The sequence below is a fragment of the Gossypium arboreum genome, chromosome 4, assembly GCF_025698485.1.
Source record: "Gossypium arboreum isolate Shixiya-1 chromosome 4, ASM2569848v2, whole genome shotgun sequence".
NCBI lineage: Eukaryota > Viridiplantae > Streptophyta > Magnoliopsida > Malvales > Malvaceae > Gossypium > Gossypium arboreum.
In genome coordinates, this window is record NC_069073.1 from 17430852 (window position 1) to 17502940 (window position 72089).

Sequence of the window (72089 nt, forward strand, 5' to 3'; positions counted from 1 at the left end):
GCTAGCAATCAGACGCCTTTCATGATTAAGCCACTGGTCCATTGTCACCGGAGAACTCTCAAATGGTCCATTATCCTTTAGATCTGCAACGAACTTTATTGTTTCATCAACATGGTTCTATTCGTAGGTTGCTAGAGAAGACACCAACACCGAAGGTCCATCATGACGCTGGTCGAACCTTTAGTAGCATCATTGAGCTAAATGGCCACTCCTTCCATAGAGCTAACATTGTACTCGTCCGTATGCACTCTTTTCACGACTATCGGAGATCACTCGTTTGCCCCTCATCGTGGAATCCATGGACAGGAACGATGAGCTAACATCATGGCTCAGCATGTTTTCTTGAATAGAGGTTTCTGTCACCATCCTCTACTGTCAGCTTTTGTGCTCTAATAGGATGTCTACTAGTCACCACAACGGGAGAGGCTTCAATGAGAAAGAGGCTAGAGTGACCGTCGCATCAAACTCCAGCGAGAGCTTCGCAAGAATGATTTCCAGTTTTTTCGATTCAAACACTAAATGCCTAGAAGCTTCTAACAGTGCACAAGTATTATGGATTTTTGAAACATATTCTTTGATTGTGTGAAATCCTTTCTTGATTAAACTTAATTCGTGTTGAGTTTAGACACTTTTGCTCTCGATGTGACCACAAACATTCGATTTGCAATCTCTCACATATCGCTAGCCTAGTGAATCCTTGTAAAACACGATAAAAGAGAGTTGTTAATCGTGGACAAGAGCTACGAAGCAAGTAATTTGTCCTACTGCTGAAACACTATAAAATCAGGGTTTAAACACATTTTCCTTTCTTGATCTAGGATAAAATGTGGAGGTACTGGAATAGATCCAGTCACATAGCCGGTAAGACTATAACCCTCAAGTATTAATTTCAAATGTTGTTGCCATTATAAAAAATTATTATCATCTAACCTTATCGTTTCATGACGAGGAAAATTCTGAACAATACAAGATCTCACGGACTCGAAATGGCACAAAACTACAAGACTCAGAGTAGGAGTGGACGAGATCGAAGGCATGCTATTGGAAGCAAAATTTGATTCAGTAGACCTTGTGTTAATCGTAACGGAAGGCGCCTAAGATCATGCAAAAGATACCATGAAATGACTGAACTATTCTTAAAGAAATCAAAGGAAAATAGAACAATAATAGAAACTGGAATATAAAAAACAAAGAAGGTAAACTCAATTTGCTATTATTTCAATTCATGAAATCTGGAAAACTAAACTTGTTTTCATTCCTGTAGATGTACCCTATATATACATAGTTTTACTGTTAACCACTGAAGTATAACAGTATACTTGTTAAATAGTTTTAACCTCTACAACTGCTATTCTATTTGTAACACCTTAAACTACAAAGTAATTTTAACAACTTCTTCAACTAAAAACTTTGTTAATTCTGATTTTCTAATATATGTCCTCACAAACACCGATTGAGCCACCTCTTATTGTTGCAAAGAATTATCAGCAACCTAAATAACCTGCATAACAGAATGTGTATCATCTTTCCAAACTAGTTTCAATACAACCAGAGACTCCAAAGAAAATAAAGATGATGACGCATCTTAGACAAATCAGAGCATTAATCAGCAACACGATGAGCTGCTGAAGCTCTTCACCATCTTAATTTCAAAAAGATAAAAAACGCATGTCTTTACTAATAATTTGAAACACATCAACCAAAGCTACAATTTATTTTTTAGTAATCACACAAGAAGTTACATATTATATATATTCAAATATAAGAATTCTTACAATTACAATTACAACGAACAAAAATTAATTATTCATTAAAAACAAAAATCCTTATTATTTGTCAAAATTTTAAATTAGGGTTAAATATAAAATTAGTACATGAACTTGTCCACTTCTCCCAGATTGATACCTATGGTTTTTTTGTCCCAAATTGGTACCCGAACTTTTTTTCCATTCACTAGTACTTGAGCCTAACAATGTTAAACTTTTGTTGACGTGGCAACGTTGGCCACTAGCGCGTCGTCACATGTCGCAATCCCAACACCCTCTTTCACCCGTATTTTCTTTTTTTTCCCCAACCCTTTAGAATATATTTCCTTTAAATTTTATTTGCCTTTAAAGTAATTTTTTTACCATCAACTTCAACATTTTCTCTTTCATCTTCTCTGCCATCTCTTTTCTCTTTCGTTTTCTCTGCCATATCTTTCATTTTCCCATATTTTGTTGATCCATTATTTTTTTTCCTTTCACTTTATTCATTTCCTATCTCCTACGTTTTCCATCTTTTTCACGTCTCTACCATGTCTTCTTCTACAAACAGAAAATCAGGTACGTAGAGAAGTGTTGTGTACTGCCATTGTAGGTTAAGGGCTTCTGTTTGCAATGTGAATACTCCAAAAGACAAAAGGAGAAATTTCTTTGGGTGTTCGAACTTCAAAGAGGTAAATGAGGGTTAATGTTTTTTATATGCTATTTTGTTGCAATTTGGGTTTAAGATGTATTCTTATATTTTTAATATTCTATTTTTTTATGTTGAATGTGATAAATGAAGACTAGGGGATTTGAATTTTTTGGTGGGTTGAAGGTCATAGTGAGGGGATGGACTCAATTACAAAAGAAGAAAGATGTACAATCAATGAAATAATGCTAGAAAATAAGATATTATTGATAGAGAACAGGAGATTAAAACTTGAGAATGTTGAGCTTAATATTGATGAAATGCGAAGAATACGATTGAGGGTAACTTGGTTGGAAGAGAAGATAAAATTGTACAAGGATAAAATGTCAAGGAACAAAAAATTAATAGATGCTTATAAGTTGTTAATTGTACATGGATGATGTTTTTTGGTTATCTTGCTTGTGGATGGTGAAATGATGTCCATGTATTTGCATTAGTTGTTAAGATTAAATGAATTAAATTGAATGAAAAAAATATATATTTTTTTGTTTTGTAATGTTGTTGTAAAAGTATATGAGGATACGAAAATCGACATCAACAAAATAGAACCATCCATTACAACCATCATATATAAAGGATCAATATAAATTGTCTATCAAAATACAAACATTAGAATGATTCAACAAAATAAATCCGTCCATTAAAATACATCTATCTAAATGATCCAACAAAATAAAACCATCCATCGTATGATAACAAAATAAAACTATCAAATTAAACATGGATTGATATCAATTATCTCTATGGCTTACGATTGTGCTTGGGACTTAACCTTTTTTATGTTCCTACTTTCCTGAATCCCATCAGCAGTTTCCTTGTTGATGCTTCCATTCTTTCTACTGGTGTACTTGGTTGGGGCAGTCACTATGGTTTCCCCTCTCATACTAGGCTGCAATGCATAAAATCCATAACTAAAAATCATGTCACCAAAATACTATAAACAATTTAATAATCAGCTACTTACATTCAAAATTTGCATCCCTGTCCTCTAATCGGTGCATAACCTAATTCCTTGCACAACTTGTTTTTCGCTACTATAAAGTCTTGTAAGTATTTGTTATGTTGAAAAGGTTGGCATGGTGAGAGGAGTTGGTTGTGTTGAAGGAGCTGGTGGTGATGATGCAGATGCTTTGGATGCAACAGTTTGAGAATGAGCTGGTGGAGTAGGAGCTACTGGAGTTGGTGGAAATGGAGTTGATGGAGCTTTTCCAGCTAGTGGAAGTGTACTCTACAAAGTAAAAATGTTTTGCATTAAAAATCTTAGGAAAAAATTACACTTACAGCAGATGAAGTTTGACAGCTTCTAGAGTTGTGTCCAACCATGGAACACTTGTGGCACTTTATTTCCTCTATCTTTTAGATAGTTTACTCCCATTCCTCTTTCCCTTTTCTTTGACTCTGTTCTTTTTTGGTTTCCCAAGCATTTTTCTTGGAATGGGAGGGGGTTCAATTTGTCTCATATCGGTTTTCAACCAAAATTTCTCACTTAGGACAACAGGCATTACAAAGCCATAAAAATTTTGAAACACATCTTTTTTAAATCCCTTATATACAAAATAAAAGAAAAAGCTTTTTTCCACAAAATGACAGCAACAGCATGTGGACATGCGATGCCGGTGAGATCCTATCTACTATAACTACATGACTTGTGAAATAAGTCAACAACTACAAAATCACCAAAGTTTGCCACTTCAAAGCCTTCTACTCCATTCCATTTAACATGATAATATGAACTTATTTGGATACTCTTGTGTAATTGCTAACATATCTTAGGACATAATTGATCATTCCAATTTTTACATTTGACCAATTTTTTTACAATCTTCCTAATCACATATTACCTAATTTATTCTAACATGGAAATTATAGGCATTGACTTAACTCATAAAATTGTTGCATTAAAGGACTCAACAAAATTGTTGTCAGTTGCATCACATATGGACCTATCAGAAAAAAAAAGCCTTTAACCATTGCTTAGGATCAATCCTATGTATACTTATTTTGGCACCATGTTTGATATGGTCAATCTTTTCAATGTGTCAACAATTATGTGTGATTTGCATGCTCCTCAAAATGCTTGTTGTAGGTCTCTTTTAGGATTTTCTTTTCTCCAATTGGCATATAGGTGCCTTGCATAGACTTTGTGCTCAACCATTGGTAACATCTCAGAAATCTCCTCCATCAATCCCTAAATGCAAACAAAAACAATGGCATTAGATGGTTGGTTTAATAAAGTAAACATAATATCACAAAATTATTTAATTAATGTCTCTAACATACCTTCTGTTTATCAATCATAAAAGTGAATCCATAACTATCACCAATTTCTAAATCTGAAATAAGATTATTAAGAAACCATCTCTATGTTTCTTTGCTTTTATTCTCCATAACTGCCCATGAAATAAGGTATATTTGGTCATTACCATCTCTCCTCATAGTACACAAAAGTTCCCCATTGAATCTTCCATTCAAAAAGCATTCATCCAAAAAAATAAAAGGTTTACAACACTATAAAAACCCTTTTCTCAAAGCACTAAATCCTACATAAAATCTCTTAAACTTGGGAACTTTAGTAGGGGTTTGTCTTTCTACCATCACCTTTATATTGCCAGCTGAGTCTACTTTTCTAAGTGCATTTGTATAGTCCTATAATATGTTAAACTCATAGCTTACCTTTCCATTTATTTCTTCCAATGCCCATTTCCTAGCCCATCTGTATGTACCCCTGCTGAGATCAACTTTCAACTTTTCCTTGGCTAGTTTCTGCATCCTAGTTAACTTTAGCTTTGGAATCACTCTGATTTTACTTAAGAAATACTCTCCAAAAAACTTGTAAGATGCCATTTTGTTCTTAAAAGTTATAGAACACTTGTGGGTTTCTATGAAGGTTTTTATCTTGTAAAACTCATCACTATTATCTACAACAATATATATTTTAAATGGACACCCATCTTCCCTACACCTAGCCCTAATCCTCCATTTTTCATTCTTAAGGTAGACAACATCAAACTTTTTTTTTTTACTTCGTACTTTGTTAATACAATCATAAATTCCTCTAGTCCCCTAAACATCATACCAAGCTCCAAATGTGGGATTGGGTTAGTAGGATCGAAACATACATGTCAACTTCTCCTACAAACTACATCACTATTTGAATCACTTCCAGGAGATCCAAAATATGGCGAATCAATGTAATCAATTCCCCCACCTGATGGATCTGAAACCTCACTATTTTTCTCTCCCCTTTCACTACTTTCGCTTACCTTTGAACCCTCACTGTAACACTCTTAACTCGTCTCTGTCATCGGATTAGAGTTACAAAGTGTCATAGTACAATTAGAAACATTTAACCTAAAACAAAAACAATTACTAAAATATAGCAATAATGTTCAAAAACTCATTTTATTTTAAGTAAAAGTGTTTTATGGGCCTTAAATCGAGCTTATGGGGCCCTAAAAATAGTTTAGGAACATTCAAGGACTAATCAGAAACAAAACAAAAAATTTTAGAAAAAACTTAAAAATTTTAAAACAGGGGTCACACGATCGTTTAACATAGCTCAGGTCGTGTGGCCAACCGTGTTAAATACGAAGTATGGGACACACAGCTGTGTCCCAGCCTATGTGTGCATCCATGTGGGTATTCGAAATAGGGTCACATGGCCGTGTCACAGGTCGTATGCCAGACTGTATGGTTATTCAAAGTTTGGTCACACGACCATGTCGCCAGGTTGCCAGGTTGTCTAACTCTTTGAGATCATGTGGTTCATCTTGCACTACAAAAATTAAAATGACATACGACCGTGTGGTATGGCAGTGTGGTAGCTTGTGTGCTTCACAAATTACCCCTAATGCAAGCCAAACAAAACCTAATTGCTTGGGCACCAAACCAAATGTAACAGCCTCATTTTGGGCTTAGTTGGAACAATGGTTTCGGGATCATAAATTCGAGGTAAAAAAATTATTTTTATTATTTTTTTGGTGTCATAGTATGATTATATGAGTATATGAAAATTTTGGTGAATTAATTTTAGCGTTGTGAGCCTAATTACGAAAAAGGACTAAATTGCATAAAGGGAAAAAGTTGTGATTTGCTAGCTAAAGATGTTAAATAGCTAGAGATCCATAATTGGAGGTCTTTATAGTGCAATTAGACCCTTAAAAGAAGCTTGGCCGACCATATGGACAAGATTTGACCAAATTGTCAAGGTTAGGTGGGTGTTGGTGACTTAATTGATAAATAAATAAAATAAAGAGAAAAGCTATCATATTTTTTTACCACCTTCTTCTTCATTGAAAATACCAAAAAATTAAGGGTTTTGGAAGCTTGAAACTTTCAGCCACTAATTCCTCTCTCAAATAAGTGATTTAGATAGTTATTTTTGATGATTTTGGTACTTTTGGAACCCTTGTATCGTGAGCTAACTAATGAGGGGACTATTTTGCAAAATGGTTGAGAGTCTAGAGTTTTTCCATAAGGGCATATATGTTGTTAACTAAAATTTTATGGAAGAATATGAGTTATGGTTGTGAAATATATAACTTTTGTGAAAGAACTTCTCATGAAAACCTTAATAGGACCATTTTGAAAAGATTGTAATATGGTGAAATAATGCAAATTTTGGATTGGTATAAAGTAAAAAGGGTTCAGTTAGGCTTAAGGCATGAAGAAATTTGATAAAAATCTATTTTCGAGCCTAGGGGTAAAATGGTCATTTTGTGAAAGTCTAGAGGCAAAATGGTCATTTTGCTAAAAATATAAATTTTTGGTTGTATAAATTTATCTAGTGATTAAATTGATGAATTTTTATTATTTTAGATCAAGAAATACAAAATCCAAACCTAGACTAGGGGAAGACCAAGCAAGTAAATTAAAATCAACTAGTTGCTTACATTTTGTAATCTGAGGTAAGTTGTATGTTAATAATGCAACTATATTGTTATGATGTGTGATTGAATTGATATTGCATAAATTGTTTTGCTCGTGAATATGGGTATGCATGTTGAGAAATTAATGAAATAAAGACTCCCGGTTGAACATTAGGAATAGAATTGGATATTCATGCCATGACATTGGGTGATATATGTGCTAGAGTAAAACATGTCTGGGGCATGCATCGACCACATTATGAGAGTCAGTGTAAGACATGTCTAGGACATGCATCGACCTCGAGAGATACAAGCCAATGTAAGACATGTCTGGGACATGCATCGGCATTGAGACAAGAGCTAGTGTAAGACATGTCTGGAACATGCATAGGCCTCGAGAGATACAAGCTAGTGTAAGACCTGTCTGGGACATGGCATCGACTTTGATGTGCTAGCCAGTGTAAGACTATGTCTGGGACATGACGTCGGCATCTTATCCTATGTTTGGGGCTATTGAATATCCTATAGTATTCCAAATGGTTCAACGGGAGATTTATGGTTTATGTCAAAATGAGAGGACTTATGAGCATGTGGTGAGTGGTACAGGTACCTAAATGAGAATTACGACATACGAGCTTCATTTACATTGTATGTTTAGTAATGAAGGAAAGTGAGTAAGTAATGCATATGACTACTTGTGTATTTTACGCGAATTATGAAATGTAAATTCAAACCAATGTTGTATGATTGGTGAGAAACAAATATGAGCAAGTAGTGTTTATGAATCCTTACTTTCATGTGCAAAACGAGATATGTTGGGAGTATGATCCCTTATGATAACTTATAGTTACTCATTATTTGCATGCGACTTACTAAGCTTTATGCTTACCTCTTTTCCCTTCCATTTTCTTATAGTGCCGCCAAAGTAGCTCGTGGATCATCGCCTTACGTCGGAGAAGCCAATCACAGTATCCATGAAGCAATTGGTATAGCTAGTTTTATCATTTTGATTATAGCATGTATAGGAACTAGTCTTTTTGTAGTGGTTACAATTGTTTTGGGCCAAACAAGTGTCTTCTCATAGTTCTTTAGTCATTTTGTATAATGTAATGGATAAGGGCTAATATTGGTTATTGATAAGTGCAAATGATGATGATTTCATAGATAGGTAAATTGCATGACTAATCAAGTTCCTGTTAGATTGTTAAAGTGTAATGTGGTTGTATTAGATATCTTGTTGTGGTTGAATTGGCTTTATGTTGCCGTGTGAATTGGTGGTATGTATTTCTTTGTAGGTAGGTGTTAGTAAGGGTGGCAAAAGGGTTTGGTAAATAGCTTATTTTTGTCCATACGGCTAGACATACGGACGTGTGCCTAGGCTGTGTGTGACACACGGACAGCCCCATAGGCGTGTTGTTCGACCATGTGTCCCCTGCACCTCGAAATTGCAAGTTAGTATGCATGGTAGTAAACACAAAAGCAGAGACACGGCGTGTGTCGTAGCTATGTGATGGATACGGCCTTTGGCCACTGGCGTGTGCCTTGGTCGTGTGCCTCTAATTTGTTGCTGACTTTAGAAACAGAATGTCAAGGTTTAGACACACGGGCCGCAACATGGGGGTGTCATGGCCGTGTGAGGGACACGGGCTGTAGACACGAGCGTGTGCTTGGATATGTGAAAACCCCTGTAGGTTTGAATTTAAAATTTAATTCACACGGGCTAGGAGCACGGGCGTGTCCCCTTGTACTTAGGCTGTGTAAACCACACGGGTCTTCAGCACGGCCAGGTCAAAATGGTCACGGGCATGTCATCTTTCCACATGGACGTGTGCCCCTATCTTCAGTTATATTTTTTTAAAGTCTTTAAAGATGTTCGGTTTAATCCTGGATAGTTTCCAAAGGATGATTTTGGCCTTGTAGGCCCATATTGAGAATTTTTAGATTAAGAGCGAAAAGTTTTAAATTTGATCTAGTTTTTGTAACTTGAAAATGATCGTATGCATGTGTTTAAGTCAGGTAATGCCTCGTGCCCAATTCCAGCCTCGTACTCGGGTGAGGGGTGTTACATTTAGTGGCATTAGAGTTATGGCTTAGTAGATTCTAGGATTAACCTAGCGTGAGTATGAGTTTAACTATACATGCCATAGTTGTATATTGATAGTGTGACGACTCTTGAAGAAATAAATTGTGTTTTTTATATAGTAAATGGATCCTGACGTGGCTACGGCGGATGACGTGGAAAGTAATGTGCCGACTCCCGCTGAAAGGACTACGCCAGTAGACAGTGGGTCTGTGACAATGAGTCAGGGCGGAGGGGCTAGAGAAGCTTACCTCTACATGATGGATGCATGGTATTCAGATTTTATTTGTGTGAATCTGAATACTCCACCTCTCCCACCTCCTCCAACTCCTCAACCCATTCATATAGCTCTTCAAGGAGAAGAAATAACTAGAAGAGAGAAACTTCCAGTGGATAGAATTAGAAAGCACGGGGCAGAGCAATTTTGGGCAAACATAGATGAGTACCTAGAGAGAGCAGAATTTTGGTCAGAGAATACCACTAGGGTCTTTGATGAGCTATCATGCACGCCTGAGGAGTGCATGAAGTGTGTATTGTCACTCTTGCGAGACTCGGCTACCAATGATGGAATACTCTTGTGTCGTTCGTACCGAGAGAGTGGATAAAGTAGGAATTCTTTCAGGAAGAGTTCCGAAAGAAGTACATTAGGCAAATGTTCATCGACCAAAAGAGGAAAAAATTCCTCAAATTGAAGCAAGGCCGTATGACAGTGACAGAGTTTGACGCGATTTTGTGAGACTCAGCAAGTATGTGCAGGAGTGCATATCCACAGAAGCCATGATGTTTAAAAGGTTTGAAGATGGATTGAACGAAGACATTCGTCTATTAGTTTGCATTTTAGAGTTGAGGGAGTTTGTAGTACTTGTTGATAGAGCTTGCAAGTCTGAAGAATTAGCCAAAGAGAAGAGAAAAGCTAACACTGAGTCTCGTGACTCAAAGAAAAGACAGATGGGGAAATCACACTAGACCTCATCCAAGAGATTGATAGAGTTTCCTGCTCAATCAAATGCATCAGTAGGATTTTCGAGCAAAAACAAGAGCAAACAACATGCAGTGTCTAAAGCTTAAACCACTTCTATCGCAACTGTTGGTAGTACCCTACCAAATAAACCAAAATTTTCACAGTGCAGTAGACCTTATTTTGATGAGTGTCGAGGTAATGAAAGAGGTTGTTTTAAATGTACATCGTTGGACCATTTTATTCATAGCTACCTCGAGATGGTCGAGAAAGATAAGGATCAAAGTGTGAGATTGGGTAATGCTCCTTCAAGGGGTAGACCACATAAGAACTCGGGAAGTGGGGTTAGCAGTAGAGGTGCGCCTAGGGATGCTGCTGTGTGGTTCGAGGGTAGAGCGCCTGTAAGGACTTATGCTATATGTACCTGTGAAGAGACAGAATCTCCCGATGTGATTACTGGTACCTTTTCTATCTATGATATATCTGTCGTTGCTTTGATTGACCCAGGGTCTACCCATTCTTATATTTGTATGAAATTGATACCTAGTATGAAAATGCTAATCGAGCCCACTGAATTTGTGGTAAAAGTGTCCAACCCATTAGGCAAACATATGATAGTTGACCTAGTATGTAGAAATTGTCCTTTGACAATTAGAGGTCATTGTTTTTCGGCTAACCTGATGTTATTGTCGTTTAATGAATTTGATGTAATCCTTGGGATGGATTGGTTAACTTCTCATAGTGTTGTAGTAGACTATAGACGAAAAGTTATCGAGTTGAAATGTAGAAGCGGGGATGTTCTTCGGGTTGAAATGGGTGAATTAGACAATTCGCATAAAGTGATATCGTCCATGTCAACAGTGAGATATTTGAGAAAAGGGTATGAAGCTTACCTCGCTTTTGTATAGATGTGTTTTCGGAGGATTTACCCAAATTGCCTCTAACTAGGAAAGTTGAGTTTGGCATCGAGTTAGTCCCTGGTACAACACCCATCTCGATTGCTCCATATAGGATGGCTCCAACGAAGTTAAAGGAGTTGAAAGTTCAATTACAAGAGTTAACAGATAAGGGTTTTATGAGACCGAGCTATTCCCCGTGGGGTGCTCCGGTACTTTTTGTGCAAAACGAGATATGTTGGGAGTATGACCCTTTATGATAGCTTATAGTTACTCATTATTTGTATGCAACTTACTAAGCTTTATGCTTACCTCTTTTCCCTTCTATTTTCTATAGTGTCGCCAAAGTAGCTCGTAGATCATGGCCTTATGTCGAAGAAGTTAGTCACACTATCCCTGAAGTAATTGGTATAACTAGTTTTATCATTTTGATTATGGCATGTATAGGAACTAGTCTTTTTGTAATGGTCACAATTGTTTTGGGCCAAACGAGTGGTTTGTCATAGCTCTTTAGTCATTTTGTATAATGCCATGGATGGTGGCTAATATTGGTTATTGATAAGTGCAAATGATGATGATTTCATAGATGAGTAAATCGCATGACTAATCAAGTTCTTGTTAGATCGTTAAAGTGTAATATGGTTGAATTGACTTTGTGCTGCCGTGTGAATTGGTGGTATGTATTGCTTTGTAGGTAGGTGTTAGTAAGGGTGGCAAAAAGACTTGGTAGATATCCTATTTTTTTCCATACGGCTAGATATACGAGCGTGTGCCTAGGCCGTGTGTGACACACGGACAGCTTCGTGGGCGTGTTGTTCAACCGTGTGTTCCCTGTACCTCAAAATTACAAGTCAGTATGCATGGTAGTAAACACACGGGCAGAGACATGACCGTGTGTCTCAGCCGTGTGGAGAACACTGCCTTTGGCCACGGGCATGTGCCTTGATCGTGTGTCTCTAATTTGTTGCTGACGTTAGAAATAGAATGTCAAGGTTTTTACACTCGAGCCGCAATACGGGTGTGTCATGGCCGTGTGAGGGACACGGGCTGTAGACACAGGCGTGTGATTGGCAGTGTGAAAACCCCTGTAGGTTCGAATTTGGAATTTAATTCACACAGGCCCGGGGCACGGGCGTGTCCCCTTGTTCTTAGGCCATGTAAACCACACAGGCCTTTAGCACGACCAGGTCAAAATGGTCACACGGGCGTGTCATCTTTCCACATAGATGTGTGCCTCTATCTCGAGTTATTTTTTTTTAAAGTCTTTAAAGATGTTCGGTTTAATCCCGGATAGTTTCCCAATGATGATTTGGGCCTTATAGGCCTATATTGAGAATTTTTAGATTAAGAGCGAAAAGTTTTAAATTTGATCTAGTTTTTGTAACTTGGAAATGATCGTATGCATGCGTTTAAGTCAGGTAATGCCTCATGCCCAGTCCCGGGCTCGAACTCGGGTGAGGGGTGTTACACCAAAACAATTCAAGGCACTTTCATAGGACTAAAACACATTCAATGACATCAAAACATGCCAAAAATCAATAATCCTAGGTGTCTAACCAATGTGCCCTCATTGACACCACAATCTATAAGCTAAAATAAACCAAATCAAACACCTCACAAGCATGAAACTCATTTTTATTTAAACTCATCAAAAGTAAACTAATCACGTAGCCAAATGGCCAATCAATCATACCACTTATGTCTACTTTCAAGAAACCATAATTTCAATCAACTTTCACCTTAAGTATATATACTAAGAACTACTTAAACTTTCATTTCAATCCATACACATATAAACAATTAATTCACTAGATCAAGGTACCAAACATATATACATAACCACAAAATACTACCAAATTTAAGTACCAAACCCAGACAACATGTAAAATTTCATTCATAACCAAATTCCAAAACAACTTAAAACATCTACCAAAGAAGAGATGGATAGTATATATGCTTCGACTTGAACTTTTAATCTACTAGGCTTCACGAAATCTACAAGAAAAACACAGCATGTAAGCATAATATACTTAGGAAGTTCAAATTCATGTAAACACAACTTAATTAATAAATTTATATTACGTAAAACATACATAATCCTAAAACACTCTTATATATTCAAAAATGCTTATTCACATAACAAACCTTAAAACCTTTACATAATGGTCCTTCAGTTGATATCCTTTTCAACCTTTCTTTGTTTCGAGGATGCCATGGTATCTTTCAACCAATGTCTTACACAATGGCGAAACGTTGCCATAGTGTCTTTCAACCATGATCTTTTCCTTTTCAAGTATAATGTCATGATATCTTTCAATCATGTTTTTTTTTTGTTCTCAATTAAAGAAAATTCAATCACCAATTGAAATATAAGTATTAAGAGGTATCAATTTATATACTAAAATCAAATGAATTATTTTAATAGAATTACAAACTTACCTCGACCGCAACGGTTACTAAAACGGAGTCAACAACTAGTCTATAACTTTGGCTTTTCCTCGGTTTACATCCGGTTGTGGCATTTCTTGATCTAAATAACAATTTCAATCAAATAATAGCATTTCAGCACTTAAATAAACAATTTATACATTTAAGCCCTTATAACATCATTTTACATAATTAACCCAACATTTTAACTTTTGTATAATTTAGTTTTTAAACCCGAAACTTACAAATTCACCATTGTTTAAGGAAAATATCAACTAGAAGATTTTACTAGAGGTTCATTATATCCCATATTTCATAAATTCACCCTAGCTTTCATTGAATTTTACTAATTCTCAAATAGGTCCTTCAACATCAAAATCATAAAAAATCACTTAACAAAATACTTAGTTTTAACTACCAACCTTAATAATCTATCAATTAAATTCACAAACACCTCTAATTCATTCATGGCAAGTCCTTAAACATTTAAAAGTGTTACGGATTGACCTCCGGGCTAGCTACATTAAGCTAATACGAACTCAAAAACATAAAAATCATTAAAAACAAACCAAAATTTCATACCATGCAATAGGATTTTCAATGGCCGAAACTTGCTTCTCCTATAGAAATGGCTATTCAGTTCAAAACAAAAGAAAAAGGGAAGCAGATTATCATATTTCTTTTATCATCTTTTGTTTAATTTTTTTTAATTTACCTAATTACAAAATTAACCTTTAAAACCATTAAAATTACACCAAAACCAAACCAATATCATCCACTAACTAAGAATATGGTATTTTTACCTAATAAGTCCATTAACTTACATTTCCATAGCTATTTAACCCATTTAACTAATAGATATCAACTTTTACATCTTTTACGATTTAGTCTTTTTACTTAATTAACTATCTAAATATTAATATTTCTTAACCAAATTTTAATATTACTCAAATAAATACCCATAATTATTAAATAAATAATAAAATACTAATTTGGTTATCTGAATCATGGTCCCAAAACCACTTTTTTCGACACCATTGAAAATAAGATGTTACACTCATAGTTAACCATATTTGCTTATTCTCTCTATTTTTTTTCCTTTATATTTTCTATACGAAGCCTTGATATTTCTCACCTCTTCATTCTCAGATTCTACCTCTAATGCCTATTCACTGCTCAATGTGCTGTTTGTATCATTGGCCCCACTACTTCCAGAACTTTTCCCACTCTTAACACATGCATCACTATTCGTACTGAAGTCTGGTCCCACATTAAATTTCTCACCTAAATCAGTAAATGTTTCCCTAACCCCACCATTAGCTCTCTTATTATATAATTTAATTCTTCATTACAATTTGGTTCATCAACACTAATATTTACATCCTTTTCCCTAATGACAGAGAACAACATGGTATCATCAACAACATCAGGTGTGTCTATCTCATGTTCAATATATACATGTATGGACCCTTTTTTTCTAATATGGTTAATCATTGCTATGAATGATGAATTATAATAGCAAAAAACGCAATCCCTTACTAAAATCTATCCCACCCTCACAGTATACAAGTTCTTCACAGCTCTATACCCAGCTTCCACTACCATCTCATAGAAAGTGTAATAACACAAAATTTGGGTCGAAATCCCATTGTAGCACTTCCCCTCCAACAAAAGATGCACAAGTTTTTGTAATAAAAGTTCCACCCAAATGCATATGCACCATACATTATCCCAATACATTATTGGACACTGCACATACATAATATAAACTATAATATACATACATGATATACATACATATTTTAAACAGTGCTAAACATAAGATACATACATAAACAGTAATAAACAATAATATACATAAAAGTAGTATACCATATAACATCATACATACATACATACATACATACATACATACATACAACATAATGTATATATATAATAGTAATATACATAACATACATAATATACATACATTAAACATAACATACATACATATATAAACAAGAATAAATATAACATACATAATATACATACATAAGAATAATATACCACATAACATACATACATACATAATAATAATATACATAACATGCATAATATACATACATAATGAGACATACATAAAGATAGAATATATAATATACTTTGCTAAAGAGACATACATAACAGATATACCTTTCACCCTCAATCTCTTCAACCCTCGAAAAAAATCCTTTTCAGCCACGAATGCCAACAAAAAAAAATAGAAGTCAAATATAATACGAATAAAAATTAGAAGTTAGATATAATATGAAAAACAAAACAAAAATTTGTCAATAAAATAAGAAAAAGTTGTTTCCCCAAACCCTAAGCCAAAAAATCAAATGTTCTAAAAAAATAGAAAAAAAATTTCCCTAAACCTTAAACCAGGAAATCGAATGTTCTTAAAAAAATTATCAGTTTGTGAGAATGAGACAAAACAAAAAGTTTTTATTTTTAAAAAGCAGACAACAAAAAGGTCACTGAAGATGAAAAAAAAGCTTTCTATGATGAAAATATGGAAATATTGATTCGATGATGAAAAAAAACCTACAAAAATAGAGTCAAATACTTTTAATCGATGATGAAAATATAACAATCTTGATTCAAATACAACAAATAGCTGGTAATTGAAAGAGAAGACTAATCGATGATGAAACAAAGTGTTTTTTCAGTGAGATGGTGAAGAATTTCTCAGATGGGTAGGTAATCGAAAGGGTTTCGCTTAAGAATGGAATCGATAGAAACGAGATTGGTGAAAGGTTTCAAATAGGACTGGCATCAATTTCAATAAAATAAAATTTTTTCTCTAGCTTTTGATATTAAAAAAAAAACCCAAGCATTTTCTTAAAAAATTGAAAAGATTTCTGAAAGCAATGTTAACAAAATAAAAAGTTTTCTCTGGCTTTTGATCTTTAGCAAAAAAACCCAAAAGTTTTCTTAAAAAATCGAAAATATTTCCTTTCCAATCGGTTTGGTTACCAATGGAAAACATTTAATTGTTTTTTTTATTTTTTCTTATTTTAATAAATGATATCTTTATTTTTTCGAAGGAGTCAGGTTAAGAAAAAGAAAACACGGGTCAAAGAAGGTCTTAGGATTACGACACATGGCGGTGCGCGAGTGGCCATTGCTGTCACATCAACAAAATTTTAACACCATTAGGCTCAGTTACCAAACCATTGGACTGAAAAAAAGTTCGAGTATCAATCTAAGACAAAAAAATCATAGATACCAATCGGAAGAAGTGAACCAATTTAAGTACTAATTTTATATTTAACCCTTTAAATTATTACGGAAAATTTTATTGGTAAGGATTTTACTAACTAATTTATAAATTTAAATATTTAGAACCTAAAATAATATATAATATTTATTGCAGCACAACTATAATTTTGAGTGACTTTTAGATTGAATAGAGTTAAAATGTTTTTCTAAATATATTTATATTAAAAAATAATAGTTTATAAGATTAGATATAGATAAAATAATAATTTTTACATCTACTATTATGTTTTAAGTTAATTAATTAATTTTTTACTTTTTTTGATTAAAATATATCAACTTAAAAAGCTTACTTTAAAAAAATACATAAATTGCTTAACAAAAGTGCTTCATTAATAATCAATTTCAAAATAAAAAGAATCAAGATTAAATAAAATATTTTATTTCTAAAATAAAAGAAATATAAAGTACAGTATAATTTAAATGCTTTAAAATATATATTAAATAAAAATAATTATTGTAAATAATCAAAGATGATACCAAACAAAATAACAAATCAATACCAAATAACATTTAAGATAAAAAATATTATTGCAATTCTAATGAGACAAATTACAAGTTTATTAATTTAAATTTAAATAAATATTAAATATCAATTATTATAATTAAATTTAGTATTTAAATGTGAAAATAATCTAGAATAAATTTTAATTAATAACATGTATAGTTATCTTTTAATTTAAATGTTACATAAATATTACATTTGCAAATTAATTTATGTTTAAATTTTAGAAATTTTAAATTTTGATTGTAATATATTTTATATTTAATTTTTTGAAAAATATTTAAATATCTTTTGTTAGAACCTTAAAAATGAATGTTATCTCTTATAAAAATATAAAAATAATTATACATAAATATTCCTAGTTATTATTTAATAATGTATCTTAATATTAATTTTTGTTAATTATTATTAAAATAATTTATTTTGTACTAAAATGCGTAAGGGAGGTTTAAAATAGGAGTTAAAATATTTTTAATTTATTACTAAAATCAAGAAGTTTTTAATTAAAAGAAAGGGGAGAGGAACGGGTTTTAAAAGAGATTTGGGAGAGAATGTAGAAGAATAGGTGGAGCGGCAGTATAACAAAAATTGGGTAAATTTCCTCTTTCTTTTAATATTTACTGTTTGCTTCGCATAACAAATTTTTGTGGTCCAGACCAGACCCTCAATCATTATTTATTGTAGAAATAAATATCATTTTCATGAATGAAATAAGATTTTTAAAATTTTTTAATCACAAGTTTCCACCGAGATATGGTTGGAATTAATCTTTTGAAAACAATTTCATTGATAATAAATTGATTTTTTTTTATGACAACAACTGTTTTTATTTAGATGTGAAATTTAAATTTGTTATTTTAAAATTAATGATAACACTTATTTGAATGGTATCGTTTTTTTAGATGGATGTTTAAGAGTATTAATACCTTCTTCACACGTACTTATTCTTTCAATTCAATTTCTATCTTGCAAACCAAAACTTTTCTTTTAAATAAATTAAAATTTTATTAAAGAGATATACTGTAATCAATCACATCTAATAAAAAAAAACTAGTGACGACTCTATATTTTTAAAAATTTATCTAGTGAACTTTTAAAAACCGTTATCACACTCGAAATTCTAATTTAATAAATTTCTAATATTGGTGCTTGATTTGGACAAGAGATTCCCAAGCTTGATTTACAATGCCATTTGAATCACTTTTGAATATGATAAACTTCTAAAAAAATGAATTTAATTTAAAATTGCTTGGGGATTGATTTACAAGTCCACCTTTCTAGCTAAAAGATTCACCATAAAAATTAGTCTTACAAAATTTTAATCTCATTTAAATTTTTTTTTTGGGCAATAAAAGGTAAAAAACCGCATAAGAAACCTATAAACCACAACTTCTCCCATGGGTTGAACCCTGGCAGGCATCCTTCAGCATATTACTCTAGATATTAGCGTGTGGAGCTTTAAAGATATGCAAGCTTGGTCCCACATCCATAAGCAACTTTGTCATGAAGTCAGTGGTCAAATTTGTTCATGATAGACATGCCCAATTCAAGCCTCCCATTGTCTCTTTTCGATGTCCTTAATGCTTCTCAAAAAAGTTGAGTTGCATCCTTCGTTTATTCTTATTATTTAGCATTTGAACAACACATATATTGTCACATTCCACCATTATGCATTTGTACCATTTCTCTCATGTTGGTCTTAAGCCATCCCATAACGCTCATACTTTAGCTTAGCTCATAAAGCAAACACTCATGCTTATGCTATATCCATATTGGCAATTGCCAACAAAGTCTCAAGTTTGACCTTCAAAATATACTCTCCTCGAGTACAATTTGACAACATTGTTAGTGTTGATTTTAATCCAAACCCCAAAAAGTACCTACCTGATGTAAAGCCCAGGGCCTAAGAAAACCCCAAATTTCCAAGTTTAGCAAATGACAAGAGATAATGTTTTTGATGTAAAAATAAGAAATTAATTTATCTTACACCACCTCTAATCAACTTATGACTAACAACAATAATAATCAGATAACTGCTTTCCACACCCCTAAATAACTTTTACCTAAAAATATGAATAACAAGAAAATAAACAAGACAAATTTCTCAACCTTGAAAAGAAATACCCATGGCCAAAATTTAAACTCAAATATTCATTCTTTACAATGCCTGGCCAAGTCAAGTATTTATAGGCCTTCAATATGCTAAAGTCCAAAATAAATATAAACTCCTAAAAGCTAATTAAAAAAAATCGATTTTACAAGCACTATATAACCGAATCTCTGTATACATATTTCATCTCCTAAATTTGGACTAAATTATCATAACCAACCATAATTAAAAAGTTTTATTTACTATGTATTTATAATAATTAAATATAAATCACATTTAAATAATAAAAATCCTAAATTAAGACAAATATCTAGAGTCTTATTTGAACTCCTATCACTGCCATCCAACATATTTCATGATTCCCATTAGTTTCAAATTAGTATTCACACAAGATAACTTCACATTTCATGCCTACCCCCGACATTGTATAGTAACATCCTCAACACAATAATTCTCATTTCTAAACATAACAAATTTTCTTTGCTCCCAAAGTTTCCCTGACAAATTATAGCGAAAATAGTTTCTCATCCCACTTCATCAAAGAAAAAACATAGCTCATTATGCATTTTTTAACAACCAAGTATTAAGGGAGAGAGAAAAAAATTTGATAACATTCATGATTGGGATTAGTCTTGTCCAAGTTGCACAGACTATTTAAATTCAGAGAATATTTAAAATGGTTTTGTTTTGGCATTCGCATATTTCACAATTTACATCACTCATCATCCCTCTATGAAATCTTTCATAACTACTCAATAATTTACCTTTCAAAGCAATCCACAATAATTGTCATATTCTTTTAGGAACCTTATATCTCTAAACCATGTCCCATTTCTTTTCTTTCATATCCAACTATTTTTTGACAAATAAGTATAACCTTCAAAAGTTGAAAATAATGTCTTTCTTCGACCACCTTTATGCATAACCATCCTGGCCCTATATTAGAGTTTGGTGGATGAATAACTACAATTTGTATATGAGTAATGTTATTCGTCTTGTTTGCAAATTTAAACTAGCACAAATTACTGCCATTTTCCACTATATCCTTACAAGTATCTCTTTTTTGTACGTTGGATTATTACAATGATCCTTAAGAGGACTCAACTCTAGAATCCATTATACATTGCTTGGATAGCCTTGGTCCTAACAACTACGTACATAAAATAATTAAGTATTCTCATAAACACTTATCTTGCCACAGTGACTTACTTACCATTGAAGTAGTTTAGCAACCCATTGTTGAAGTCTGTCTTGCACTTTACTAATAATAAATTGATATGTCGCATTAATCACCTTTCGGGAAAAAAGAGGGACTCCTAAATAAGTCACAAGACTCACCACCCTTTAAGACCCCCAATATGTTGTTAATAGAATTGGCTACATCATCTGTCGTGTTCAAGGATAAATAAATTTGTGCCTTCTGAGCATTGACACTAAGGTCTATGAAAAACCCTCAATTGTTTCAAAATACTATGTACTACTTCTACTTGCTTAAGATATCTTTAGAGAAAAGGAAAAGGTTAATAACAAAAAATAAGTGAGACATTAGAAGTTTATTTCGAGCAAAAAAGAATAGTTTCCATCTATTACACTTAACAGCTTCATTGACACTCTCTCCTAGTCTTTCAATTCCAACAAAAAATACGTAAGTACATAACGGGTCTTATTGCCTAATACCTCACATTGACTTGAATTCTTCAGTCAAAGTTCCATATTACAAATTTTATATGAATTCTAATAAGATGCAATGCATTATAACCTTGTTGGTATTTTAACAAAAATATGAAACACAGAAAATGTGAAAGAAAGATATATTGGAAGCACATTATATAATTTATTATATTATTCAGATTATATAGGCAAAAAAAAAAGAAAAAAGAAAAAGAAACCTGTTAAACTTACTTGAAATCATGCCACAAACATTTAACTAACTTCTAAAATCATGTCACAAACACTTAACTTACTCCTAAAATCATGTCACAAACACTTAACTTACTCCTAAAATCATGTGAAAAAAAAATCCCTAAAGACTTGGTTTACAAACATATTACTAAGCAAGTCTAAGGCACATTTTCAACACTTCTTATTGCCTTAGTAATTGCAAAAGCCTAATTTATTGTTTAAAACTTTAAATCTAACTTTTGGAAAAGCCTTGGTTAACATATCTGCTATTTGATCTTCAGTCTTGCAAAAAAGATACTTGATTTCACCAATCCTCTATTCTTCCAAATGATATGCATCAATCCTATTGTATCGAGCCCTAAAAGTTTGTTTAAAACTATATGAGGCCTTGTTTAACATGAAAACTTTCTCCTCTTGTCCCTTAACATGGAATGCCTCGAGCTACTTTTCTCTCATTGCTTCAATCCGTTTATCATCCTTCTCAGCTTCTTTAAACTCAATAGACTCAAATACATCAACATTGCACCTTTCATCAATTTTAGATAAAGATCTTGTGTCACGAACTGGAACATCATCTATGTTGTCATCAAAGAACTAAGGAGTTTGTAGCAATTGCTTCGTTGTTGGTTTCTCCTTCGATTTAGAGCAAAACTTTTTGATTTTATTTTTACTTTGAATACATCTCTTCCTTTTGAGTATTTGATCAAACACCATTTATCTTCAAATATGACCTTGAAATCTTTTTCAATCAATTGCCCAACACTAAAAGGATTTTGGTCAATGTTAGGCACATATAGAGCATATGTTATGTGTTTCAAACCTGTTAAACTTTCAATAACCATTGTTCATTTTCCCTTAACTAGAATAAACTCACCATTTCCAACTTTTATTTTGGAAATGATAGTTTTATCAAGTTCTTTAAAAATTCTTGCATCATTGGTCATGTGATTTGTGCAATCACTATCGATTAACCAGGAATCACTAGAGAAACATGTAGCCGCAAAAAGGAACTCATCTTTTTGTTACTCAATAGATGCATTTGCCTCTTCATGTTGTTGAGACTTACAGATCCGCTCTATGAGCCCAATACTGCAGCATTTTCTACATTTTATATCAGGCATCCACCAACGCTTCTTTGGCAAGTGATTTGTCTTCTTACAGTGTGGACATGGAGGATATGTCTCACTGTTGTTATTGTTGTTGGTCTTATCTTTAATTTCTTGTTTTTGCCTCCCAAATTTTCAATCTTTGCCCGAAAAACACCCTTTACTAATGCTTCTTGTCTCATCTTTCTCATTTGTTCTGGAGCCTGCAATGCATTAGCTAATTCTACCAAGGACATACTTGACAAATCTTTATATTCTTCTAATGAAAAAATTTTAGACTCATATTTTTCAGGCAAAGTGACAATAACTTTTTGCATTATTCGATCATTAAAAAAATCCTTACCCAACAATCTGACCTTGTTTATTATTCCCTCCAACTTGTCAAAATAGTCTTTAATGGTTTATGTCTCCTTCATTTTCAGCATTTCAAACTCTATGATCAAATTGAGCACCTACATATTTTTTTTTCATTGCCTTGGTATTCTTTCTTAAGGTAGTCCCAAATTTCTTTTGCTGACCCTAAATTCATGATTCTTGTAAATATTTTTCTTGAAACGATAGAGAAAAGACATGTTTTATCTTTGGATTTCCTTATCTTATTCTCTTTGTGAGTCTTTAGTTAATTCATTATTGGATTTACTGGCAATGATGGAACACAACTAGCAGACCTAAGCTCTCAGCTGACATTATAAGAGCTCATAGAGTTAAGTTCGCAGCTCCAACACAACTAGTAGACCTACACTCTCAGCTGATCTCATAAAGGTTTTTTGGTTTAAGATTGCAACCTCTAAAGCAGTTAGTAGACCTACACTCCTAGCTGACATTATAAGAACTCGTAGAGTTAACTCGCAGCTCCACTACAACTAGCGGACCTACGCTCCCAGCTGACATTATAAAAGCTCACAGAGTTAAGCTTGCAGCTCCAACACAGCTAGTGGACCTACACTCCCAGCTGATGACATAAAGGGTTACCGATTTAAGATCGTAACCTCCAAAGCAGCCAGCGGACCTACACTCCTAGCTGATATTATAAAAGCTCACAGAGTTAAGCTCGCAACTTTAACACAGCTAATGAAACTATGGTCTTGAGTGATACTTAAGGCTTAATTGGTTTAAGATCATAACTTAATTTCCTTTGAATTTGCTGATTAAAATTCACAACTCAAAATGTTTAAGAACATTTGAGTCAAAGTTGATAATAAGTCATCTAAAACAGAGACATAGAATCACACTAAGTCAATTAAAGGTTTTTGAGAATATATTTGAAAATTTGTTTAAGTTCAAATATTTAGTTTAAGCAAATTTTTTATGCAAAAAGATGAGATAAGTTTACAAAAGGTTATGATGTCATAACAATAATAAGCAAATTTGAAAATTTTCAAAGTTTAATTTTTCATTTAAAAATGAGAAAATTAATATAAAGTTACAAATAATTAAAGCGTATTATTAGCCCATTCATGGTCACTGGGATCTCATCTCGTCATTCTCTTCCAACAACTTCGTTGTTGTTATTACCATCAGCAGGAGCAATATTGGCCTCAGTGGGGTCCTCTTGGCTTCATTATTGTCAACAGGAGCAGTGTTGGTTTCATCTGGGTTTTCATCCAAGTAAAAGTCTTTTGAGTTCCTCCATTTGGATGCAAACTCATCTAGGTAGCTCCTGAAGGGAAGCAAACAAAGAAACTCAGCTAGTTCATATTTACATCACAGAGGGCATCGAGGTCACTCTTATAAGCATCAAAAGGGTCACCCACAACTTGGGTGTGCAGAAGTGTGTTCGACTTGAGCACCTGAGCAAGGTTACCCAAGTTCTCTAGAGTCTCTCTTTTGAATTTTTCTAAGGCCTCTATATGTTTTTGCTTTGACCTCGCCATAGCATCTTTATGTTCTTCAACAATTATATTCATAGTAGCTTTGTGCTCTTTAGCCGTTTCTTCATATTATCATCCAAGACCTCTTTCTTTTCTTTTCAACTGCAACCTATTGAGAAAACTCATCGATTTTGACCTCAACAGCCCGGTGACTAGTGAGCTCTAGATTTTGCCCATAAAACTCCTCATTTTCCTTCCTCATATTGAGGTATAGCTCACGAGTTCTCTCTAACTCCCTTTTAGTTTTCTCAAGCTCGCTCTAACTGGCCTCAGCTCTATCAACATTTTCACTAAAGCCTAAGCTAACCATAGTAGCCTTAACTAGCAGAACTTGAAAGGATGAGGTAAGCTTCGACAGTAGAGGCTTTTTTACACCACTTGATGACTTAGCGATACATATATGCCTTTTTGCAATATCTGGTAAAGAAGCCTTCCACTTCTCCACCACTTTGCTGAGATTACAAGGGTATCTTGCGTGCTCAGATGTTCAGGCCACAGGAATAGTTCACCATCCTTTCCAGATAAGGTTTCCTCAATAGAGGTAAAAAAGAAGGAATACAATGAGCAGAAGGAGGAAAGTTACCATGAGCACCAATCAGAGAACTTGCATAAACTATTGATGGTGAGCTTGCTAAAGGAGAAGTAAGAGTAGCGATTATCATAGCAGAAGGCCCAACATGATCTGCTCTCTTTTTACAATAATACTCTAGTTTTCCACTATCCGCCTCCTCTTCACTGCTAATAACCACATTCATGGCCCCATATCAGTTCTGTGCTTCTTGCACATATCCCTCAGAGAAGTTTGCAGGTCTATAACTTTGTAAATTTCACAAGACAGACTAGTAGTTTCCTCTAAGTCGCTTCCAGAATCGCGAGCTATGCCTGCACTACCAATAATTTCAAGGTTAGCGGGAGCAGTTATCAAATTAATAGTGCACCGCTTTTTTCATGTGATGAGACCATTGAGATCCAAAGGCGAAGTCTCATTTTGCAGAAACTGTAAAAGAAGTTCCTAGGTTCATCTTTATATCCTATCAATATCAGACCCAGGTCATCTTTGGCCTCATAGGGCCATGTTTGTCTTTCAAATTGCACACCAACTGCCTCAGCCACTTCCCTGCTATCACCCCACCTCCACCCATTGGGGCTAAAGTCCTCTAAACAATACTGAAACACATTTCTCGCAGTTATAAAACCCTCTAGAACCAGGGAACTACCAGTGCAGAGCCTTTCAAGTTGGGCTGAACCATTCTCTGTCATAATGCTCCACTTAAACAAGCACATGTCCCTACTTGATATAGACCACTCGGTTGGAAAACCAAACCCGTCAGTGAACCTACATTTCACCTTAATGTATTTCCCCTGATTCAATCAAAGATTAAAACACTAGTTGGCGACAATGGTCTCGACCTTTTCACCATGAGTGAAAAAGTAGAAGCCCATGAATTCCTTCGGTTATAAGCCTTCAATAGATATAAACGTTGAAAAATCGTGATCAGTGGCACTTTGTGCGTCGACAACAAACGATGAAATAAGCCATCGTGTTCCATCAAGAAAACCCAAAAAGTTTACTGGGAGTGATCATGTACTCTTTGAGAAGATGACAGAAGAACGACTTCAGAGGAAAATGAAATCCAGCCTCCAGAACATGGAGGGGGAGTAAAAAACTACTATCACTAGTGTTACTCAGCCTATATAGCCCTTTAGGAATGGAGAAGTTATAAGCGAAGTTGGCCAAAGTTCAAGTCATCTCCTTTTTTGTGGTGCAGACGTAAAAATTAGCTTTTACGAAGACTCTGGATGCACTCTTTATCAGTGGATAGCTGGGAATTATCCGACCATCAATTCCTCTTATTCTTGAGATAGTTTTAATAATAATAAAAAAAGAGAAGAAAGCTAAAAGCTAAGACGAAGAAGTAAACAAGATTTACCTTGAAGGAAAGCCTCAATCAAGTTTGGTTGTAGAAAGTGTTAAGTTTGTGAGTTTTAAGGCTTCTAAAAATAGCCCTTTTAAATAGTTTCTCTCTCCCGTATTTTGATGGTTTAAATAATCGAGGAACACCAACGATCAGATGCAGATAGACATGATCCACTCGTACACGTGGTGAAATTAACGTCATGCTTCAGTGGTCGCAGCGTATTCAACAAGTTGTATAAATGCGAAGTGATGGCTCTAAGAAGCACCACTTTATAACTCTTCTTAAACCCAATAGGGGGACTAGATTGTTACGTATTTATGATCACCAATCCAAAACCCAGGTATAGTCCGGATCACCTACCCACGACCCGATGGTGCCTTACGAGTTGGATGCATGCAGGCTTCGTAGCGAGGATTCGCTAGAAGGGCTCGCAAGGGTAGTTCACGTGCGGGGTTGCGAAGCATAGTGAGCAAACTAGAGCAGTACAGGTGTCCAGCATGCATAGAGCCTACCAAGAACGTTAATTCCATAAACAGTAACCTTGTGTATAAATATTTGATTGTCCCATTCAATGAGACACGACGAAAAGACACTCAACAACTTGTATGGCCCAACATACTATAATTGTTACAATAGAATTTTTTAATAATTTAAATTGATTTTAATTATTAAAAATATTTTATTTAATTTTAATTATAAAATATATTAATATTAATATAAAATTAATATATTTTATTTGTGGTAGGTATGGTCTAGTGAAATAGAATTTAGACAAGGACAAAAGGAAATTTAAGATTATCATAAAACTCTTTATAAATTAGAAATTATAGTTTTAATTATTCATCTCACTCTTATCTTTCCTTTCCTAATTCATTTGATAAATACATAGTTGATAATCTCACTTTTCTTTTTCATATCTCAGCTTTGTTGGTGAATTGATGGTTTCTTGGTTCAAGAACCAACCACCTAACCTACATATTTTCCCTTTAAAAAAATCAAAACAAGACAATAAATGCAACATAATAAAACTAAATGAATGTGTAAAATGTAAATGTAATTGTAATATGAAAAAACACGAAGATGAAAAGATATAAATGACGAGATTGCTTTACAAAATGAAAAAATGTGGGCCTCTTGGCTTTTTACAAATTTTCATAATAAATGAATAAATGTTTGGGGATAAAGAGTAGGGTCATTGGAATGTGATGTGTAGGTTTTTATATTAAAACTTTATGTCGAAAGTAGAAAGTTAGCGGGGGATTTTATGACATGTTGCACCTTTTAGATTTGGGGTGGCAACACTAACTTCTTTTTAGTTATCAAATTTGGAGACAAATTGACAATCACCTATGTCAGCTTATGAGTCATCTAAGATGTGACCTTCCAATTTTAACAACAAACTTTGACTATTTTTTTCCTTATTGACTTGTAAAAATATTTTATTTTTATTTATTTTTATTATTTTTAATCTTTAAATTTATATTTTTATCAAATCACTTAAAAATAGATAAAAATTTAACAAATGTTTGTTAATTTTACTGTCACATGCATGTCATATTAACAATTAATTTTTAAAATTTTAAAAAATTAAAAAAATTGGATTAAAAGTTAATTTATTCTCATTTGAGTTTTATATTATATACCTAATATGAGCCTATCGTAAACAAGACTTGAGTTAGTAAGTTTTAAAGAAAAATTGGGTTGCAACCCAACCCAACCTAACCCAATCCTAATCATAATTACATGTATTCTAAATTTAAGAAAATAAAATTTGAATTTACTTTTCTAGATAAATAATAATTATTTTAAACCCACACTATGCATGGGATACTCATTTCAATAAAAGAATTTATATTTGACATGAACAAATTTAACATATCTTTCATTTTTTTATATTAGATAATCTTGTTAGCAAAGTGGTCCTTAAATTATTTCCTGGTTTTATATTGATACTTAAAGGTTTTTATTATTATTATTTAAAGTGATAAATAAATTATCAATTTAGCCCTAGTTAACTAGAAAAGGAACCATTCAATACAAACATGATATGTGACACATTTTTATTGAAGGTTGTATACTTTATGAGGTAAAATGGGATAAAATAAAATTTAAATATTATTTCTGACAAAAAAAGTTTTTAGCACCAATTTAGAAATTGAAGTATAGTTTATGGGTTAATTTGCTAGTGAAACCTTTTAGATAATACCTATAACACCATATTCTCTACAAAACGTGTATTTTAAATATTAAATATTAATTACTGAGATGCAAATTTATTTGTAATATATATTTGAAAATCTCACTTTTTTTAGAATGTCTACATTTAATTAATTTATCATTATGTACATATATGATAAAAATTGTAATAGTTATACCAAACTACAAACTTTTTACTTTATACGTGTTAAAAATATTCTTTGTTGCTCAAATATCAAAAGTTTTATATAGTAATAAAGCAAAAAAAGGGGAAACAAGTTGATGCAGAATTCCAAAATCTATTTATGAAAACTTTGGGTTTGAGCTGATTAAGTTCAGATCTGTATTAAGCTAAGTCAGAATTGAATAACAAAAGCAAGGAAGAGAAGGATGGATCTTATGATTAATTGAGTTTTTTATAACTTGATTAGCCCACTCCAAATCTGTTTATCATCACAAGTTAGCCTTGAATTAAAAACAAAAGAGGGCGAAACAAGATGGATTGGGCTTGATGGAGGATTTAGCCAAGATGAAAAGAGGGGATCGCCGAATAGAATTTAAGCTGCAGCTGAAATGTTTGAATTACAAGATATAATATATATATATATATATATATAGACACACACACATAAGATAAATAAAGAAAAGTCAGATTCATAAGCAATAGATAAGTAACAAAGAAATTTGGGAACAAAATTGAAAGATGAGTGGAAAGTTGGTGATGAGGTCTTCCACCTTGGTTGAAGTTATTTAGGACTCTTGGAAATTTTTTATTTGAAGCTACCCTCTCGGTATATTGAATGTGCGTATTCTCCCCATTTTTGGTAAGTTATCATTCACTTGTGCTTATTACAACCCTAAAATACTTGTCTTATTATTACGAAGTTTCAAGAACTTGTTACAACCCAAATATTGGAGATGATTGATTAAGGAAGTTAACGGGATGCAAACAACCATTGTTAAGAAGGCAATTCACATTGAGAGTGGTGCGGAGAGTTATTGTTTAAAGAGAAATATGGGTAATCGGGTAGACTTTGGGCAAACTAAGGTGGCGACTGTCAATCCAGGGTGTAATTAGACTTGACTTAAAAGGACTAGTTTGGGGAGCTACTAGATATGATGCTAAATGTGATGAATTGATGAGTGCCCAATATCTTCATTGGATCGTATGGTCCCAAGAAGATGGTGCTTGGTCAAGGGCGTTGATAACCTATAAAAGTAACATATTTTAATCTCATTCTTAATGCGATTTTGGATGATTAATTATGCAAATTAGTGAATTTGATGCTCTTAATCCTTTAAATTCATATTTCTATACTTAGAAGAGCATTTGGTATGGAAATGAGAGAAAAACGAGCCAAAACCAAACAAAAATAGCTATTTTCAGGATCCACACGGTCTGGACAAGCTCACACGAGCTGGCCACATGCCCATATGCCAGGTCGTGTCGATTTCACACCCTACTTCCCAAATATGCAGAAAAACCAAATTTTTAGGGTTTCTGAGTATTCTAAAATCTATAAATACTCACTAGAAGAAGACATAAGGGAACAATCAAAGAAGATCGAAGAAAACACTCAAAAACACTGATTGTTATGTCTCGTGATAAGTTTTAAATTTATAATTGAACATTCTTGAAAACTAACTATTATCACTACAAAGGCAAGCGCACCTTATCGAACAGTAGTATAGCTTATGGCAAGACTGGGATGTCGAACCCAAAGGAACTAAAAGTACTAGTATTAACTATCTTTTTATTATCTAACCTAAAAATAAAGGGGTTTGTTTTATCTAAACTAATTACTAAACTAAGAATGCACAGAAAGTAAATTGGGGAAATAACTTTTGTCAAAACTAAATGATTTGGACAATACCCAAGGAAAAATCCACCTAGACTTCACTTGTTATTTGACTCTGAATCAGATGATTTATTCACTTGACTTGATCCGTAGAAATCCCTAAGTTATATTATTATCTCTCTCGAGACTAACAACGTCTAACCCTAGGTTGATTAATTGAAATCTCTTTCCAATTAAAACACCTAGTGTTGCATTAACTCGATCTATGGATTCCTTTATTAGGTTTCACCCTAATTCGGCAAAATTATGTCACCCTATGTCTAGGTGTGCAATCAACTCCGCTTAATTATGCTAGATCTACTCTTAGATTGAGACTTTTGCTCATCTGAATAAGCACATCAATACTTTAATCAATATCCTGGAATACTAAAGCAAGAATCAAGAACTCATAATTAAGAACAAGTCAAATATTTATCATATAATTAAGAAAATAATAACAAAATCAATCTTAGGTTTCATTCCCCTTATGTATTTAGGGGATTTAGTTCATAAGTGTAAAAAAAAACATCTTAGAAGAATAATGATAACAAAACATAAAGAAAACCCAAAAATTCCTGAAGGAAATTGAAGGGAGATCTTCAGTCTTGAAGGATAATCCAGCTTCTAAGATGGATCAATCGGCTTTCTTCGAGTAATTCCTTGCCTCCTACTCCATGTCCCACTTCTGGGTACCTCCTAAGGTGTTTATATAGGTTTTAGAATGCTTCAAAGCCCTCAAGAGTGGCCTTTTCCGAATAGGACTAGACTTGGGCTCAACAGGGACACGCCCGTGTACAAGTGCTTCAACCCGAGATTGAGTCTGTTGAATAGACATGGCCGTGTGGTCTACCTGTGTAAGGAAGTCCAGGCCATGATAGAGTATGCTAACACTACACGGGCATGTGGTATACCAGTGTAGGGAAGTCCAAGCCGTGTTGATTTCCCACGTTGGCCCATTTTCTCCGTTTTCGGCCCGTTTCTCGCTCTTTTTACTCTTCTATGCTCACTTAAGTTTGTAACATGAAATTAAAGGATTGGGAGCATCGAATTCACCAAATCTAAGGATAATTCATCCAAAAATATGCTAAGCATGGGATAAAAATATGTATAAATTATGTTTTATCAGACACCATCGACATCAACTCAGAAGAAGATCTCCATTAAGATTAAAGATCTCCTTTAAACTTCTTTCGAAGTTTTCTTGAATTTCTTTATATCTTGTGGTTTTTTTGAATTTGAGATGTTTTCATTTAGGATTATGAACTAATACTATTGTTCGATAGGTGTGCTTGCCTTTGTAGTATTTATAGTTAGTTTAGTGACCATTAAGTTTTTGGCACCGTTGCCGGGGACTAAAATATTAGGAACACTTTATTTTTATTAATAATTTAACCATTTTTATTTCTATTATATTTTTGTTTTTAGTTTAATTTTTGCATTCTAATTTTTCTTTTCTTTTATTTGTTTCTGGCAGGTTCTTTCAGTTAATTATTAGAAGAAACCTGTTGAGGCCATTGTTATTTAATAGTGAAATTGAAAGTACTACTCGCAGAAACCGTAGAGAAGTAAGGCAAACTTAGCAAAATATAGTAGATGAACAAAAAGACATTATTATTATTGAGGAGATGGGTGATAATCAGAATAATTAGCTACCTCCTGCAGATGCTGCAAATCCTACAAATCCAGATCCTATTCCTTGTACTATGTACGATTACGATTATGCCGAACCCACTCTAACTGGAGCTGAATCGAGTATTATGAGACCCACCATTGCTACAAATAATTTTGAATTGAAGTCGAGCACTATTCAGATTATTCAATAGTTTGTTCAATTCGATAGTTTGCAAGACAAAGATCCAAATACTCATTTGGCCAATTTCTTGGAAATTTGCGATACTTTCAAGATTAATGACGTCACTGATGACGTCATTCACTTACGGTTATTCCCTTTCTCGTTGAGGAACAAAGCTAAACAGTGGTTGAGCTCTTTACCTCAAGATTCCATTACCATATGGGTTCAAATGACTGAGAAGTTCCTACTAAAGTACTTCCCATTGGCTAAGATAGCTAAGTTGAGGAATTATATCACCTCCTTCATACAGATCGATTTAGAAGCTCTATATGATGCATGGGAGAGGTATAAGGACTTATTGAGACGGTGCCATCACCACGGGTTACCTTCATAGTTACAAGTTCAAACCTTCTACAATGGTTTCAACAAGGCAATTAATTAATGCAGTGGCCAATGGAACTCTGAATAATAAAACACTCGAAGCGCCTTATGAATTTATAGAAGATATGACACTGAATAATTATCAGTGGCAAATCATCAGGATGAAGCCAAAGAAAGCAGCCAGTGTTTTCAACTTAGATGCAATCACCACGTTATCAAATCAGGTAGAACTTCTGAATAAGAAAATTGATGATTTATATGTTTCTACGCAGGTACATCCAGTGATGCATTGCGATACAAATGGAGAAGGAATGAATAATCCAAAATTTATACCCTTTACTTCTAGCACAGAGAATGAACAAATCAATTATATGGGTAATAATTTTAGGCCTCAAAATAACTCTTATAGCAAAAATTATAATACAGGTTGGAGGAATCATCCAATTTCTTTTGGGGTGGTCAAGGAAATCAAAGAGCACAACCCCCTTCAAGCTTCCAACAACCACCTTACCAACAAAATAAGAATCATAACCTTAAGGAGATGTTGACGAAGTTTATCTCAGTGTCAGAAACGTGTTTTCAAAACACTAAGGCAACACTAAAGAATCAGCAAATGTCTATTCAAGGACTTGAGAATCAAATAAGTCAACTTGCTAAGTTAATCTTAGAAAGACCACAAGATAGTTTGCCTAGCAATATCAAAACTAACCCAAGGGAGTAGCTTCATGCAATAACTGTGTGAGATGAAGAAGGGTTAGTTGAATCTGAACAAGAATCGATGTAAGAAATTATGGTAAATAACGATAAGGTTGAGGTACGCCAGAAATAGCAAAAACCGGTTGTTAAGGAATATAAACCTCGAGTGTTATATCCTAATAAGACAAAAAGAGACCACACGAACAAACAATTTGATAATTTTCTTAAACTCAAGATATTACATATTAACTTACCGTTTGTTGAAACTCGTTCGCAGATGCCCAATTATGTCAAATTTTTAAAGGAGCTTTAGGCAAAGAAAAAAAAAGTTAAATGATTCGTCGACTGTGGAGCTAAATGCAGTTTGCTTGACCATATTGCAAAATAAACTACCCAACAAACTGAAAGATCCAAGGAGTTTTACTATTCCTTGTTTAATTGGTAGTTTGAATATTGATAATGCTTTGGCTAATTTAGGGGGTAGTATTAATGTCATGCCCTATAAATTGTTTAAACAACTAGGTCTTGGGAAACCCAAAGAAACTAGGATGAGTATTCAATTAGTGGATAGAACCATTTGATATCCTAGGGGTGTTATTGAGAATGTGCTTGATAAAATAGATAAATTCATATTCCCTATTGACTTTGTTGTTTTAGACATGGATGAGGACAGTGAGGTACCTTTAATTTTAGGATGAACTTTTTTAGCCACTACTAGAACCATAATTGATGTTGGTATGAGTGAGTTAGTACTTCGTGTAGGTGACGAATCGATTACTCTTTAAGCTCGTGATTCTGTTAGAACATCTAGTGATCAAGATGATTTCAAACGAGAGATCAAAAAGCCACGTTTCAATTAATGCAATAGAAACAAAATGACTTATGAAGAACAAATGTTACAAATCGATGAACTAGATGAATGGTGAACACATGTTAAGGAGAAACCAAGATAGCATGATGAAGAGCCAAAGCGACGCCATGATGAGCACGTGATGAGAACAAACCAATTTATGGTTGGAGACAAAGTACAGTTGGAAAAAATGGATCCACGAATCTCACTTTCGGAGCTCGAGTCAAATGGATCAACCCTATGCACGGTACTGAATGTTTTTCCCTACGGTACAGTCGAGGTAACTCATTCTGAATTTGGTACATTTAAGGTTAGTAGTGCTTGACTTAAAACTTATTTTGATAATAGAATTGATAGCGAGAAAGAGGAGTCTCGGCCCCACGAACCATAGTGATCGTGCAAATACAAGGTAAATCGAGCTTAGACTTTAAATAAGCACTTCTCAAGAGGCAACTCGAATGTTTAACTTTTGCATATTCTTTTAATTCCATTGCATGCTAATTTAAAATATAAAAAAAAAGTGTTTTTTTGACCTACGTGACCTGGACACACGGGCTTGTGAAGCAGTTGGCCTAGACACATGGGTGTGTCCCAGGCCATGTGCTTAAAAGAGCATTCGACAGTGAGTTACACGGTCTGGAAACATGGCCGTGACACATGGGCGTGTCCTTAGCCGTGTGCCCGTGTGTATCCTGGGACTTAATTTTTCAAAAATTTGAAGGTTACACGGCCTAAAATGATCAACATAGCCTGGAGACACAGCTGTGTGGTACACACGGGCGTGTCCTTAACCGTGTGAGTCTTGGAGCTAATTTTTTTCAAGTTTAATTTTAAAAAAAGTTCCATGGGCAAGAGATACGGTCGTGTGTGAGACATAGTTGGGCCACACAGACATGTGGGATCCTACACGGGCATGAGAGAAGCAAAGGAAATCACACACGGCCCGGACACACAAGCGTGTTAGAGGCCGTATGAAGACTGGGCTTAATTTTTAATTGCACACAGGCTAAAAACACCTTACATGGCCGTGTGCCCCAAACCCTAAAATTTATTCGTCAAATTGTCTTTTTCTTCTTCCCCAAACAAGCACCCCTTTCCCTCCTGACACTCACCTCCTCTCCTTTCTCCCCATAGTCAACCAACCTCGCCCCTTCCCACGCGCGACCCCCCGTCGTAACTCCGGCCACCGTCTTTCGTCGGTCTTCCCATTTTATCCTTTTCTTAGTTTTATTTTATTTTATTTTATTATTTGTTATATTATTTATTTTATTTTACTAATCTATTTTCTTTATTTATTTATTATTATTGTTTTTATTATTCTTATACTTAGATTTTAAATTTATTTTAATATTTTCGCTATTTCTATTATTTTTAATATTGTTTTTTTACTATTATGCTTACAATTACCTTTAATTTTATTGGTATCATTGAGTTTATTTCTTTTCTTTTTCATTTTATTTTTATTTTTGTTTTTGTTTTTAGTTGCCTTTTTTTTTAATTTCCTTAGACTTATTTTATTTACTATCTTTTGAACTATGTTTTTATTTTTATTGTTATGGTTTTTCTAATTGAGGTGTAACCTCTTAATCTTTTCATTATTTGTGTTTATTTTCTTCTTAATTTACACAGAATCATGCACTTCACTTTCAATTGCCTACAATTCCACTTTTCACCATTTTGGCTATTTCATGTAATATTCAAGGCAGTTTCAATTTTCTCCCTCTCATATGATATTCTGCATACATTGTGATTATATTTGTTTGTACTTTGAGGACAATGTACATCTTAAGTGTGGGAAGGTTATTTATATGACTATTAGAAAATCCCTAAATTATTCTTATGCTTAAGTAATTTTCTCATACTTCCATTAGAAAGAATTTTTGTCAATTTGAGATTTTTTTGTTGATGTGTTTTGGATTAATTTGTAGATATTTGTGCATTGGTTGATTTAAACTTTAAGACATAAAAGAATCAAGCATGAGAAGTTTATTTTCAGAATTAAAATTTCAGGTTGTTCCCTGAATTAAGATATTATCTTGAAGCTTTAAATTTGCAAGTTTGACATAAAAAACCATGATTTTTTGTGAGATTTTAAGCCTTTAAAGCATACATTTTTCTTGCTCATTTTATTATTGGTTATGAGTGTGTCAACCTGATTTGTTAATCTAGAACTTACTTCGATTATGCATGTCGAGACCACACATTTGATTTGATTTATTGAGAAGACAAAGGCACCTAGGTTTTAACCCACTTATCCCATAAGAAGCCTACCTTCACAATTAACCCTTAGTGAACGCCGTCGAGCTTAACACACCATTTCTTGATTTACCAATTTATGTTAATCCATAACTCAGTTTTTGTTCGTTGAAACTTTTTCATGTTTTACTGACTATCTTTTTTGTCGAGATTTGATTTGGTTAGTTGCTTAACTATACTTTTCTGTTTGATTTGTTGAACTATTTCTAATTTTTCTAGATAAAAAAAAGAAAAATAAAAAGAAAATAAAAAAATATATATCTTGATTATTATTTAGTTCTAAGTTGATTGAGCTTGAACAGTTAAATTCATATTTTGAGAAGAATCTCGTTTTTATTCTTGAATAGTTCTCGATTAATGTAATTGTTTTTAATTTAGCACTTGTTTTTTTTTCTAGTTTTGTAATTTATCAATTCGATCTCGATTATAACCAACTTTTTTGGCCTTTCTCCACACTCTTAACCTAAGCCTCTTAAAGACCTTTTGATTTGTGTATCATATAATTTTATAGTGGTAGAGATTTAGTTTTCATGCAAGCCTATGATAATAACTTTTCTTATTTGACTATTGAGTGCTTATTCTTGAACTTTAAACACCTTGAGTGATTTGAGTGAATCTTTAGTGAGGATGTCGATTCTTGTCAATTTTGAATTAAAGGTAATTACTTAGATAAGGGGAAATACCTATGCTTTCGTGCTTTAAAAATTTTCGACTTGGATTGTTTGAATCTTTAGTGCTCTTTTAGTTGAATTGTCAATGTATGATTATTTGCGAATTATTTTGAAACATTATTAATGAGAATTATAAGTTGAGAAAGATTAATTTTAATGAGAGTTGAGGATTTTGCTTGAGGATAAGCAAACACTTAAGTGTGGGGATATTTAATAAACTATAGAAGTAACATATTTTAATCTCATTCTTAATGCATTTTTGGATGATTAATTATGCAAATTAGTGAATTTGATGCTCCTAATCCTTTAAATTAATGTTTTTATACTTAAGAGAGCATTTGAGAGCGAAAGAAGAGAAAAACGAGCAAAAATCGGACAAAAACAGTTGTTTTCAGGATCCACACGAGCTGGGCATTTCCACACGGGCTGAACACACGCCCGTGTGAGCCACCCAGGCTGCCCACACGCCTATGTGCCAGGGCATGTCGATTTCGCACCCTACTTCCCAAATACGCAGAAAAACCCAATTTTTAGGGTTTCTGAGCATTCTAAAATCTATATATACCCATTAGAAGAATACATAAGGGAACAATAAAAAAAGATCGAAGAAAACACTTGAAGGCACAATTGGAATCAACTCGAAAGCGGATCTCCATTAAGATTTAAGATCTCCTTTAAACTTCTTTCGAAGCTTTCTTAAATTTCTTTATGTTCTGAATTTGAGATGTTTTCATTCAAGATTATCAACTAATCCCCTAGATACCTAAGGGATATGAAACCTATGATAAATCCTATTATTTAATTTCTGTTTTACGCGATAAATACTTGATTCTTGTTCTCAATTATGTATGCCTATTTCTTGTTTTAATATTTTCGGGATATTAATTCATGTTTAATGTGCTTAATTTAGTGAAGCAAAAGGCCTTGTTTAAGAGTAGATCTAGCATAATTGAGTGGAGTTTCATGCAATCCTAGAAATAGGACGACATAAATCTACTGGATTAGAGTCAAATCTAATAGGGGAATCCATAAATCGAGTTAACGCGACGATAGGTGTTTTAATTAAAAAGAGATTTCAATTAATCAACCTAGAGTCAGTTTTTCTTACTCTCAAAAGATATATTAACATAATTTAGGAATTTCTATGGATCAAGACACAAGTGAATAAATCGTTTAATTCAGATTCATAATAAAATGTGAAGTCTAGGTGGATTTTTTACTGGGTATTGTCTATCTCATTGGTTAATATTCGATTATTTCCTCGATTCATTCTCTGTTGCGTTCTTAGATAAATTAGTTTAGTAATTTTAGATTAAAACACAATCGCTCCAATTTGTTAGCTAAATAATAAGAAGACAGTAATTACTACTAAGTTTAGTCCTCGTGGATACGATATTCTCTACTCACCATAGTTATCCTATTGTTCGATAGGTGCAATTGCCTTTGTCGTATTTATAGTTAATTTAGTGACCATCAGGTGTAAAACAGGTTTTAAAGGAAAATGGAAGGTTACACGTTTTGTGAGGTCGATGCATCCTGGGTTGTATCATCATGATCCAATCCAACTTGTCTAAACTAGATCTTATGAGTTTGGCCTTTATACTAGTGGCCCTTTCATACCTTACCTGGGGATACATATGAAGGTATAACAATTCCCCCTATAGGTGAAAAGTAAGCTATAAAGTGACATTGCCTGAGGCGTTGTGTGTTTTGGCTGGAGAGGTGTGTTTGTTTGTTGAAATGATATCAGTTGGAAGTGTTAACATTGCCTCCTCGATTGTTGCAGCTGTTGTGTTATTTTGAACAAGTGGTAGCTCATGATAAGTGCATTTGGGAAGGAATCGTTTCTTCCAATCATCTTTTCTTCTTGCTGTTTCAATTCATTTTCTCACCCAATCTTCTAAATAAAGTGCTTTTTACACTAGATAGAACATTCTTACTTGCATGTTTCTTCTATTGTCCTTTTGTTCATTTGTCCTTTTTTTTTTCATTTCAAACAGATGATGACTTTTTGATCTGAGAAGTTGTGGTCAAAGGTAAAGAGTTAGAATGCAGTAGAATGAAGAAGGATATGGTTGCCATGTTGTGAATGTGGCATCTTTAGTTAATCCATTATAGGTATGAGTGATAGAGGGCAACAAAATGCATTCAAGTTGTTCGACTTTAGAAAGAAAGCTTCGAATCTTTCTTGAAAAGAAAAAAACCGAACAAAATTAGAAAATCAAAGAAACAAAAATAAGATAACTAAAATAAGACATTTAAGATCAAAGAATAAATATTCAAAATAATAAATAAATAAATAAATAAACGATAGAAAAAAGTGGAAGTTCGGTCAAATAAATTGATGGATATGATGAATAGACGGATAAGTATCCAATTGAATCTTTGAGATATAAACCCCAACAAATGCAATTAATGAATCTAATAAACCCTTCAAGAAATAATCATTGAAAAATTGAAGGATGATGGCAAATTGAAGGATGAAGAACGAATTCCCGCGACTTCTTGAAGAAAATCGACAAGAAACTTGCTTTTAAAAATCACAAGAAAGCAATCTTGCACAAAAAAAAAAAATAGGTCCTAGAGTTCAAAATTTTATTAATAAAAAACAATTGAGTATCGAATGAACAATGAGGAGACCTTTAACTAAATTCAAATAAAAATCTCAAGTACAATGAAAATCTATTTAATCTGAATAAGAAAGTTTAGTTCTAACAAGAAGTAATTTTAATAAAACTAAATTTTCTTGTTGACTAAGAAACATAAAGCTGTTAAACAATTTTAAATACTTAAAAGTATCCTAAAATTCAAAATAATAAAACCTAATATATACAATATTGAGCTCATATATAATAAACATTAACCCTAAAAATCAAACTCAATATGATTTAAACTTGAATTAAAGTCCGAAACTCATAATTTTCCGTAATAATCTCATCCAAAATTTCTGCTTGCACAATCTTCATTAAAACAGTCATAACTTGACTCACAAACTCAAAATCAAGTAATTCAAAGTGAGTTTTGAAGCTAAGATATATATCTTCAAACACTACACAAACATATCAACCCAGAAATGTCTGGATCCGATCTAAAAAATCATCTGAATTCGACTAATTTTTCCAACTTGAAAATTGGTAGCTTCGATGAATGAAATTTAATAAATTTCACCCCATTTATGCATGTATGAATGAGTAAACCATTCCGTTGGATGCCTGTAAACTCGAAATTATATAGGATTTCTCTAGTAATTTTTACTACCTTTTTACTTAAAAATAATATTAATCTTGAGTATTTGTTAATTAACTAAGAAAATTTTGCTTAAATGTTAATAATGGACATGAATTTATAAAGTATGCGAATTTGTGCTTTTTTATATGATTTTGTACATAAAATTAAAGTATTTCATATTATTTATTAATATGTTTAATTTACTTATACGGTGAGACTATAGAGTTGAATTTATTATAATGTTGCAAGGACATGAGCTATTATTCTCTTGTGTTGGACGTCAAGATCAAGCTTAATGGGTCATCAAGATGCCACCTTGACCCAATAAAAAGAATTATACATGTTGGTCAAGTCTACAACCTAGTTGGGTCATTAACCATCCAATTCAAGATAAGAGAGGCCCAATTCGACAACCACAATTAGGCAAACAAGAAATTAATTTTGAGACAATTATTTGAAGGTCCTCACACTTGGAAGAACATTGGAAATCAACATACAAGATTTGCTTGAGAAACCATCCACCCTTTGCATGATCCAAGCATGATTTCATGCTTGAATCAAGCAACCAAACCACCTTCTCTTCCACATATCATGGCTAACCATAGGAGGGAGAAATCCAAGGGATTGCTGCTGTTATTTTTAGTAAACTCTCCCACCTACTTTAAGTATAAATACCACACCTATCTCACCTTTTCAATCATCCCTTACTCATCCTTACATTCCTCATTTTCACAACATTCTCCATTCCCTCTCTTGCTCTTTTCATCCACCACACCTATAATCCCATTTTCCTTTAGTTTTTAGCCAGCAAAAGCCTTGAAGAGATCATGTCTTGGTCGGCCATCTTGAGTAGCCATTACTAAAAATGCAATAGGAGGAGTGGAAGAAAACACCTTCAATTAGAGTTCGCAAGACTGTCGACTTAAAATAGAGTTTATTCTTCCCTTTTTGTTTTAAATTAATTATGTTTGCAATGTGTTTTGTGATCTTGACATCAACAATGGTAGCTTTTAAATTTGTTTAGCTAGGAATTGCATTAATTTAATGAGATTTGTTTGATTCATGTTTAAAGTGTTTGTGCCTCAGTCGATCATGTTTTCAATTAAATTCAAGTATGTATTTCATTCATACGTGCTTGGATGCATTAGAATTAGCTGAGCGATCCTAACTAGACGACGGCTAGTGGACGCAATAATTGAAAAGTGCATGCTTAATTTAGACCCTAACCCGACTAAATTGAAGATTCATAATAACTTTAACGAGCTCTATTATCTTGTATAGTTTATAAGTTTATGTGATTAAACTATTTCAAACCTGAACAGTCCCTGTTACTTCACATAAATACTAAGAAACCTTTAGTTTATTATAATCAGTAAAATGTATGTTTCATTAAGTAAAAGATTCTGAAAGGACTTAATTTGGTTTCCAAACTCATGAAATATCAAGTTGCCATGGAATGTTTTCCGAACACTATTAAGTATGATGAAAATGAATCAAGTTGATTAATGTAGTTATCCTAGCCTATTCATGTTATTAATTTAACTAGATGCAAAATTGATCCATAATGCAATTTTAATCTAAGTATGCAAATTATCTAAATGTATGACTGAATTGAGCTACAAAAGTTGGAACTTGGTATGCCTATTTTTAGCACTGAAATCAAATAAGCTTTGTTTCAAATGAAACCAATTAAGGTTCGAGGGCCAGATGGCAATCCAGTTATTTTCTTCTAGTCAATTGGGAACTATTCAGGTCAACTATTGATAAAGTAGTTAAAGATTTTCTTGAAAAAGGTAAGATGGTCGAAGATTTAAATAGAACTTTTATCATTTTAATTCCAAAAAAAGAACATGCGGAGAAAGCAAATGAGCTAAGACCTATCAGCATATGTTCAACAATTTATAAGCTTTTGGTGAAAGTTATAGTCAATAGATTGAAACCAATCATGAAAAAGTTGATATCAACTTTCAAAAACGCATTCTTGGGAAACATGCAATTACAAGATAATGTTATTGTTGGTTTTGAAATTCTCACTACCATTTGGAAAAAGGGGAAAGGTGGAGGCATTTTGGAAGGACTGAAGTTCGGCATGAACAAAACATATGATAGATTAAGTTGGGATTTCATAAGAGATGTTTGTACATATAGTTTAGTGAAAGATGGGTCAATATGATATATATATATATATATATATCATATATAAGCTCAATAAGCTATCGACTTCAAGTTAATGGAGATCAATCAAAAGTAATTTACTTGCATATTATCCATCCCGTTTTAAGGCATCGATAAAAGTGTGTAATTATATTGATAAAATTATTAAGGGACTTTTACTGGAACAAGATAAATAATAAGAGGAAAATGCATGTGAAAAGTTAAGACTGGTTATGCAAACCTAAATCGGAGGGGGGACTTGGCATTAGGAAAACTAGTTTGATGAATTAAACCTTATTGGCTAAACAAGCTTGGAGAGTTTATAAAAGAGATAATTGGATTATTCAAAACACTTGAATTAAGAAATACTGTAAGAAGAATTGTTTCAATAGTGTTTAGGTTAAAAGTACTGATTCTTGGATTTGTAAAAGTAAGAGAACTTTGTTAGAAAGGATTTAATTGGAAAATTATGAGTGATGATCAATTGGTCATACGTAATAGGGAATCGAAGGAAAGGTAAGAGGTTAATGATATTGAATTAGAGACATGTGCCAATATAAAGGATTTGATGAGCAACAGAGGAGGGGAGTGGGATATTTATCGTCTTCTTCCATGCTCAAACAATGAGTTGTTGAACGCTCTTCGTCAAAAATCGTTATTAGTATTTGAAGGAGTGGATAAAAGGGTGTGGACCTATACTAATAATGATGAATATTCAGTCAAATCCGGCTATGAAGTGTTACATAACTGTGATTTAGCAAACAATGAACATTTATTAGTGATTGGAAAGCTTTAGACTGGAAAACACTGTGGAATTTAAAGGCCCTATACAAAATCATTCTTTTTTTATGGAAGATTTGTGTAAAAGATTTACCTAGTAAAGAATTAGGAAAAGAATCAAGGGATATGATTCTTTATGTAGGCTTTGCAATTCTTATGTGGAGTCATGTAGTACCGGGTGCTAATGGAAGAACAAGACATAAAAAGCTTTATTCTTAATGTTGTAGTAAGAAATAAGTGGGGTGAGCTAGGGAATAATCAATATAAATTGAAAATAATTGCCATATTATGGAGCATTTAGCTTCAACAAAATGATATTTACTTTAATGGGAAAGAAGCGATACCTGAGCAAACGTTAAATTGAGCCTGTGCTTTCAAAAGAGAGGAAGATTGCATATTATCCATTAAGCATACATTTAGTGATGAATACAATGGTGATGCGTTAATTACTTGGATTAAAGGGCCAGTAGGACTCGGAGTTTCTTTCTCTCTTTTGAACAAGAATGGAAGAAAAACATCAACATTTTGCCGTACTTAAACATGCTTCTTTATATATAGTTAGGGAAGCTATGATTGAGGCTAAAAGAAGGGGCTTGATAGTAGGTATTTACTCTCATAAATTAAAGTTTCTGTGCAGATTATTCTAACCAACCATTATTAAGTTTATGAATAATGACATCCCATTAGTGTGTTTAGAAGCTTTGTTCTGGTCTGAGTTTTGCAGTATGAATAAATGGGCGGCTTTTTTTTTATAAAATTAACCCAAAAAATTAATTAATTACATAAATGACCTATTTTTTTATAAAATACGTAAATAACCTAAAATCTACAATAAAAGTTGGTGAAGCCAAAGTGTTTGGCGCCACTAACATGCCACGTCAGCATTGGGGATAAAAAAGTCAATTTTTGGTAGAGCCATGTAGAATGGCGTTACCTGTATAAATATTAGGAAAATATTGCGATTTTTGAAAAAATGAGGGGTTCTAAATAAATTTTCCTTTTTCCAGTAGAACCAAATAATTTGACGCTCCAAGGTATATTTTATCCTTTTCTATTTTTTATTTGTTTATTATTTGTTTTATAATATTTTATATTTATATTTTAAATGTTTTATAATATATGTTTATTGAAAAGTTTTTAAAAATTGTTTATTATTTGTTTTATAATAATTTAAATTTATATTTTAAATATTTTATAATATTTTTTATTCAAAGTTTTTAATTATATTTATAATTTTTAAAAATAATATTTTATTTGGTGGAGCCATTTAAATAAAATATTTACATACTTTAAAATTATAAATATAATTAAAAAATGTTTGAATAAATAAATATTATAAAACATTTAAAATATTATAAAATAATAAATAATAAAAAATTTTAAAATGTTTGAATAGATAAATATTATAAAATATTTAAAATATAAATTTAAAATATTATAAAATAAATGAGAAACATTTTTAAAAAATTCAGAAAAATGTTTGAATAAACAGATATTATAAAATATTTGAAATATAAATTTACAATATTATAAAAATAAACAAATAAAAATTAGGAAAAGGACAAAATGTACAAATTCGGTGGAGTGGCTCCACCAGAAAAAAGGAAAATTTATTTTAAAACCCCCATTTTTGCAAAGATCGCAATATTTCCTTAATATTTATACAGGCGGCGCCATTCTACATCTAGAAAAAAATTAATTTTTTTATCCCAATGCTGATGCTTGCATGTTGATGGCACCAAAGACTTTGGTTCCACCAACTTTTACTATAAATAAGTTACTTATGTATTTTATCAAAAAAAAGTTATTTATGTAAGTAAATAATTTTTTTTAGGTTCATTTTATAAAAAAGCCATAAGTGGACGGGTTTAGCTTCTAGATGTTGGATTTTTTAGTTGGAATTAAAAAATTAAAAATAATGTTTTGCGAAAAACAAAAACTGTCGAGTAGAGGTGAGCAAAACTCTAATTTGTTCGGAAAAAAAATTAATCGAGTTATTCGAGTAAACTCGAATAAGTATTTCAAGTTTCAAGTTGAATTTTACAATTCAAATAATGAATTAGTGTAAATACTTCATTAGTCTAATGAGCAAATTGGTCCCTCTCAACAAAAAATTAAAAAAATTCAAAAGTTCAAAATAATTTTAAAATCCAAAATATTTATAAAAATTCAAAATTTATATTTTTAAAAATTATAATAATTTAAAAAATTAAAGAATATATAAAGAAAATTAAAATTTTAAAAATTTTATAAAATAATAATTTTGGGATATAAATAAGTTAATTAATTATTCATGTTTATTATACTAAAGTATCTCATTTTTAACTATTTTACTTTGAAAAAAGTTTTTAAATAGATATGGTTTAAAATTTATGTGCTATAATATAAAATTAATTATATTGTAAACAAATTTTAATTTTAAAATTTTAATTTTTAATTCAACATAAACAATTTTATTCAATTCAATTTAACTCAAAATTTTTTCTTTCTATAAACTTAAAAATTTTTCGCTGAATTCAATTCCATCCAACCATCTTCGCTACACTCGGTTGTGAAAAAGTAAACTCATCTTACGTGACGTGTTAGAGTAATATAAACCGAGAAAGCAAAGGTCGGTAAAATAGGCCTTAAGAGGAGGTCTATGCAACTGGCCCAAGTTGTCAAAGCCCTTTTTGACCTTGAATCTAGTTCAGCATTGGCCCATTAAGAAGAGCTCACAGACGTTTGCCGTCCACTTCCCCTTCAATTATCACACAAATTTCCTTTCCTCCAATTCAATCTCCTTGTTCCCAGAATCAATGAGAAAATGGGAAAAACGAAATGGCAAATTACTACAATGTCGATGAGTTTCTAACAGTGGAAGAGGTTGATTTAAAAATTCTCAAATCCCGCATCTTGAAAATTTCATTTTTTCCCTCTTTGAACTCATTGCAGTATGTTCCAGTTGTTTTTCATGAAGCAGCCAATGGAGCAGTTCCGGAACAAACTCCATAAGTTTTTGTTAAATTACTTGTTCTCCTCAGGAGTAAAATTAGAATTGCCATTGTGGCTTTGCTCAAGAAGGCAAGCCATATCCATAAGCGTTCCTCCTGACTGTTTCAATAAAAAGTATAATTTTTCCCTCTATATAGCTCTCAAAAGTTTGGTGGTTATATGTTTGATTTTTTTCTCAATGAAAGTCTGTTCCACTTTATTCAAAGCAAAAAATGGTTACTTGCAGTCGGAGAATGATTGTTATTGAACGTGTGATTTTAATGTCTTGCTGATTTATACATTTGCTCGCCAAAAAAATTGTGTGTGCGTGTTATTGACAATCATTTTCTTTTTTGTATCAGCAGAAGGCGGCTAATTGTGAGGGTCCTCTTATTTGTTTAAAGCTTATTCCTTTAGATGTTTATGCATCTTGAGTGTAGTGTAGGAAGCAGCTCGATCTTGAGAAGTGGAGGATGGGTTTTGAAGCTTGGAAGGAAGAGGAAGCCAATGGGATCACTGCTATTCTGACCTCAACATCACTCTCATTGTCGCTTGCATTGCATGATGGTAACATATTCAACGTTGTCTGCTTCCGACTGAAACTGTGTGAAAAATATGTTCATAACTGATATTCATACATTTCTCTACTTGTATCTATATAACCCTTCTATTGATATGACCAAGTGTAATTGCTTAATAACTTGAATATTTAGAACATCATAATTATATCTAATCATATATTACTTTCATATTGCATACAACAAGTACTTGATAAGAATAAATAATTGTTGAACTGTTTATTATTATAATATATTTCCAAGAATTTCAAATACATTTTAGGAGTTTTAGAGTGAGTGCTTTCAAAATTGCGGGTTTCTACTAAATTGTTTGGTTGTAATGAAATTGAAAAAGTTGACTAAAAGATCTTAAATGATTTTGAAAAGAAAATACCGACAATAAGAAGTTAATGTGACAACTGTTAGCTGTTTCTTTCGATCTGTCGTGTTTTGTGTGTAGGTGTTAGATTTTATGAGTCCTGTAAATATGTTAAAAATTTAAATAAAGATAAGATATGAATTTATTGACTAACAACTTTGAATTTACAATAAAAAAAAAAAAAGATATGTTGCACAAAGCATGAAAAAAGAAATATAAAAAAGCGAAAGGATAATAATTCCCAGCAACGGTATATCCCTCCAAAAAGAAGACCAAAGACATGACAAATTATATTCTATAAATCTGAAATTAAAAAGTTTTCAATTTGATTTTAATATAAATCCTTTCTTTACTTGCCTAAGATAGAGACACAGAAGAGTGAAAATGACCCTATTTTAACTGTAAACATCACCATTTTCCCTGCATTGTGATTGGAGTAGAATAAACCCTTTACTTTTCACATTTGACTTTTGGCAGTCCCACGATAGTAAAATAAATTAAATTTTGTTCATTTAATTTAGAAAAAGTTATAAAAGGATCATTAAATTATTTAAAATTTTTTACTTAAATTATTCAGTTGTTAAAATCATTATTGTGTGACTTTTTTGTTCATACTGTCTATACTAATTAAAAACTCTTATTCTCTCTCTTTTTTACAATTTAATTTTTTTTGAAACATCTTTAAACCTTATAAATCTACGAATTAAAATCTAAACAATTTTATTCTTTAATCTCCAACAGTAATTATGGGATCGACTTGGATCTAAGAAATATTTTTTACTTGTCATCAGATATTGATCTATCTTATCATTTATCAAATTATCATTTAGAGCTCATTAGTCAAATTTAATATATATATATATATAACAACTCAATAACTCAAATAAAAATAAATAATTTACTGATTTAAATAAAAACTTTCAAATAAATTATTAATTATGTTATAATTTTAAAATTAACCAAAATATAATTTTATTAATAATTTAATTATCTTATGTGCAATTTCCCCTAGAGATAAAATGATCCTTTCAGACGTAAAAAACTATGCTCATGCAATAAAATACAGGCAGCTCGGGGTCCACATGTTTAACTATGTGAGTGCGACCCGCTTTCACATATTGGTCCCATCCCATCACATCCCCTGAAGTGTCGTAAACCATCTTTACTGGAAATGAAACTCATCATCGTCTTCAAGAAGTTGAAACAGCAAGAAACCTGCACTTAAAAAACTAAACAAAATCAGACAGTCTAGATTTGCTGGTTCCCAGTTGTATATTTGGGAATTGTAAGAAAAAACAAATGTCCAAACAAACTTACAGGGTTTGTTTCTGCTTCCAGAGGAGGTTTAGGCTGGCAGTTTCAGAGGCACCAGAGGATATCAAGAAACTGTTCGAACAATACTCCGAGAATGGGATAATGACCATTGATGGGCTGCAGAGGTTCTTGGTCGAGGTTCAGAAAGAAGATAAGGCTACCAGAGAAGATGCTCAGAAGATTATTGATAGTGTTAAACATTTTCATAGAAAGGGTGTAAACCTCGAAGCTTTTTTTAAGTACCTCTTTGGTGATATTAATCCTCCTCTTGCTTCTCTTGGGGTAATCATATTTCTCTCTCTCTTTGGATTGCCCTTTGTCCTTTTTAGGTTTATTAATTGGGCTTTGAATGCTTCCGTCCAAATTAGTTGATTTGTGTTTTTGTTTGGATGCTGTGAAAATTTTGGGAGCAAAGTGGAACATTTTTATACGTGATTTGAAGTTTGTTCCCTCTTTGAGTTTTCACCTTTACTAAAAAAGGATAATTTGCTTACCCTTATTGTTTCTAGTTGGAAACTTTGGTGTTGGGTTCTATGGGATTTAAATGAAACTAATACCTATTTTCAGCTCAGCAAGCTGTAATGTCTAGTGACTGGATTAGTAGCTTTGAAGAAGGTCCTGTGATGATACCGATCCGTGCGAAAAGTTGGGGCCAACTCACTTTCTTGTTTGATTGCTAAAGCAAATTGTTTTAGTTTTCTTCTTTTTGTGCTATCATGTTCATTTGTTTTATTTCAGGTTCACCATGATATGAGTGCTCCTTTGTCACATTATTTCATATATACTGGTCACAATTCTTACCTTACTGGGAACCAACTCAGTAGTGAGTGCAGTGATGTCCCCATCATAAATGCACTTAAGAGAGGTGTGCGGGTGATAGAATTGGATATATGGCCGAATTCGACGAAAGATGATGTCGATGTTCTTCATGGAGGGTATGTTCTTCAACTGCAAAGAGTTACTTGAATGGATCTATCCTTGATAATTTTACGCAACTTGTCATACTTACATTGCAATATTTTGGTATGTTTCGAAGGAGCAGTCCATGTCTGTCCCCCGCTTCCGAGAGAATAACGAATGTTTCCTTCATGTAGGACATTGACTACTCCGGTGGAACTCATCAAGTGTTTGAGGTCTATTAAAGAGTATGCTTTTGTAGCCTCAGAATATCCGGTTGTCATAACTCTGGAAGATCACCTTACGCCAAAGCTTCAGGCTAAAGTTGCTGAGGTAAGTCTCAGTCCTTCTGATGTGGATTTAATTGTCTGATATTCCGATAATTTACGCTTCTATGACTAACTTCTAGATGGTCACTCAAACATTTGGAGAGATCTTGTTTTCTCCTGGCCCGGAATGCTTCAAAGAGTTCCCCTGTCCAGAATCATTGAAGAGACGCATAATCATATCTACAAAACCGCCAAAGGAATACTTGGAGGCGAAAGAAGTTAAGGATAAAGAGGATGATTCACAAAGGGGTAAGGCCAGTGATGAAGAAGCTTGGGGAAATGAAGTTCCGGACCTTAAAGGCAGTCATGTAGCCAATTACAAGGTGTCTGGTGATACAAATTGCGGTTTACTAGCTGTTTCAATAGAATTTACATTTTCTTCATGATTTCTCTTATGACAGAATGATTTCGATGAAGAAGATGAGGAAGATACAGATGATGGAGAAAAGTCGCAGCATTCTCTAGCCCCAGAATATAAACATTTAATCGGCATTCTTGCTGGGAAGCCCAAGGGTGGATTAGATGCGTGGCTAAGGGTGGATCCTGATAAAGTGACACGTCTTAGCATGAGTGAGCAAAAATTTGAAAAGGCTGTAGTAACTCATGGAAAACAAATTGTAAGGTATTTGGCAAAGGATTTAGCAATTTTGATTTATGAGAGATCATCCCGAGGTTATTTGCACAATGAATTCGTATCTGTCTGGATTCATGAGCTTTTACTTCCTCACTACTTAACAAATCATTGAATGGTTTGATCTATTGTATTCAAAATTTTTTTCTTTTTTGATTTAAGCTTTGTTTCATGTGTTAGTAAGCTAGTATTGATATGGTGTTATACTCTAATTGCCTGAAATGTGCATTATAACTTTTGATTTCATATTCTGATTATACTGCTACAGGTTTACCCGGCAGAATGTTCTTCGGGTGTATCCGAAGAGTACTCGTTTTGACTCGTCGAATTACAACCCACTAATTGGCTGGATGCATGGAGTTCAAATGGTTGCATTTAATATGCAGGTTTACACACCACTCCCTTTTTGTTCCTGCTTTGCAGTTTATTGTCCCGATGACAAAAAATTATGAGTGACAAAGATGTATGATACTAGCATAGAGTGTTCTTATTTGGTTAATGAGCAATTGCTCAAATAAAGTTCCATTTCATGTTTGATCCGGCAATTAGAACATGAAAAGCTGCTTCAGGGCCTATTTTGTTCTTTGTTCTGTCATGTAAGACATGATAGCCAGATGGATATTAGAAGGAAACTGTATGAATGCTTTATTTAGTTGATGTTGTTACTAATTTCCTTTGAAAAATAGTGAGATTCTTATCTGTTGGTGAATGATAGGGTCTCGGAAGATCCTTATGGTTGATGCATGGAATGTTCAAAGCCAATGGGGGATGTGGTTATGTGAAAAAGCCAGATTTTCTATTGAACTCTGTGGAAGTCTTTGATCCGAAAATCAAGTTACCAGTGAAAACAACTTTGAAGGTGAGTGTGCGATTGCTGTCGGATCGATGATTTTGAAAATATTCAGTCAATGATTATGATTTCTTGTTCTTGGTTTCAAAAGGTGACTGTGTATATGGGAGAAGGATGGTATTATGATTTCCATCACACCCATTTTGATGCGTATTCACCACCAGACTTTTACACGAGGGTAAGTCGATATACTGTAATTCAAGCAAGCTTTATATTTCTCGATTCACCCTACGGAACTCGGTTTAATGTAACAATGGAGATCTTCACTCGGAAAATTTGATCAGGCTTTGTCTCCAGGTGGGGATTGCAGGAGTTCCAGCAGACTCAGTAATGAAAAAAACAAAGATTTTAGAAGATAACTGGTTGCCTTCCTGGAATGAGGTGTTTGAGTTCCCTTTAACTGTCCCTGAACTGGCTCTACTTCGGATTGAAGTTCATGAATACGACATGTCTGAAAAGGATGACTTTGGAGGCCAAACATGTCTTCCAATTTCCGAGCTAAGAAGTGGGATCCGAGCAGTGCCCCTTTACAGCCGGAAGGGTGAAAAATACAATTCCGTTAAGCTCCTTATGCACTTTGAATTCATCTAGTCCCCTTGAAGGAGAGTTGGAGTTTCAGCACTTCTAAAACCAACTTCATATTGTTTGATAATACTTGCGAGCTTGCGAGCAGACTGCAGAGCAATTATCTATTACATGTTAACTCTTGCAGTAATAAATTTATCTGCCATGTCAGTAATTTGTAATATATAAGTATGTGACAGACAAAGAACCTTACACTGTTTATGTATTAAGCAATAAGTCTGATCTATAACATTTATCTGTTATGATCACTTTTTTATTTCTTAAACTGCTGAATTTTGTATAGTTTTATCATCTCCACTTGGTGCATAATAATAATGATAGGGTGAGGAATCAGTAAAGAATTGCAAATTTTTTAATGTCATGTTTAAAAGGTTGCATGAAAGCCTCGGTTCGTGAAAAGTACATTTTATTTTCTTCAGTTTGCTTGTTCTTAAATGTACTAAACTAACATTACAAAAGATACGTACATCCATATGCATAAAAAAGAATATTAAACATACTGATATAGGATGCTTACTTTTAACTCCCAAGATTTCGGAAGAAATTGGATGGATGTTCCACGCTATAAACTTAAAAATCCTGAACAATTACTTGGGTATATGTCCCAAGGTTTTTATGGTCGGACTCACAGGTTTTCAACATATGATGAGGATGCTGATATTAATGCTTTGGATACTGAGCTAAAGTCTTGTGGTCCATACTGGTCTCCGAATAATGCCGCACTCGAACATCATAAGAACTTAAATGCCCTGAAAAATTCTTCACATGCAGTTTCTGCAGATTTCATTCCTTTATCTGATATTGAATCATCACCTCATCGTGGTGATGAAAGTTCAATCTCAAACAATTCTATCATTGAAGAATCTAGGTAGGATGAAGGGAGTTCAACAAATTGGCCAGGGAGCATCCCCATGACGAAAAAGCATGGCTAGCCTTTGCAGAGTTCTAGGACAAGGTTGCAAGTATGCAACGACAGAAAGGTGTTCGCTTACAGACTCTTGAAAAGAAGATTAGCATACTTGAGAAGGCAATTGAGCTGAATCCCGATAATGAGCAAATCTTGCTTTCTCTAATGAGGGCATATCAGAAAAAGGATAACATTGATGTGTTGATTGGGAGATATTCAGGGAGTTGTGTTGTGTAGAGAATTCTTGCACGTTGTTCAAGAGGAGTTCTCCAGATTTAAAAGTTTTAGATATGAGAAAAATGTATGCACATGCGATCCAAGCTCTGTCTGCTACCTGCAATAAGCAGTTTAGACAGATTCATCAAACTAGTAAACCCACGGATAGTGCTATGGTCCATCTCGAGCTTGGTCTGGTAGATATATTTCTCTCCCTTTCTAGGCTTGAGTGGCAGACTGGTCACCAGGAACTGGCCACCGCTTTATTTCAAGCTGAAGAGCTCTTTGTCACGTGCAATGCATATTCTCTCCTGCCTAGGAACTAGTGCGACATACGGTCCATTCAAATGTCATCCATCAAGTTTGAAACAACTGAGAGCAGGGCAAGGGTTTAAAGAAAAAAATAGACTCATTAAAATCAAAAAGGGTGCGAGGCTGTGATGATGATCAGTCAGTTCCCCTAGTTTGTGCGGCGGCTTACTTGGCTGCTATTATAGATAATGTTTTTACAATGGTTCTCCCAGAAAGAAGCAGCCAAAGTCACCAACTAGAATATCTATTAAACTATAATGTTAGGATGCTTCAAAGACATCGTGAGCAATTTACTTTGTCCAAAGCTTGGGATACATGGATTGCAAATATATCCATCCAGCCCACAGCTCTTTAAAGCTTCAAAGGCATCACTCTTGACTATTAATGCAATTAAACCGTAATATTCATGATGAAATAATGTGAGGAAGGCTTTAAATCACTATGAATTATACAGGTAGAACTCCAAAATTGTGAAGAATGATTTGCTGGTCATCATGTTTGGCCATTTCTCTTTGGAATCACTTCTCACTAACAGTGATATAATAATTTATTGTTCATACATCAAATTTTAGGTTATAAAATTTTAATAACTTTTGTATTGCTATCCTATGTAACGTTCCATAAAGAAATGTGTAAATTATGACAATGTAGCGTATGAAAGGGGGATTAAGTTGGTGGCATAACCACATGGTATAAATTCAAACACAAATATTTTAAAAAAAAAAAAAAACAAAGCTGGAGGCAAAGGCATGGTGGGCGTCCATCGTGGGGTCATCTGGAGCAAATTATAACTGAGGCCGAGCAAGATCCCACAAAACCAACCATTAAAATATATCAATATCTTTCCTTGAGAAACTTCAGCTCACGTTTCTAAGGTGTTTAAAACACTAACATTTATTTTAAACAAATAAAAATACAACACTATTCCTTTGCTTGCGCTTTTTTTTTTTTTTAACAATATTATTATAGATTTGGTTTATATATGTTTTTTTAGATAATATTTAAAACTATCTATAATCTATTCTTAACCTATAAATAAGAGGATAATACCCATCAACATACCTAATCTCATGTCCTCTTGCATTGACAACAATACTTATACTAATCAAATTAAGATTCAATCAGCGATCATTTTCTCTTTTAATAAAAAGAGAGACCAACAAATGAGACAGCTAGATAGAGGTGTATCTATAAATATTATTATATTATTATAAGAAAATCTCACACAAAGAGTAAAATAATGCATACAAAGTGTACACCAATGCGTACATAATAATTTATTTGATCTTTCAACTTTATAAAAATAGTTATTTAATTTTTGTTGTGATTGACTTTTAAATTCGTATTATTTATTAAAAATTTTAAAATGAATGAAAAAATTAATATTTGTTAGCTTTGTTGACATGACATATACGTGGAGTCCATGTAAGCAATTAATTATTTTTAAAATTATATATTTAATTTTAAAAACTAATCCACATTAATAAAGTTAACAAATAATAAATTTTTATCTATTTTGAGATAATTTGACAAACAATTTAAATTTGATGACTAAAAAGATGAAAAATTAAATGATATATATTTTAGGGTAATCTACAAAAATAGTCACTTTTGTTTGCCTCAAAGTTACATTTTAGTCACTTATGTTTGAAATGTTACGTTTTAGTCACTTATGTTATTATTTTGTTACGAAGAGATCAGCCTATTATTAAGTTCCGTTATCTCTCTAACGGTAATCCTAGGTGGCAGTCCAACTAGATTTTAAGTGCCAACTTGGATTTCTAAATGGGATGAAAATAGATTTTTAATTAAAAAAATTTAATTATTTAAAATTTTTAAACCTAAACCTTAATTAAAAAAACTGTTTATATCCTCTTTTTAATTTTTCTTCCATCTGTTCTATTTTTCAATGGGTTTTTTTTTCTCATTTGACTGGAAAAACTATTATTAAGATTAAAATAGTTAAAATCAAATTGACTGCTTCATAAAAATGGATTCAATAGAGGGTTCAGGTATGTCTTCTTTGTATTCCTCTATATCTTTTATTCAATTCTGAAAAACAAAATATTAGTTTTTTTTATTGTTTAATGAAAACCCTAAATTAAACTTCTTGATATTTTCTTCTACTTTTTGAAATTGTTTGTAAACATGTATTTTATTTTGCGTCAGTAGACATCCCATAAAATGCAACAAGAAACATATTTTCATGAACATGTTTCATTCAAGATAATTTTAAAATTTTCGGAAAAGGGCTATTACTCACTGTTCTTGTGTGACAGCCCAAAATAGACCCTAGCCGGAATGTGGTTTCGGGACCACAAAACCGAGGCATAACAATAATTTAAAATTTATTTCGATGCCTATAATATGTGAGTATTCATGTATGACATTTTTTGATGATTGATTTAGTGTTATAAAGGTGAATTTCACTAGAAAGGACTTGTGTGAGAAAATTTAGAATTGAGATAGGCAAATGTGGAAGTGGCCTATTGATGCACACTAGGAAATGTTGTCCTTGCATGTCAAATTCCCCAAATTTGACTATAGTGGCCGCCATGGTGATGAATATGGGCAAAAGAAAACATGTCTTAAACATGTTTTGCTAGTGGTGCATGTTAGAAATAATAAAATAAGAGTATGGAAAAAAAAAGGAAAAAAAAAGTGTTCATCTTTCACCACTTCTTGGCCGAATGTCCTAAGGAAAGAAAAGAAAAAATTTTGCTCATCCATTTTCACTTCTTGGCCGAAAATACTAAGGAAAAAGGGGGAGGATTTTTGCTTCATGCTTGGTTTGGAAGAGATCTAGAAGGAGATTTGGCTAAGTTTGCATCAAGATTAAGGTATGTATGAGGTTGTGTTAGGAGTTTCATGCATGTCTTGGCTGCTAACTTGATGTGCATGTTAGCCATGGCTCAAATCTTTGTTATGCCATGGAAATGGTATTTGGCCAAAGTTGTTATGGTGATAAAGCCATTGCATGCCAAGTGTGAAGCTTGATGATGATGCATGCAATGATGGATTTTCTACTCATGAGTAAGATTTTGAGTTTCTCTTTGTTTTATCATGATTGAAGTTGAAAAGGAGCATGATTGTCATATTCGCCATGATGCATTCTTGAGCATGATTCATGCTTCTTGCATGTTAGTTAAAATTGTGTTTTGGATGGCTATGGACACCTTGAAAATTCGCCATGCTCATATATGCATATATATGATTGCACATTATGTTTTGGTTATGAACTAAGTGATGAATATATTGGTTTAAAGAAGAAGATGTGGAAGAATGCTTGTGAAATTGCAAGCACAATTCGCCTAGCACACATGTAGGTGCTTGATGCTATATTATAAGTTTTGGGCCACAATGTGCAAAGCATTAATTAGTAAATTGCATGCTGTTTTTGTGAGGTATTAAGTGCAAAATTGACCTCAACATGTACATGAATATTCGGCCTTGGGTAGCCTATTGAAGGCCTTAGCATTTCCTTGATGCTCGAATAAATTGTATTGAATTGCTTGATGTAGTATAAAATGTGCATGACCATTGTGTATTCAAGCTAAAGGGTGGCCATATGACCATTTAAACTCCTTGTCATATTCGACCAAAAGCTAGCACAATGAGGTTTTAATAAATTGAATTTGTTTGAATTAGCTCAAGAGCTTAGAGGGCCACAATTGGACAAGGGGAAGGAGAAAGTGATCGAATAGCCGAAAAAGCCGTTCGACAACATCCGAGGTAAGTCCTCAAGAAGTGACCCTACTTGAATTGTGTGAAATAAAGTATGGATGTGTATTGATTATTGATTATGTATGCATGAGTATTTGAATTCTACCCGGCTAAGTCCCGAAGGCGAATATGCTTATGCGACTATAATTGCGGTTGAGCCTTAGTAACGAAAATGAATTATGTATGTCCAATGATAATTGATGTATGTGTTCATGGGAAATTGAATGATATCCGGCTAAATCTCAAGACAATTATGCTGAAATTATATCCGGTTAAGACCGAAGGCAATTGTGCTAGTGGCTACATCCGGCTAAGACCAAGGCATTCGTGCGAGACATTCTATCCGGCTAAGACCAAGGCATTTGTGCACGTGATTATATCCGGTTATATTCAAGAATCTTGGGCTGGAGGTGAGTGTTGGTTGCTGTAATGAATTCAATTAGTACACTCGAAAAGCCCAAAGGATAAGGTACGTTATATGTGCATTGGAAAGTCGACATGTATGAGCAACATTCGCTCAATCGACTAATGAATTTCAGTTATTGAATTGATTGATATTTTGTGAAATCATATAATGATGAAGTGTGAAGTAAGAATGTGTATTAATGAAATGATGCATTTGGCTATGTGAATGTATTGCTGTAATTAGAGTTGATTATATTCCTTGAGACTTACTAAGCATAAAAATGCTTACCCCGTTGCTTTGGCTCTCAGTTTTTTTTTAGATTTCGCTCGAAGCAATTGGATTTGGGATCGTTGAAGTCGAAGTCATTCACACTATCAAGCCTCCATTTTGGTATAAATTTTTGATTGAACTTGAGATGGCATGTATAGGACTACCTCTTGTTTATTAAATATGTTGTAATGTAAGTATGTACGGCCATGCGAAAATGGCTCGAAAAGGGAAGCATGAACTTAGACTAATTGTGGGTTGTATGTATATATTTGGTGTCATGATGTGGCTATGGCTTGGAAATGGGAATGTTGGTCATATGATCAGCCATTTGCATGGTTAAAATGATCATATATGAACCTATGTATGGCAAGACTAGTTGATTCGTGGAGACTACCAAATAGGTAAGTCCTACCTTAAAAACAGATGCTGCCAGCTGCAGTGGCATGAATGTGAAAAATCACCAAAATTCATAGGAATGGAATTAAATAGTGAATAAGCTATGTAAATGAACCTTGATGAGTCTATTTTCATATGGAAGAAACGAAATGGTCATAGGAGTTACAGGTTAAGAGATATTAAAGCTATTGTGAGACAGGGCCAGAATGGTTTCTGGGTTCCCTGTCGCAACTTTAAAAATTCACTATAAATTATCTAAAAGAATTAGGAGACATACCTTATATGTACAGATTCCATTTTGAGTCTAGTTTCATTAGAAACAAACGACACCAGCATTAAAGCCCTGTACAGAGAGATATTCAAGTTATACCGCGCGAAGGTCAGGGCAGTCGATCCCTGTAACATGGGTAACTTTAACTAATAAACTGTACCAATTGGCCCGACCAAAATCCTAGAAATAAATCCATGGATGGATATATGAGTCTAAATTCAGGAAAATTTACGAAACCAGTTTCCGAGTTTTGAAACTCGAGATATGATTTTTAAGGCGACAGTGACGCAGTTTTCCAGCCTGACTGGAAATGTCAAATTGGTGGGCAAAACATGTGAACTTGGTTTGTTAACCCCTCGGGTCCGACACCGGCGATGGTCTCGGGTTTGGGGTGTTACATCTTGTTCCTAATTATTATGTTTTCTAGTTCTTTCACAGTTCTTGAATAATTGGTTTTTCAATCAAATTTTTTCTGATCTGAATCAACTTGTATGTTCACAATCTCTTTGTGGGTATTCCAGATTATTCTTTCTTATTGCTGATTTCAACTATTTTAATCTTAATAATTGTTTTTATTGTCAAATGAAAAAAAAAAACCCATTGAAAAAAATAAGAGACAGAAAAAAATTTAAAAAAGTAGATAAACAGTTTTTTTTAGTTAAGGTTTAGGTTTGAAAATTTTAATTAATTAAAATTTTTTAATTAAAAATTTATTTTCATCCCATTTAGAAATCTAAGTTGGCACCTAAAATCTAGTTGGACTGCCACCTAGGATTACCGTTAGAGAGATAACGCAACTTAACGGTAGAGTGATCACTTCGTAACAAAATAATAGCATAAGTGACTAAAACGTAACATTTTAAACATAAATGACTAAAATGTAACCTGAGGCAAATAAAAGTGACTATTTTTTGTAGACCCTATATTTTAAAACTAAAAAATTATTATCCCTATAAAGAACTGCTCTCAAGTGAATCAAATTATTGTGTTTAAAAAAGTCAATGAAATTTCATTGTAACTCTTTTCTAAATCTTCATTTTTCTTCAACTAATCTCCCTTGTTGAATAATACTTCCCATTAACCAATTACCTTATCACAGCATTTTTGTAGTATCGGCTTAGATAAAAATTCGTCCATTGTTAAAAAACATATCTGAAATTTTGCTGTCTAAATGTTTGTTCAAAATGGAAAGTAAAAACTACAACATTTATATGAGCACAGCCTTCTTGTCTTGTAGGTGATGTTTCAAAATCAGTTTCTACATAAAATGCTACACCATAGCCCCTGCACCAACATTTTTTTTTTTGAAGTAATAAAGAAAGATATTTAACAACATTATTATTATAAAATAAAGAAGACTTAAGAGGTAGATAAGCCTTCAAAAATTCAATTAAGTCTCTCCACGAAAAGTGCATTTAATTAAGCCTTCAAACGTTAATAATTAATCAATTAAGTCCTTTTATCAATGATTTCTATTTTTTACAGTTAAAATATTAATGTGATCATTAACATTTACTGACATGATAATCCATATTAATACTTGTTGTTGATGTGGTAGTGTTACATCAACATAAATAAAATTTCAAAAAATAAATATATTTTAAATTAATTCTTTAAAAATAGTTATCTAGTTTCAATTTGAATTATCAAAATGATTGTCTACTTTATATAAAATTTTAAATAAAATTCAAAACATACAAATACAAATTATTTACAAATTTAATTCCAAACGGAATCTGAGCAAATGGTTTTCAAGATTAATTTCAATTGGATAATCTTCAATTTGAATAATTTTTAAAACTATATATATTTAAAAATATTAAAAAATATTGAAAATTTAGTGATATTTAAATTATCAATTCCTCTAGTTTATTTGATTATTACATATATATATATATATATATATATATATATATATATATATATATAAAAACTAGACAAATTTTTGTTAAAGAAAAACTAGATGAATATAAAAAATTAACTTTTTTTTTACAAATATAATTTAACTGAATTCACTTAGTTGATCAGTCGGTTTAATGTAACTTTTAGTTGATCAGTCGGTTTAATGTAACTTTTGCTAGTAGAATTTGGCATTGTAAAAGAAAAGAAGAATTATTCAATTTTAAATAATTTTTACAAATCTAGTTTTGTTGGGTTCATTTATATAGTAAATAAAAAAAAGAAAAAGAAAAAGAAGAATTATTAAAATTTTAATTAGTTTTACCAATATAATTTTTATATTCTTTAACAAATACAAATAATTTTAATATTTTAAAATTTTAACAGTTTTAAAAAATCATCCCGACTGAATCTAGACATATGGTTGTTCATATGCAAATGAATCTGGACAAACAAATGTCTAGATTTATTTTGAACTTAAATTTTAACTAATTTTTATTTTTGAATTTCATTTAATATTTTTATAATTTTTAATAATGTTTTAAAAATTCTAAATTTTTAAAATTATTTTTTATAATTTAAAATTTATATCTAGAATGAGTCTGGACAAATGAATGTCATTGTTTGAATGACTCTGAACAAATATTTATCTAGGTTCATTCTACACTTAAATTTTTAAATAATTCAATATATATATTAACTTTTGTTGAGGTGTACTACCAGGTCAACAACATGATAGCTAACTCAATCTTTGTTAATAGCCATGGCAACGTTTTAATGGTGTAAGATGAAAATTGTTGGTCAAATGACTTAATTGAATGTGTTTTTCGTGGAGAAGTTTAATTGATTTTTTTGTCAAAGTTTAAGGGCTTATCTAACCTCTTAAGTCAATAAAGAACAAAGAAAGTAAAAAGAACAAGAGATAAAAGAACTAAGGGAGAACTATGTGTTTTTTTTCATAAGTAGGAGATTTAAAATGCTTTCCAAAGTTTCTATTTATAAACATAAGAAATATAGATGATAAAAAAAAAAAATCTACTCTTAATGGATGTTACAGTCTTAAGGTACATCAAACTTCTTATCCTAATAGACATCCACTTTATAATAATAAATATTTATAGCACGATGCTCATTGGTAAATAATATACTTTGTTAAAACTTTATTAAGATAAAAAACTTGTGGAAAAAAAATATTAGTGAAGGAAAAATAGTACGCGTATATGTAATACACATAACATGTTGTCTTATTAAAAATCTTACCAAGAATCCCGATGGAACAAGATCTTAGTTAAGGGAAAAAGAGTACAACACATATTTACTCCCTCCTCATAACAACATTACATGATATCTAATAATCGACATATTTCAATCTTAAATACTAGCTTTTCAAATGATAACTTGAACAAATTTTTGAAGTGTATATGTAATCATTCATTCGAAAGTGATGAATGATGAAGAATTTTGGGGAAATATATCTTCATCTCTTTAGGAGTTCAAACAATAAGCATAGCAAACAGCATAGCAAACGTTGACTATGATCATTCTATAAAAATACATAAGTTCAAATAATTTCAACTAATGTAAAATATTTACTCAAACATATTGAACAATTTATCAAGAATTTCTATATGCTTCTAGCATTCTAAATCCTTTAAGGATTTTCATATAAACTTCACTATTCAGATTTATTTAATACCCTCATTCTCTTTCATTATGTCAACAATACTACATACAAGACTGTTGTCTGACAACTTTTCATTTTGTTTCTGTATTTTTCTCGTAGTGGCATAACTTATTGAGATCTCTTTATTTTCATTATTTTCATCTTCATATACTTGAATCTCTTTTGGAGTTTTAACAATTAGTTATATCTTAAATCTCTTCAGGAGTACTTACCTTCACTAAATGACAATCTAGATTTATTATTTTTATGAGAATTTTCATCTTTAGAACTAATCGATCTAGTATGCTTCATGCATGCATTACTTCCATTTATTCCAACAAGTTTTGCAACTAGCACTTCAAAACATCAGCTGGTACATGACATTTGGTTATTAGGTTAGAGAATGCATTTAGTAGCTACCTTATGATAAAGTGAATTATCTTTTAAACTCCGAGTTCAAATTACTTTATATAAGGATCTAAATAATTTATTCATCCAGTTGTTATTTTATTCCCCTTAGTGTTAGGAAAACTGTCAAATCAAAATAATAATCACTAAATCATGTCATAATTGAATCTCCAATTTGTTCAAAATATCTAATAATAAAAGGAGACTCATAACTAATGTATACTCCAAATTTTCTTTGAATACTCATTTTGTGTATTGTGGTGGAGCAACTTGATCATATACCATTTATTAAAAAAATTTAAAATGGAAAATATTTGGCTTTGGTCAAAAGCCAATTGTAATGGAGAATATTTTAATTTATTGGCGTAATGTGTACAAATGCTAATGCATACGAAATATCATATCCTTATTTATATGAAATTTTTTTTTTCAATTGAACCAGTTGTTAATATGCTTAAGAAAACAGAGTATGAACAGAAGTGATAGTGAAAGTGGGCACTTATGACATCATAAAAACAAGGGACAATGATTTATTTACGCAATATAGTTTTCCTATACTTGCAGAGCCTAACTCAGTGAGATGAATCCACTATCTTTGAACTAATCAAAAATATTATGTAAACCCTAAATTATTTTTCAAGTTATTTTAAAAAAAGAGATAAATAGTAAATTTATACATGAACTTTAGTCTAATGTGTAATTTGATACATGAACTTTAATTTAGTGCAATTATATACATGAAACTTGAATTGTGTTTCATATTCATAAAGCTTTGATTTTGATTCAATTGTACACATTTGAAGAAATAAATACTCTCATTTATTTTTATATTGGATTAATATAATAGTTTGTATATGTAATATATCGACATAAAACGGTGATAATTTGATAATGTATTAATAATTTGTGAAAATTTAATCAAATCAAAATTTCATATCTAAAATAACATAAAATAAAATTTTATATATAACATTGCACGAAGAATAAAATATATATATATATATATAATTCTAATATTTATTCCTTAAACTTGCACTAACTCCTTTCCATTATTAAGGCAATTAAAATAACCTATATATTTTTAATTTAATATTTAAAAGCATCACTAGAAAACATAATCATATTTAAGCACGTCATCATATTCTAAACAATTAAACTAGTATTACTTAGAGAAGAACCTTAATCTATAGGTGAGAATATTGACTTTAATTGTTAAATTTGATCAATAAAAATTAACGTCTAATTGATTATGATTTGGAAATAAACAAAATTGTTAGATTGGTTAATTTTATTTAATAAATATTTTCTAATTTTAGTGGGAGATAAAGTTCTAAATGACATGAATTATAGGCAGTGGCGAATACAGGGGGTGGCAGTGTCCCTGGCCCCCCTAAAGTGGAAAATTTATATTTAGGCCCTTAAATTTTTCTTAAAATTTTAAATTAATAAAGGTAAAATTGTTCTTTGGCCTCCCTAAAATTATAAAAATTCTATTTAATCTTTTAAAAATTATAAATATATAGACTATAAAAAATTAAAATTTCATTCGACCCCCCCTAAAAATTTGTTCTGACTTCGTCCCTGATTATAGGATAAGTGAAAGACCAACAAGGTGACTCTAAACTTTTAGCTACATTTGAATTTTTTTATGAATTATAACAACAAAATTAAGTATATAAATTACGGAATAAATTATATTAGGATCATCCTAAAATCTATAGTTTTTAGGCACTAAGAAAATAATGCCACGTCATAAAATTTTAAAGATAACAAAGTATTATTATACACTCATCTATATTCAATATCTTCTCTAACTTAATTTAATTTTAATTAAATTACTTCAAATAATTAGTTTTTTAAATTATAAACAAACATCTTTTCTACTTTTACAAATTTTATTCATTTTTTTGATAAGTTAATATTTTTGTGCAACCAATTTTAGAAAAAAATAGTAATTTTTGTGCAATTTTTTCATGTCATTAACACATAATTTTGGTAATTATTTTATCTTGAACTTGAACCCTGAACTTTAAACATTAAACCTCGAATCTCAAGGTTCAGGGTTTAGATTTGAGATTTAAGATTTAGGGTTTAAAGGTTTGAGATTATAAGTTCAGGTTCAAGAGTTTGAAGTTACGGATTATGATTTCAAGATTCAAGGCTCAAGGGTTCAGGGTTATGTGTTTGGAGTTCTAGGTTTTGGGTTTATGTAAAAAAATTACTAAAATTATTTTTCAATGGCATGAAATTATTTTTGAAATATCATTAAATAATTGAGAAGGGATTATGAATAATGTGGTGGGAATGATCTACAAAATAATTTCTCTATATATGATGTAGCGACGTAAAAATTTTGGTTTGGGGTCGCTAATTGTGGCGATTAAAAACTTGGAATTTGAAATTTGATTTTAGATTAAACCGGGAATCGCCACCGATCCTTTTTCTTAAGTGTGATCGGAAACCTATTAGATTCAATTTTTAAAACAAAAGGGAGGCTGAATTTAGGTCTACGTTAAAAGCCAGAGAAAAATTGGGGTTCGGGAGTCCGTTACGCGCGAGGAAGGTATTAGCACCCTCGCGACGCCCAAAAATTGGTATTTCATAAACACGTGTCGTCTTAATTTTCAAAAATACGAGTTTAATGTAAAATTTAATTGTAATCTGATTCGAAAGACTAAAACTTTCAATTTTTGATTTCTTTTCTTGAGAAGGGCATACCAATTAAACACGACCCGACAAATTCCACTCAACATAGCAATGGAACCGTCGACTTGGTATTAAACCGATATGTTGCCTTTGATTATCGAATTTAATTTAGAAACAAGAACGTGATTTTTAAAACGTGTAAGACATAATGAATACAGAAATAAATAAACAAATGAAAGGACTAGGTATACATATTGAAGTAAATGACAAACATAACAAAAATATTAAAACAATAACCGTGCATGCAAGACTAAATGTAATAATAATATTAAATACGAGAAAACAATGAATATATATACATGATATTAAGAATATATACATAATATATTTTGCACACACATATATAAGTAATAATAGTGTTGGAAATGTACTACATATATTATTTGAGCTAGTAGTGATAAAATAAATAATTAATAATATTGGAGTATATACATGGTAGTAAATAATTAAAATATATATATACGTATACATAATTTCAATGTTCAAAACATATTAATATTAGTAGTAATAATATTACATAGAGATGTACTTATATATATACATAAGAGACATATACCTATAGAATAAAATACATAAATAACACAATATTTAATATATACATAATACAAAAAAGGTAGTGTACGTATGATAAATATAGAATACACATAATATATACATATATAACAAAGCACACACTGTATATTACAATAGTAATAGTATTGAGACACGAAGAGAAACAGTATGATATAATTGAAACACCATATTCAATAAAAGTAATAAAATAATGGGAATAAACCTACATACAAGAGTATATATATATATATATATATATATCTAAGCATACATATAATAGTATCAATATTAGTAATAAGTATAATAATAGTATTGAAATATGAAAACAAGTAGAGCATTAAAACACCAAAATAAAATAACTAGAAAGAAACTAAATATGAACGCATACATACAGACGCATACAATAAGAGTATATGCCAATATATATAGTAACAACGATGATAATAATAATAATAACAATACTAATTATAAAAATAACAAGGACATTTAATAAATATATGAAAATAAACGGAGAAAGGACTGAAATTAAAATAAAAACGAAGTTATAGGGCCAATTTAAAAAGAAATAAAGTGGAGGACTTAATTACAACACGCAGTAACTAGAAGGGTCAAAAGCACAATAAATCCATATGTTAAAACGTCATAGCAGCGTGGGGACCGAGAAGAAATCAGGCAAAACAACGGGCCGAATTTAGAGTATAAAAACTTGATTATGAACGTTGAAAAGCGGAGGGCCAAGCTGCGCAAATAGCCCCTCCTTAAAAAACACGCGGATCCCTAGTCGGACGGGTCGGGTCGACCGACCCGCATCAAAACAGCGTCGTTTTACGCTTTAAGGGGGTCCAAAGCAGTGCGTTTGGACCCCTATATAAGTCAAATTTTTGTTTTGTTTTCATTTGAAAAGAAAGAAAGAAAAAAAAAGAAAAGGAGGAGAGAAAGAGGAACGGGAAAAGAAGAGAGGGGGGGAAGCTCGGTCATGGGGCCGGTCACCGACTGCCATTGGAGGTCCCACGGCTGTTGGCCTGGCCACCACGCTGTGATGGCGAAAAGGTAAAAAATCTTATTTTTATTCTTTTTTATTCTGTTATTTTATTGTATTTTTGATAAATATATGTGTATGAATTCGCCAAAAAGCGAAATTAGAAAAAACAATCACCTTAGATCGGTTCGATTTTAGCTCCGATTTGTTGATTTTGTTTTTTGTGTTGATGTCTACCTCTGATTGGTATTCTTGTTATATCTATCGACTTTTTGAAATATATGTGTATTCAAAAATCTAAAAAGGGCCTTTTACAGTGTTCCATTCGGCTTTTTATAGCTTTGCTTTGTTACATATTTTGTTATTATTTTTTACTATCCGCTTCGCTTTGCTTCATTGTTTTTGCAGGCATGGAGGACCCAGGCGTGCGTGGGGAGTGGTGTACTGTGGTATGGGGCTATTGTCGAGAGAAAGTAGGGCGTGGTGGTCGCAAGACATGACAGCAGCGCCGAAACCCTAGGGTTTCGGCTTTCCAAAATTTTTAATTTTGGGCCTATCGGCTTCACTATTTTAATGGTGTTAGACTTTAGGTACTTTGGGCCTATATTAATGTTGTAATAGACTTGTAATGGTTTTTTAATTATTGGGTTTTGAAATGTTGGGGTTATTAATGAATGGGTTATTGTTGTTTGGGTTAGTTAAGGGTTTGGGTTTTGGGCCTAAGATTGGCCTGTACAGCTGCTCCTCTTTGCTCATTGTCGTGCAACGGGAATGGAGCAAAGACATAATGAAAGGCCAATTTTGCCCGGTCTTGCTGGGTCTTGATAATCTCCTTCCAGTCCCCTGTATCTTGTAGCTTTGGTTCAATCCACCGTATCTTCTGACATATGCCTTGCAGCTTCGATCTTCTCTAATGTAACTTCACTTGTATGAGATTTTGGGGCTTCGATCTGTTTCACTTGTAGCTCCAGAAAGATAAGATCTACAGCTTCAATTTGCTCTTCTACTGCTTCAGTTGAGATGAGATTTGTGGTCTTCTCTTCTGTAACTTTAGAAAGGCAAGATCTGATATCCTCGATCAGCTCCACTGCAACTTCAGGGAGACAAAATCTGGTGTCTTCAATCAGCTCTAATATTGATTCTTTACTCGGCATGTGATCCTCGAGCTCAACTCATTTCTCGCAATATGAATTGACTCTGTAAAACTAGACATTAAAACAGAAACGAAAATAGCTCAAAGACGTGAGCCAAGGCTCAACTCACCTCTCGCAAAAGTAGATTTTGAAAATACCTCGACATGTGAACCCAAGGCTCAACTCACATCTCGCAATATGAGTTGATTTTGAAAAAGTAGAAATTAAAAGGTTCAACCCACCTCTCGTAATATGAGTTGATTCTTGAACAACGTAAATTGAAAACAGAAATTGAAAATACCTCAGCGTGACCTGAGGCTCAACTCACCTCTCGCAATATGAGCTGATTTTGAAAAAGTAGAAATTAAAAGGTTCAACCCACCTCTCGCAATATGAGTTGAAATTAAAACACAAAAATTGAAAATACCTCAGCGTGCCCCGAGGCTTAACTCACCTCTCGCAATATGAGTTGATTTTAGATTTAATAAGAATTGAAATTACCTCAGCGTGCCCCGAGGTTCAACTCACTTCTCGCGATATGAATTGATTTTTTTTTGAAACATAAATTGAAATTACCTCAACGTGCCTTGAGGCTCAACTCACCTCTCGCAATATGAGTTGATGAACTAAAAAGCAGAAATTGAAAATACCTCAGCGTGCCCTGAGGCTCAACTCACTTCTCGCAATATGAGTTGATTTTTGAAACATAAATTGAAATTACCTCAACGTGTCTTGAGGCTCAACTCACCTCTCGCAATATGAGCTGATTTTCTTGGAAAACATGAATTAAAAAGTAGAAATTGAAAATACCTCAGCGTGCCCTGAGGCTCAACTCACTTCTCGCAATATGAGTTGATTTTTGAAACATAAATTGAAATTACCTCAACGTGTCTTGAGGCTCAACTCATCTCTCGCAATATGAGCTGATTTTCTTGGAAAACATGAACTAAAAAGCAGAAATTGAAAATACCTCAGCGTGCCCTGAGGCTCAACTCACTTCTCGCAATATGATTTGATTTTTGGAAAAAACAAAATTGGAGGACAGAAATTGAACATTAAAAATATCAAAACCTGTCATTTGGTAGAATTCAAGTGTCTTTTCATTTGATTCAATGCAACTCTCATTCCAGATTTCTTGCTCTGCTGGAGTACCTGTATATACCATGCATGATGTTATCATGTTATGCACATGTTTGTCTTAAATGCCTTTATGCCTATATGATTATGCAGCGCTCTTTAAGTATGTTCGTCGTATGTCTTTTCCGTCTCTATTCTTGTGATGGTCTGCATTCATTACTTCGGCTCTTTACTTCCTCTTTACGCCATGTACATGTCTTCAAGCTTCACGAGTAATCGACGTTCCTCAGATGTCACTCTTTTGTCCCCGATTGAGCTTTGTTCCTACTTTGAGACTCTTGCGCTTATTAAATTTTCATCCAGGTAATGCTTAACCTTTCTTTTGTTTAGGGCATATCATTTCACCATTTATCATGTAAATAAACACCTAATGATATGCATGAAAATGGTCAGGTAGGGACAAAAATGATATCTCATATTCCTTTATTTCAAATGTGGCAAACAAAGAAAGTTAACTAATGATAGTACAAATGTGCAAAGAAGAGATCGTATTCAATGAATACAAATGCTTTAGATATTCGACACATGAACTCTTCACGTTCTTTAATCAAGAATCTTTTAGACTATGGCTCCTTGTGTAGAAGATTTCAAGCTTTCAGAGATGCTTCAAATACTGTAGTCTCACTGTTTGTCGTACAGTTTAGAACGCCTTGCCTTGTAAACCGAATATTTGTTCCATTAGAACGCCCTCTTGGGTTTTCATTCTAATCTTTTATGTTTAACCAAAGCGCCCTTTTCGGGTTTTCGCTCTGATCCCTTCCTCCTTTTTTTTTTTTTTTAGATGCCCTTTTCGAGTTTTCATCTCAAGCATAATATTTCTTCACTGCATCTGAGTTCACTGGATTCGACAACTCTTTCCCATCCATCTCGGTAAGGATCAAAGCTCCTCCTAAGAATGCCTTTTTTACGACGTACGGTCCTTCCCAGTTTGGTGCCCATTTCCCTCGCAGATCTTTTTGTATTGGGAGAATTTTTCTCAGCACGAGTTCTCCTTCGTGGAATTCTCTTGGTCGTACCTTCTTGTCATGGGCTGCGATCATTCTCTTTTGGTACATTTGCCCGTGACAAATTGCCTTTAGACGTTTTTCTTCAATGAGGTTCAACTGATCATATCTAGCTCGAATCCATTCTGCTTCTTCTAACTCTGATTCCATCAATACTCGCAGAGAGGGGATCTCAACCTCGATGGGTAGCACAGCTTCCATTCCATAGACTAGAGAGAAAGGAGTTGCTCCCGTAGATGTTCGCACAGATGTGCGATATGCAAACAAAGCAAATGGAAGTTTCTCGTGCCAATCTTTATATGTCTCAGTCATTTTCCCAATGATCCTCTTGATGTTCTTGTTAGCTGCCTCAACAGCCCCGTTCATCTTTGGGCGATAGGGCGAGGAATTATGATGCTTTATTTTGAATTGCTCGCACATTTCTTTCATCATCTTATTGTTCAGATTCGTGGCATTATCTGAAATGATTCTTTCAGGCAAACCATACCGGCAAATGATTTCCTTTTCAAAAACTTGCAAACCTGCAGTCTTCGTCACATTGGCAAACAAGCGCTTCTATCCATTTTGTGAGGTAATCGATAACCACAAAATGAATCGATGTCCATTTGATGCTTTTGGAGAAATTGGCCCTATAACATCCATGCCCCACATAGAAAAAGGCCACGGAGAAGTTATGACGTGAAGGGGCGAAGGGGCTACATGAATTTTATCGCCATAGATTTGGCATTTGTGGCATTTTCGCAAAACTAATACGATCGCTTTCCATCGTCAACCAAGAGTAACCGAGTCTCATAATCTTTCCGCCATATCGAAACCATTGGCATGTGTCCCATGATTCCTTCATGGACATCTTCAAGTATCTTTCGCTTCGACATCATCCACGCATCTCAAAAGTATTTGATCCTTTCCCTTTTATATAGGATATCCCCATCAAGAACGAATCCTGCGCCATTCTTCCGATTGTTCTTTTGTCGTTCTCATTTGCTTGTTCGGGATAGCTTTGATTCTTGATATATTCTAAGATATCGAGAACCATGGTCGTCCGTCGCCTCTTTCTCAATGCTACAACAGTGTGCAGGGACCTCGTATATGCTCATTTTGAGGGGCATTATTTCTGCTTCTTTACTTGCTTTGAACATTGAAGCCAAAGTGGCCAAGGCATCCGCCAGTTGGTTCTCTTCTCGTGGGAAGTAATGAAAAGTTATTTCTTTGAATTCCTTGATTAATTCAGCCATTAAATTGCTGTACTTAATCAATTTTGAGTCCCTCACTTCCCACTCTCCACGAATTTGGTAAATCACTAGGGCTGAGTCTCCATACACCTCCAAGATCTCGATGTTTCGTTCGATAGCTGCACGAAGCCCCATGATCTGAAAGCTTCATATTCTGCGATATTATTGGTACGAAGAAGTTCGGTCTTGCGGTGAAAGGATAATGATTCCGTCTGGTGATACCAGATTACTCCAATTCCATGCCCTAACGCATTCGATGCACCATCAAAGCACATCTTCCATGACCTCTCTTTTGATAACTCGGATTCTATTTCTGAGATGCACATTAAGTCTTCGTCTGGGAAATCGAATCTTAAAGGCTCATATTCTTCTGTTGTTCGAGTTGCTAGAAAATCAGCTATTGCGCTTCCTTTTATCGACTTCTGACTTACATAGGCAATGTCATATTCTGAGAGGAGAATCATCATCGCGCCATTCTTCCCGATAGTGCGGCGATTCCATCATGTATTTTATCGGGTCCAGCTTTGAAATCAACCATATCGTATGGTACAACATGTATTGTCTAAGTCTCCGAGCTACCCAAACCAAGGCACAACAATATTTCTCAATGGACGAATACTTTGCCTCATAATCAGTGAACTTTTTGCTGAGGTAGTAGATCGCTTTTTCTTTCTTTCCTGACTCGTCGTGTTGCCCCAGTATGCAACCCATTGAACTTTCGAACACAGTCAAATACAATATCAAAGGTCTTCTAGGGTTGGCGGTACTAGCAATCGGAGGACTAGACAAATATTATTTTATCTTATCAAAGGCTACCTGGCATTCCTCGTTCCATTCTCCCGGGTTATGTTTTCGAAGAAGCCGAAAGATTGGGTCGCATTGGTTGGTAAGTTGAGCGATAAATCGGGCAATGTAGTTTAATCTCCTAAAATCCTCTAACTTCCTTTTGCGTGCTTGGAGGTGGTAATTCTTGGATGGCTTTTATTTTATCCGGATCAACCTCAATACCTCTTTTCTCGACAATAAAGCCTAGCAACTTTCCCGAGGTAGCCCCGAATGTACATTTGGCTGGATTAAGCTTTAGCTAAAACTTTCTCAGCCTCTCGAACAACTTCTTGA

At 32.9% G+C, this 72089-nt stretch overlaps 1 protein-coding gene, 1 non-coding gene and 1 pseudogene across 3 annotated transcripts; 2 read left to right on the forward strand and 1 right to left on the reverse strand.

Moving 5' to 3' along the window:
• Positions 1–32502: 32502 nt before the first annotated feature.
• LOC128291929 (small nucleolar RNA R71) lies at positions 32503–32609 on the reverse strand. Its single transcript, XR_008281913.1, has one exon. It is a non-coding gene; the product is annotated as a small nucleolar RNA R71 (small nucleolar RNA).
• Positions 32610–48221: 15612 nt separating this feature from the next.
• LOC108460884 (phosphoinositide phospholipase C 2-like) lies at positions 48222–52097 on the forward strand. Of its 2 annotated transcripts, none has more exons than XM_017760577.2 (9): positions 48222–48746; positions 49203–49399; positions 49559–49694; positions 49771–50013; positions 50092–50312; positions 50590–50707; positions 51037–51180; positions 51263–51349; positions 51456–51673. In XM_017760577.2, the coding sequence occupies exons 1-9, from the start codon at positions 48450–48452 to the stop codon at positions 51528–51530; spliced, it is 1518 nt and encodes a 505-aa protein (XP_017616066.1). In that variant the 5' UTR covers positions 48222–48449; the 3' UTR covers positions 51531–51673. The 2 variants fall into 2 exon arrangements, with proteins under 2 accessions (XP_017616066.1, XP_017616065.1); XM_017760576.2 differs by having other exon boundaries at positions 48223–48746; positions 51469–52097.
• Positions 52098–52304: 207 nt separating this feature from the next.
• On the forward strand, positions 52305–53205 carry LOC108458528 (uncharacterized; annotated as a pseudogene).
• Positions 53206–72089: the final 18884 nt, after the last annotated feature.

What these genes read in the sequence shown, in the direction of transcription:
- LOC108460884 (XM_017760576.2), top strand. Translation starts at nt 48,450, where the DNA reads ATGTCCAAACAAACTTACAGGGTTTGTTTCTGCTTCCAGAGGAGGTTT. An exon ending in GTCGATGTTCTTCATGGAGG is followed by an intron (nt 49,400 to 49,558) that starts GTATGTTCTTCA and finishes TCCTTCATGTAG; the next exon opens with GACATTGACTACTCCGGTGG. An exon ending in CACCAGACTTTTACACGAGG is followed by an intron (nt 51,350 to 51,468) that starts GTAAGTCGATAT and finishes CTTTGTCTCCAG; the next exon opens with GTGGGGATTGCAGGAGTTCC.